Source organism: Hyla sarda, chromosome 4 (assembly GCF_029499605.1).
Source record: "Hyla sarda isolate aHylSar1 chromosome 4, aHylSar1.hap1, whole genome shotgun sequence".
NCBI lineage: Eukaryota > Metazoa > Chordata > Amphibia > Anura > Hylidae > Hyla > Hyla sarda.
The window spans coordinates 69532274-69604086 of NC_079192.1; the positions used below are offsets into that span (position 1 = coordinate 69532274).

The 71813-nt window shown below is 44.1% G+C and overlaps 3 protein-coding genes across 6 annotated transcripts in view; 2 read left to right on the plus strand and 1 right to left on the minus strand.

The window, feature by feature from the left end:
* Nucleotides 1-3171: 3171 nt before the first annotated feature.
* On the minus strand, nucleotides 3172-32678 carry CIAO1 (cytosolic iron-sulfur assembly component 1). 3 transcript variants are annotated; one of them, XM_056571362.1, is made up of 8 exons: nucleotides 32567-32678; nucleotides 21916-22066; nucleotides 17902-18050; nucleotides 17693-17804; nucleotides 14850-14938; nucleotides 8250-8451; nucleotides 7309-7384; nucleotides 3172-4628 (listed from the first exon to the last, which is right to left on the minus strand). In XM_056571362.1, exons 2-8 carry the CDS (start codon nucleotides 22052-22054, stop codon nucleotides 4394-4396), a joined length of 1002 nt encoding a protein of 333 aa, XP_056427337.1. In that variant the 5' UTR covers nucleotides 22055-22066; nucleotides 32567-32678; the 3' UTR covers nucleotides 3172-4393. The 3 variants fall into 3 exon arrangements, with proteins under 3 accessions (XP_056427337.1, XP_056427336.1, XP_056427338.1); XM_056571361.1 differs by lacking the exon at nucleotides 32567-32678 and adding an exon at nucleotides 25250-25395; XM_056571363.1 differs by lacking the exon at nucleotides 32567-32678 and adding an exon at nucleotides 23736-23757.
* On the plus strand, nucleotides 25530-48495 carry TMEM127 (transmembrane protein 127). 2 transcript variants are annotated; one of them, XM_056571365.1, is made up of 4 exons: nucleotides 25530-25629; nucleotides 43140-43402; nucleotides 44028-44192; nucleotides 47564-48495. In XM_056571365.1, exons 2-4 carry the CDS (start codon nucleotides 43159-43161, stop codon nucleotides 47866-47868), a joined length of 714 nt encoding a protein of 237 aa, XP_056427340.1. In that variant the 5' UTR covers nucleotides 25530-25629; nucleotides 43140-43158; the 3' UTR covers nucleotides 47869-48495. The 2 variants fall into 2 exon arrangements, with proteins under 2 accessions (XP_056427340.1, XP_056427339.1); XM_056571364.1 differs by lacking the exon at nucleotides 25530-25629 and adding an exon at nucleotides 32821-32940.
* A 19840-nt stretch (nucleotides 48496-68335) lies between these two features.
* The window catches only part of STARD7 (StAR related lipid transfer domain containing 7), an 18003-nt gene continuing 14525 nt past the window's right edge, over nucleotides 68336-71813 (plus strand). Inside the window, exons 1-2 of the mRNA XM_056571366.1 lie at nucleotides 68336-69069; nucleotides 70794-70957. Of these exons, the coding sequence (XP_056427341.1) occupies nucleotides 68831-69069; nucleotides 70794-70957 (403 nt within the window). The 5' untranslated portion in view covers nucleotides 68336-68830. The remainder of the gene's footprint in view (nucleotides 69070-70793; nucleotides 70958-71813) is intronic.

Sequence of the window (71813 nt, forward strand, 5' to 3'; positions counted from 1 at the left end):
TGCAGTGATAAGACAGATGATTTTATTTAATTGCACAGCCTATATAACCCCCTACTACTCCATAGCCTCAGTTTTTCTTTTTGTCCTTCTGTGACAAGTGGCTTTTAGGAAAGGGTTACTTCTATTCCTTTCATTTTTGTCTCTTTAACTCGTTGCCTGCATGGTCATGTTTTTAGCTTTCTTTCAGGTACCTGTTGAAGATAGGCAATGGGCTGTGGATGTAATCTCCACCTCGGGAATGTTTTAATGTCTATACCAAAGATCCTTAAGATTTTACAATAAGATCAAACTGGAACAGGCCTCAGTCATTGTCATTTGCCCCTGTTGGCTTAACAGGACCTGGATTGCACTGCTAATGTTGATGTCCAGAGGCTTCCACAGGTAACGCATCTGGTTACTCAGGATGGCTGATGTTGTCCTTACCAAGCCGGCCTAGGAGTTGATCGGCCTATTCTAGCAAGCTCTGGACTGTCCTAAGCTATTCCAAAGCTATTATAAGCACTCTGACAAAATCTAGAGGACAAGGGCAGTCTTCTTCAGTTAGTGTTGCAAGAACAAGGTTCCTTTTTTTTTTTTTCTTCTCTCCTACGATGCAGGAGATTGATATGGGCCTTAAAGGGGTACTGTAATTGTGATGTCAGGGCCACGTCCCTTGTGATGTCACACCACGCCCCCTTGATTCATGTCTATGGGAAGGGGTGTGTCGGACAACAGGCCCCCTCACATTGACATGAATGGAAAGGGCGTGGCACGTTGATCACTGCAGCAGGAACCCGGCGTTTGTTTATAACGCCCGGTGCTGCGGGGGACCCCAGCAGTGGGACCGCTGCGAATAGACATCTTATCCCCTATCCTTTGAATAGGGGATAAGATGTCTAGCAGCGGAATACCTCTTTAAATCTTACACTAATAAAGTGCAAATAATAAAAAAAAAAAAAGTAATAGGTATCTCTACAATGGCGCGGGTAGGGCTACACAAGAACTGGTATGACGCTGAGGTTGTGTACCCTATACAACCTAAAGTGTAAATGAAGAAGAAAATATATACTGTTCTCAAGTGTAGTCATTGTGGTCATGTGTGTGGGGATAGATACAAAAATTTGGAAAAATATTTAAAACTAGAAAGTGTACACTGTCCTCTAGTTTATTCTTACGTTGTTCTTGTATTCTCGTATAGTAAAAGTAATGCTGCATATATAATATATATTAAAATAAATTGTTTGCCAGTGTTGAATATATGAAATTAAACAAGAATAAAATGGAAAGCATGTATACAAGTTAGTGTAAAAGATAAACGTCTCCAGTCAAATTAAACTGGCTTAAAAATTAATCTTTTCATTATATTGATACAATTATATAAAAGGTATAAAAAGTGTATTGTGTATGTTCAGGGCTTTCAATGTCTCAGACCTAAGATGCTGAAAGTATCTCATGTGCGATCTTTAAGATGAATGTCCCTCCCCTCCTGCTTTATCTTTTCCAAGCTGTTCCTTTTTCTCTTCAAATTCCTCTGGGCCTACAAACCAGCCAGGGTGGCGAGGTCCCTTATTTTACAGACGTAAGCTGGAGGGGGTCTCTGCCTTTTGAATATCTACCATTATTGTGAGGCATACCGATGTATCCTATTCTTTGGAATCCCAGTTTTCTTTCCTGCCCTCACAGACCCGGAATTTTGCCAGCTGGCAGATTCTGGTAAGATGAGAGCAATGGTTCAGGGGTGTGGAAATTTTATAAAAAACTACTTGTCCACGGGACTAAAATAGAGCAAAATCTACTTGTCCCTCATGACGATCCACTTGCCCAGGCCAATTTTCGCTTGTACGCTCTCATTTTTTCCTCCTCGCTCTATAATATATTAATTTTTCAATAACATTCTCTGAACCAAAAAATAGGTGAAGTGAAATTGAAATAGTAAAAGATAATTTAGCAGATTTGGTGGTTTTTCTTTTCTACGCCATTTACCTTGTGGTTGAGATGACATGTTAGTTTCATACTTTAGGCGCCTGATTACAGTGATACCAGATTTGTATTGTTTACGTCATGTTTTACAAATTAAAAAAAAATTCTGAACCTTTTTGAATTTTTTTAATTGCCAATTTTTGACCCCTGTAGCTTTATTTTTTTCCACATACCAGGCTTGCGCCATAATCTGTTTTTTGTATCGGTACCATTTTGGTATTGATCTGACTTTTTAATCACTTTTGAACCTTTTTTTTCTGGGATATTATAAAAATTGCAATTCTGTGGTTTGGTATTTTTTTTTTACATTTACCATACGGGATACATAATGTTATATTTTAATAACTGATGTATCTCTTCCCTCCCATCAGTCTCCTCTCTCTTTGCCCTCTTCTAGGTTGCAGTCACCCGGAGTCTCTTTTACGTGTGTTCTGGGAATGCCCGCTGCGCTCCACCTTTTGGAGGGAAGTATGGAAGTTATTTTGTCATTTACAGACCTCAATACATCGTTTTCCCTACACTCTATCTACATGTTATTTGGTCAATGCTGCCAGAGCTTGCATCCCTACTCTATGGAAGCCTTTGTAACCCCCACTCTATGATTGTGGATCACAAAGATTCTGGAGAATACAGCGCATGGAAGAGACCACTGCTCACCTCTATCACCATACAGATCGGTATACCAAGACCTGGTTCTACTGGTTTGCCTTTCAGGAGACATCTGTTGTGCGACTGAGTCACTTTCCCTTGTTTTTTTTTGGGGGGGGGAACCCTCCCATTCCTTCCCTCTCCTGTTGTAGCCCTTGTTTGTGTGTATCCCATGTTGTCCTCTGTGTTCTTTCTTTCCCTTTCTTACCTCTCGTTTTCATCCTCCTTCCCCCGTCTATTTCTCTTTCCTCACTTCTCCTCATTGAAATTAACTTTTTCTTAGTTATACCCTAATAAGTTGTTCCTTTGTGTTAGATTGCGTTGATCCCTTGGTCTTTCTTACAAACATGCCTTGTTCATTATTACTGTTATTGATTATATGTTTGACTCCCTCTGCATAGGGAGCTTCAGTTGTTTGTCTATAGTGAAAATAGGTTAAAAAAAAAAAAAATTTTACATCTTACAGCCATTAATACTAATTTTAATGATTTAATGACTTTTAGGGAATCTCAAGATTCTTCAAGTCTCTTGTGAAAAAAAAAAGACTTTTTTTTGCACAACCCACTTCCATTTTTGGACTGGTCTATAGTCTGTGCACATTTTTCTTTGGTCCTATAGGTGAGTCGTTCATAAAAATGTTATCCCTCAAAAATCTTTTTTCTCATTGCAATAACAACTGCAAGAAGGATAAGCGAATTACAAGTACTGTCGTATAGAAATCCATGTCTAAGATTTCCCCCTGATTCAGTAATCTTTAAAACTTATACATTTCTTCATCTGCAAACTTGAACCAAGAAATAATTCTGCCAGGAATCCTCTCAAAACAATCTTCATCTCTTAGATGTCAAAAGAGCAGTTTTTACTAACCTTCAATGTACCAGCAGTTTTAGACAGTCTGAAGCTGTTTTTCTTCAATACTTTGGTCAAAATAAAGGAAAAAAACAAGTAATGAAACTGCTTATGCTGCTGAGAGTCTAGTGCTACTGCTGCATCTTGGGCAGAAATATGTAGGGTTGCCACCAGGGCATTCTCTTCTACATTAATGAAACATTACCCTTTGAATGTTGTCAGCAGAAGGGTCATCCATTTGAAGAAGGGTGATTCAAGGAGCGTCCAAAGCATAGTGACCCTCCCTATAGAATATTGGGTTGATGTCCTATTCATGCGCTGCATGAAGAATGATCAGAAAGTATATAATTTGCTTATGAAAATGTGTTTCCTAGAGTCAGAGCAGCACTGGATACTCGCCCATTATAAAGTATTGCTGAATAATATACACATTAGGTTGTTTGTCACTGCTTCTTATGCACGGACACTCACTCTCATTGGTCTATGGTTAATTATACTAATTGCTTTGCTTACTACTAGTTTATTTGCTGCCTTTGGACTCCAGGAAATAGTGGGAGGAAAATTTTATACATTTTAGTTACACTATTTGTATTACATAAAGCCTTGGTACTAAAAGGGTTAATCCCTATTTCACAGGTTTCCTAAATGCATATGAACTCTGTATTTTTTAGCAATCCTTTATTTCCGAATTGCACACTACTATTAAACATGAAAATGAGTAAGGACACAGTAATGAGCTGTAAGAAGTGGTGGTCACTGTTAGAATTCATTCCTGAAGAAATCCACAAATCCGATTACGCTGAGCTGACTTGATACGTAAGGAAGAGAAGGTGATCGATATAGTGATAAATGAAATGACCTGCATTTTCTGTTTCTCCTTCAGGTTAGAAGTAATTTCTAAGTCATAATTTGTATTTTAGGGCAACCCATTTCTAAACTACTCTGGCCTCTGATACTGCCAAAAAGCCATTTCTCCATCGTCACTGCAAGAAGCTAAGAGACTGGGCTCCTTTGGGTGCCATGCCACGCAGTTGACATCTTGGGAGTGGGCTCGGGGCATGTGGGCTGTCAGAGAAAATGTCGGCTGCAGAGGATCAGATTCAGTGTCTTCTTCAAAAATCCTAATAGCGTCATCTCCACAGGCTGTAGCAATGGCACCTGTCAGATGGTTCCTACCGGTAAAAGATGAGAGAATGTCAAAGCTACAATGCAGATAAAACTGCTTTTGCTAGTAAAAGTACCTTTTTTTCTTACAAACTCTGATATTGTGTATTGTCCTTTTTCTATCTGCCCTAATTACTGCTCCTCCCCCTCCGTTTTTTTTTTGCCTTATCCCCATGTCAGAAGGTTATGTGCATGTTTACAATTCTACTTCTGTGTAACTAAGCAGACCTACTCCACATTTTGTACTTTATATTAGTGCTACATTTTTGGTGATACATGCATTAGTTTTTGTGAAAAATGCCAAAATATTGTGGAAAATCACTGGCATTTTTATTATTATTTTATGGTGTTCACTTTGTAGTTAAAGTAATGTTATTTTTATTCTGTGGGTCGGTAAGATTATGGCCAATTTTTTTTTTTATTTAACTGTGTTTTTTATTAAAGAAGTTTTCAAATACAAGAAGGAAAAAGTAATACAAAGCCAGGCAGTAGAACAAGGCAAAACTATCATACAGTGTCACAGAAGAAAATATATGATAAACCCATAAGAATAGTCTAAAGCCAAGACAAACATATCGGTAAATCAATAAGTAGAGTATGCATCAGAAAAATGTATACTGTAGTATATCAAAAACCACACTGAGGGAATTATGGTCAATTTATAAAGCTTTTTGTGTGTGGGTCTATTTTTTGTGGGACTGGGCTGTACTTTTTATTGGTACCATTTTTGTGATACAATGGGGGGATTTATCAAAGTTGTCTATGTCCCGCATCAATATAGACCAAACTACAGAGGGTTAGGTCGGTCTATTGTGCGCCTAATTTATCAAGAGTTGCACGGCTATTGATAAATTCTGCGCACAGACTTTGGGATCTATGCTTTAGATTGTATTTAAACCTGCTCCAGCATGGTCTGAGATTTCGGCATACTTTCAGCCGATGCGACCTTTCGCAAAGGTCGAAAAGTTGCTATTGATCAATTCAGCACCAATGTATTTTTCCGTCTAAAATAGACTAGAACGCATCATGTTCTAAAAATCCTCTAAAGCAAAAGTCGCAAAAAAGTTGCACATATTTATACTGCGACTTTCTGTGCAACAATTTTAGATGGGAAAAACCAGTCTAAATCCTTTGATAAATCTCCCCCAATGTGATCATTTTTATTCCTTATTTATTTATTTTTGTTTACACAAATATTAGCAATTCATAGTTTTTTTTTTGTTTTTTAAGGCATTCACCCTGCGGAATAAATCGCATTATCATTTTATAGTACGAGTTGTTACAAACATAGTGATGCATACTATGTATCTTTTTTTATTTTTATGATAGTATAGGGCTTTAGTGGGAAAGTTGCATTTATTTATAATTTTCTTACACTATAATATATATATATATATATATATATATATATATATATATATATATATATGCGTATAACACGCATTTTTTAGGCTAAAATTTTTAGCCTAAAGTATATCTGCATGTTATACGCCGATAAGCCGCTACAGTTCAATGATTTAAAGCGGGTGCTTTAAATCAATGAACTGCAGCGGGTTTTGCAGGTCCAGAGACCTGCCGTCGCTGCCCGATTCTCTGCCCCTGACTATCCTGGGGTCCAGAGACTGCCGGTGCCGCTGCCCCATTGCCCCCCCCCCCCCGGTTTTTCTGACCCCGCAGAAGCCCCCAGGAAAGGCAGGGGGAGAGAGGCAGTCGTTGCCCGCTTCTCTCCCCCTGCCTTTCCTGGGGTCTAGAGCCCTGCTGCCGCTGCTTCTCTTCCCCCCTAGCTATCGGCGCCGCTGCCCCATTGCCTCCCCCATCCCCGGTTTATGTTTACCTGTTGCCGGGGTCTGGTCCGCGCTGCTTCTGGCTCCGGTGTGGCGTCTATGCGTCGTTGCTATGCGCTGCGCTACGCAATGACGAGTGACGTCGCGTCACTCGTCATTGCGCCTCGCAGCGCATAGCAACGACGCATAGACACCACACCGGAGCCAGAAGCAGCGCGGACCAGACCCCGGCAACAGGTAAACATAAACCGGGGATGGGGGAGGCAATGGGGCAGCGGCGCCGATAGCTAGGGGGAGAGAAGTGGCGGCAGCAGGGCTCTTGACCCCAGGAAAGGAAGGGGGAGAGAAGCGGGCAGCGACGGCCTCTCTCCCCCTGCCTTTCCTGGGGCTTCTGCGGGGTCAGAAACAGTGTATCGGGGTATACACATGCACACACACGCACCCTCATTTTACCAAGGATATTTGGATAAAAAACTTTTTTTACCCAAATATCCTTGGTAAAATGAGGGTGCGTGTTATAGGTCGGTGCGTGGTATACCCCGATAAATACGGTATATATAAAAAAAAATGTTTTATACTTTTTACCTGTCGTACTATACTGCAGAACATCTGTACTGGAGCATAGTATAACTGTCATGTAGTTGACCTATAGGGGTTAAAACTGCTGCGGCAGGATCACGGCTGTGATTGACAGCTGATCTTCTGCAGCGCATCCAAGAGAGCTGCTAATAGACAGTACGCATGGGTACATTATATTGCGGAAACTTACCCACTGCAAGGACATACCCCTACTTCCCAGGGAGGGAAGGGGTTAAATCCTCTCCATCAGCCTCCTGTTCTGTCAATCCACAGACAGTAAAATTATGCACAGAACAGCACTGGATAACAATTTCCTAATTCTTACCAGTTAACATCATAGATTGTCCTGGTATGGTATCCAGTCAGGGTACATACACACTTCCAGGTGGGATCTTTTTTACCTAAACAAACATTAGTGTTAAAATAACATTTTCTCCCCAGGAAGCAAAGATGCTGTAACAAGAGAACGTCCTGCTGTGCTTATGATCCAAGCATTCAGACAAAATGAAGAGAACATCTCTATTTTTATAAAGTTAAAGCATTACTGTAAATTGGAAAAACTTACAACATGTTGCCTAAACATCACACCGACTGTGATCGCAAATTACAGCTGGGTGATATGCAAGACTCTAATGCAGTGAATAAGTTGGATGGAGAGGCCAGCCAGGGAGTGAAGAGTGCTGCTGAGCACTTCACAGGGTTATAACTTGATGCAATCTAACCCTTTGACATGATTGGACAACATCTCAAAACTCTTTCCAAATGACCGTAACACTTTAAATTCAATTCTTCCTGGCACACCTGCTTCCTTTTTAAACTGATTGAAGATTGATATAGACCTGATAGTGTTTCAAAGGGGAATGATTGTTGTTGCATGCCTGTTAAGGGTTTCTGTGACCCAAGCTGCTGCATTGATGGGTGTATCGAGGCCTAATGTTGCCTTTTATCTGATCTCAGTATGCATCTGCAGACAGAAGTAGCTATGACTGAAAGTAAAAACTTGAAGAGAGGGAAAGAGAAGCACTATGTCAAATTCTAGGCAAAAATATATCTTAGTATATCTTTTCACTGATACTAGTGCTCTTAAACGTGCACTAAACTGTGCAGTAATCTAAGGGGCTGTACTTTTGTGTTTTTTGATGATTTGTTGGTCTTTGCAGACTTCTGCTGGTGTGGCATCCAACTGCTGCTGGTTCAGCTTCTCAAACCTTTTGTCATTGTGCTGCCCATAATTTCTATACAATCTGTGTCATTAAATTTCACTACCTTGCTCTTCTCCAGATCGAATATGTCTCCAGATCCGCAGAGTCTTGTCATCGCTGCAGGTGGCCAGCTGCTCCCCAGTTTGATCAAAAGCCAAACTCCATACAGTGGATGTGTGACCCTCCAGAGTGGCACAACACACCCAGTCATCCTCTTCTTCATGGTACAACTTCACTGTGTCATCGTAGCTGGCTGAGGCTAATAACTATACATAGGGGCAAAGTTACAAAAGATAAATATATGTTTATAAAGGGTGATAACATGTCAGTATGTGCAAAAACATAGCAAACTATTATGTACGCACCACTTTATTCAGATAACTGTACTCTGCTCCTCTATGATCACGTTTAGGGGACTGCAGAAATCTGCACAGCACCCTGTCACTTTAGCACCATTTAGACCCACTGCCTCTATAACAGACAACTGAATATTTTCTAGTATACCTGCTAGTATTTTCTAGTATACCTAAGAGACCTGCTTAGTCCGGATGCCCACCCCGCCTGCCCCTTTTCACCGCCCAACCTTATTATTCATTTATTTTATTTATTTTTTTGGACGTGGAACTTGGATTGAATCTTGTTTATATACTTTGATGTTACCTGACCGAGTTGTACCACCATAGCACTTTGACGCCATAAGAGTATACAATAACACTATATTTCATTGACCCTCACTGAGTGACTCATTGACATTCTTTAGGGCTGTCACTGCACAATTATGTTCCTTTTCTGTCGAGTTAAAGGGATACTCCACTGGAAAACATTTTTTTTATAAATCAACTGATGCCAGAAAGTTAAACAGATTTGTAAATTACTTCTATTTAACCCCTTAAGGACGCAGGACGTACTCAAACGGCCCCTTTTCCAAGTCCTTAAGGACTCAGGACGTTTGAGTACGTCCTGTCAAATCCCGGCCCCCCGCAGCTAGCTGGAGGGGAGTCGGTGCCCGATGCCTGCTGAAATCGTTCAGCAGGCATCGGGGCATATCGCCCAGGGGGGTCATTATGCCCCCCCATGTCGGCGATGGCCGCAGATCGCTGGACAATTCAGTCCAGCGATCTGCGGCAGATTCCGGGTCAATCGGGTCTCCAGTGACACGGAATTACAGGCTGTTCGGGGCCGTCTCCGGATTACCGGCCGACCAATCAGGGCGCCTGCTGCGGGTGTCACTTCCGCACCCGCTCCGCCCCTCTTCCGGAGGACGTGAGCGGGTGCGGGAAGACGACCCCGGGTGCTGGGGACCCCGATCCCCGGCGTCAATGTTGGGATCGGGGCCCCAGGAGCGACGGCCGCGGCGGCGACGGGACTGACCTGTGCAGCGAGGATCGTTGGAGGTGAGTGACAGCCTCCTGCTGTTGCTTAGCAACAGCTCCCAGCATGCAAAAAGGGCATGCTGGGAGCTGTAGTTATGCAACAGCAGGAGGCACATTTTTTCTATGGAAAAGTGTACCTTCAGCTGTTGTGTAACTACAACTCCCAGCTTGCACAAACAGCTAAAGTGCATGCTGGGAGTTGTAGTAGTGCATCTGCTGGTTGCATAACTACAACTCCCAGCATGCCCGTTGGCTGTCGGTGACTGCTGGGAGTTGTAGTTTTGCAACAGCTGAAGGCACACTGAGTTATGTAGCAAACCAGTGTGTCTCCAGCTGTTGCATAACTACAGTCCCCAGCATCCCCAGCCAAAGTAGTATGCCTCCAGCTGTTGTATAACTACAAGACCCAGCATGCCCTTCCGCTGTCCGTACATGCTGGGGGTTGTAGCTTTTGCAACAGCTGAAGGAACACTGGTTGCAAAACACTGAGTTTGTTACCAAACACTGTGTTTTACAACCAGTGTGCCTCCAGCTGTTGCAAAACTACAACTCCCAGCATGCACTGATAGACCGTACATGCTGGGAGTTGTAGTTTTGCAACAGCTGGATGTTTCTCCCCCCCCCCCCCCCCCCCCCAATGTGAACGTACAGGGTACACTCACATGGGCGGAGGTTTACAGCAAGTATCCGGCTGCAAGTTTGAGCTGCGGCAAATTTTCTGCCGCAGCTCAAACTGCCAGCGAGAAACTACTGTGAACCCCCGCCCGTGCGACTGTACCCTAAAAACACTACACTAACACACAATAAAAAGTAAAAAACACTACGTATACATATACCCCTATACAACCCCCCTCCCCAATAAAAATGAAAAATGTCTGGTACGCCACTGTTTCCAAAACGGAGCCTCCAGCTATTGCAAAACAACTACTCCCAGTATTGCCAGATAGCCACTGACTGTCTAGGCATGCTGGGAGTTTTACAACAGCTGGAGGCACCCTGTTTGGAAATCACTGGCGTAGAATACCCCTATGTCCACCCCTATGCAAGTCCCTAATTTAGGCCTCAAATGCGCATGGCGCTCTCACTTTGGAGTCCTGTCGTATTTCAAGGCAACAGTTTAGGGTCACATATGGGGTATCGCCGTACTCGGGAGAAATTGTGTTACAAATTTTGGGGGGTATTTTCTGCTTTTACCCTTTTTAAAAATGTTAAATTTTTGGGAAAAGAGGCATTTTAGGTAAAAAAAAAAATTTTTTTTTACATATGCAAAAGTTGTGAAACACCTGTGGGGTATTAAGGTTCACTTAACCCCTTGTTACGTTCCCCGAGGGGTCTAGTTTCGAAAATGGTATGCCATGTGTTTTTTTTTTTTTTTTGCTGTCCTGGCACCATAGGGGCTTCCTAAATGCCCCCAGAGCAAAATTTGCTTTCAAAAAGCCAAATGTGACTCCTTCTCTTCTGAGACCTGTAGTGCGCCAGCAGAGCACTTTTCACCCCCATATGGGGTGTTTTCTGAAATCGGGAGAAATTGGGCTTCAAATTTTGGGGGGTATTTTCTGCTTTAACCCTTTGTAAAAATGTAAATTTTTTGGGAAACCAAGCATTTTAGGTAATTTTTTTTTTTTTTTTACATATGCAAAAGTTGTGAAACCCCTGTGGGGTATTAAGGTTCACTTTACCCCTTGTTACGTTCCCCAAGGGGTCTAGTTTCCAAAATGGTATGCCATGTGGGGTTTTTTGCTGTCCTGGCACCATAGGGGCTTCCTAAATGCGGCATGCCCCCAGAGCAAAATTTGTTTTCAAAAAGCCAAATGTGACTCCTTCTCTTCTGAGACCTGTAGTGCGCCAGCAGAGCACTTTTCACCCCCATATGGGGTGTTTTCTGAATCGGGAGAAATTGGGCTTCAAATTTTGGGGGGTATTTTCTGCTTTAACCCTTTGTAAAAATGTAAATTTTTTGGGAAACCAAGCATTTTAGGTAATTTTTTTTTTTTTTTTACATATGCAAAAGTTGTGAAACCCCTGTGGGGTATTAAGGTTCACTTTACCCCTTGTTACGTTCCCCAAGGGGTCTAGTTTCCAAAATGGTATGCCATGTGGTTTTTTTTGCTGTCCTGGCACCATAGGGGCTTCCTAAATGCGGCATGCCCCCAGAGCAAAATTTGTTTTCAAAAAGCCAAATGTGACTCCTTCTCTTCTGAGACCTGTAGTGCGCCAGCAGAGCACTTTTCACCCCCATATGGGGCATTTTCTGAATCGGGAGAAATTGGGCTTCAAATTTTGGGGGGTATTTTCTGCTTTAACCGTTTGTAAAAATGTAAAACTTTTGGGAAACCAAGCATTTTAGGGAAATTTTTTATTTTATTTTTTTACATATGCAAAAGTCGTGAATCACCTGTGGGGCATTAAGGTTTACTTTACCCCTTGTTATGTTCCCCGAGGGGTCTAGTTTCCAAAATGGTATGCCATGTGTTTTTTTTTTGCTGTTCTGGCATCATAGGGGCTTCCTAAATGTGACATGCCCCCCAAAAACCATTTGTCGCTCCTTCCCTTCTGAGCCCTCTACTGCGCCCGCCGAACAATTAACATAGACATATGAGGTATGTGCTTACTCGAGAAAAATTGGGTTTCAAATACAAGTAAAAATTTTCTCCTTTTTACCCCTTGTAAAAATTCAAAAATTGGGTCTACAAAAACATGCGAGTGTAAAAAATGAAGATTGTGAATTTTCTCCTTCACTTTGCTGCTATTCCTGTGAAACACCTAAAGGGTTAAAACGCTGACTGAATGTCATTTTGAATACTTTGGGGGGTGCAGTTTTTATAATGGGGTCTTTTATGGGGTATTTCTAATATGAAGACCCTTCAAATCCACTTCAAACCTGAACTGGTCCCTGAAAAAAAGCGAGTTTCAAAATTTTGTGAAAAATTGGAAAATTGCTGCTGAACTTTGAAGCCCTCTGGTGTCTTCCAAAAGTAAAAACATGTCAATTTTAAGATGCAAACATAAAGTAGACATATTGCATATGTGAATAAAAAAAAATTATTTTGAATATCCATTTTCCTTACAAGCGGAGAGCTTCAAAGTTAGAAAAATGCTAAATTTTCAAATTTTTCATCAAATTTTGGGATTTTTCACCAAGAAAGGATGCAAGTTACCACAAAATTTTACCACTATGTTAAAGTAGAATATGTCACGAAAAAACAATCTCGGAATCAGATTGATAACTAAAAGCATTCCAGAGTTATTAATGTTTAAAGTGACAGTGGTCAGAATTGCAAAAAATGAGTCCTTAAGGTGAAAAAGGGCTCAGTCCTTAAGGGGTTAAAAAATCTTAATCCTTCCAGTACTTATCAGCTGCTATATGCTCCACTTGAAGTAATTTTTTTTTTTTATTTAGTTTTGTGTCAGGAACTGTCCAGAGCAGGAGAGGTTTGCTATGGGGATTTGCTCCTACTCTGGACAGTTCCTAAAATGGACAGAGGTGTCAGCATAGCTTCCTGTGGAGCATACAGCAGCTGATAAGTACTGGAAGGGTTAAGATTTTCAAATAGAAGTAATTTACAAATCTGTTTAACTTTCTGGCACCAGTTGTTTTCCAGCAGAGTACCCCTTAAAGGAAATCACATCCCATCAATATATTACAAAAATATAGTTCATTTTGCCCTTTCTCCCTTCCCTTCTTCTTTTCCTGAAACCTTTAAAAAATTTAGTAAAAAAATAATAAACAATATTGGTATTTGTTGTCTTTAAGTCCAAAAATAATACTAACAGCAGCTGAGATTTGCGCTGCACGCCTGGTCCTCGCTACCATGTTTCTCCCCATAGCAGTGGCATACTAGCTATGAGTATGTGGAATTTCAGAAGAAGATCCAGATCTGTCACCCACCAATGGCATCTTCAGTTACTTAGGAGTAACCCTAACAAATTCTAGCTCTTGCTTTGGAGACAGGCAGACTCCCCTAACAATTACAAAGCTTTACCAGTGTTTCCCTTTAACCCCTACAGGACCCATGACGTAACGTTACGTCCCGACACCCTGGGTCTTAAGGACCCAGGACGTACAGTTACGTCATGGGCTGTTCCGGTCCCCCCGTGCGCCGGGTGGGGATCGGACCGGGATGCCTGCTGGAATCATTCAGCAGGCATCCCGGCACATCGCCCAGGGGGGTCCCGAGACCCCCCCATGTCAGCAATCGCAGAAAATCGCATGTTAATTCAGACATGCGATTTTCTGCTATTCCGGGCTGATCGGGTCTCTGGTGTCCCGGTCACCTGGAAAATAGGGATGAACGGAGCTGTCAGTGACAACCCCGATCATCCTGAGGGCTAGGAGCGAGGTCGCAGTATAGCAATCTCCTCCTATCCCCTGCCATTGGTCAGAACTGATTCTGACCAATGGCAGTGCAGGACAGTGGGTTGCCATGGTAACCCCCTGTTCTGCCGACCCCTGGATGTCGGGCAGAACGAGGGGAGAAGATGGAGGCCGGTACATGAAAAGAAGATGTGTGGGGACCGAAGATCATCGGAGACATCAGCGGAGATCAGCGGCGCAGGTAGGGAAGCGACGGTGGGGGAGGGGAAGGAAAGTTGCAGTAAAGCGTTCTTTATTGTGGCAACCACTAGGAAGGCCGAACTGCAATTCCCAGTATGCCCAGACAGCCAAAGGCTGTCTGGGCATGCTGGGAGTTGTAGTTTTGCAACATCTGGAGGGTCACAGTTTGGGGACCACTGTTACAGTGGTGCCCAAACTGTAGCCCTCCAGATGTTGCCAAACTACAACTCTCAGCATGCCTAGACTGCCCAGGCATGCTGGGAGTTGTAGTTCTGTAACATCCGTCCCTTCAGATTTTGCAATTTTCCAGAAATTTTTGAAAATTGCTGCTCTACTTTGAAGCCCTCTAATTTTTTCAAAAAGTTAAAATATGTCCATTTTATGATGCCAACATAAAGTGGACATATTGTATTTGTGAAGAAAAATGAAATTTATTTGGAATATCCATTTTCCTTACAATTAGAGAGCTTCAAAGTTAGAAAAATGCTAAATTTTCATGACATTTTGGGAGTTTTCACCAAAAAAGGATGAAAGTAACGATGAAAATAAAGTATAATATGTCATGAAAAAACAAACTCAGAATATTCTGTAAAAGCGTTTTAGAGATATTAATTCTTAAAGTGAAAGTGGTCAGATGTGCAAAAAATGCTCTGGTCCTACAGTGAAAATTGGCCTGGTCCTTAAGGGGTTAATAAGCAGTGTAATCCTGGTTTACATTTGACTTCTGCCCACTTACCTCTTGGTTAGGGTGCCAGACTACATGCTTTACATCCTGTGTGTGTGAATTTAGGACACTGACACACTCATATTCCTCCTCTTCATCAACTGCAAAAAAAAAAGGACAGATACATTGGGGGAGATTTATCAAAACCTGCCCATAGCAACCAATCAGAATGCTTCTTAAGTTTTTCACAGGCCTTTTCAAAAATAGAAGAAGCGATCTGATTGGTTGCTATGAGCAACTTTTTCTCTGGACAGGTTTTGATAGCCCCAACATGTATACACTTCAGTATACAGCGGCCCCTTCAAGTTACAATATTAATTGGTTCTAGGACGACCATTGTATGTTGAGACCATAACTCTATAGAAACCTGGTAATTGGTTCTGAAGCCACCAAAATATCATCCAAAAATAGAAAAAAAGTGATAATTAAAGGAAAATAAGTAGATTACTAATCCAGATAAAGCAAATCCTTACATATAAAAGTAAGAAAGATCTGCTGGGAGCTGCAATCACTGTCTATGTAGGGGACAGGAGCTTCTTCAGGGTCCTGTACAGTATACACTATGGGGGAGATTTATCAATACCTGTTCAGAGGAAAAGTTGCTGAGTTGCCCATAGCAACCAATCAGATCGCTTCTTTCATTTTAGAAAAGGCCTGTGTGAAATGAAAGAAGCGATCTGATTGGTTGCTATGGGTAACTCAACAACTTTTCCTCTGGACATGTTTTGATAAATCGCCTCCAGTGTCCCAAAAAAGTAATGGAGCCGCCCTCACCTGGTGTCCAAAGGAGCAGCTATCCCTGGCCTAGGTAAAAGAGTAGTACAGAACATGTAGTACCATCCTGTAGGGGGCGCTACCAGACAGGAATTCAGTGCATACACTTCAGTAACACAAGGGTTTTACAAGTAAATGCCCATTCCAATTGGTCAGATCTTCCAGCCATTGACATGTTTCACAGATCTGGACTGCCCGTAGCAGTGTATGTTGAGTCTGGTTTCAAGTTACAATGGTCCAGAAAAGACCATTGTATGGCGAAACTATTGTATGTTGAGGCCATTGTAAGTTGGGGGATCACTGTAATACCAGTTGTCAGGTCAACTATAAAATCTGTCCTGGCCACAAGGCCTTGCTTCCTGCCTATCGTCCATTTGGTAAACTGGTGTTTCTAAGTGGTACTGAATGCATGTAGCTGAATGATGTCACCTGACAGCATCTAAGATCCTCTCTCCCCACAGATCTGATCACAGACCACCCCTGCAGGACGCAAACTGATGAAGGAATAAATTATATATATATATACAGCAGCTAGCAATACCCTACTTGCATATCCTTCCTTCCAGCAGATAAAAGAAAAGCTGGAGGTCAATCCAGTGGTCGAGTGAACTCTTCGCCTGTCAATCCCTTCTCAGTGGTCTTCAACCTGCGGACCTCCAGATGTTGCAAAACTACAACTCCCAGCATGCCTGGACAGCCATCGGCTGTCCGGGCATGCTGGAAGTTGTAGTTTTGAAACATCTGGAGGTCCGCAGGTTGAAGACCACTGCGGCCTTCGTCATCATCCACCCCCCCTTTAGTTTTCTACTCACCTCCCCTCGGTGGGAGGGAAGGGTGAGCTGATCCGGGCCATCTATGCTGCAGGGACCGTCTGGTGGGGAGGGTTAGTCGTTTCAGGCTGTCCATCTTCACTGGGGGGGGGGGCCCTCTTTTCCGCTCGGCCCGGTCCCTGCAACATAGATGGCCCGGACCAGCTCACCCTTCCTTCCCACCGAGGGGAGGTGAGTGGAAAACTAAAGGGGGGGAGGGGTCTGTATGATGACGAAGGCCACGCAGTGGTCTTCAACCTGCGGACCTCCAGATGATTCAAAACTACAACTCCCAGCATGCCCGGACAGCCATGCTGGGAGTTGTAGTTTTGCAACATCTGGAGGTCCGCAGGTTGAAGACCACTGGATTGACAGGCGGTGATGATGAAGGGGGTGGGGGGGGTGGGATGATGACAGGCGGTGATGATGAAGGGGGGGTGTAAGATGAGGACAGGGGGATGATGAAGAGGGGGGATGATGAAGAGGGGGGATGATGACAGGCGGTGATGATGAAGGGTGGGATGATGACAGGGTAATGATGAAGGGGGGATGATGACAGGCGGTGATGATGAAGGGGGGATGATGACAGGCGGTGATGATGAAGGGGGGATGATGACAGAGTGATGATGAAGGGGGTGTTAATGAAGGGGGTCTGGATGATGACAGGGGAGGATGATGACAAGGGGGGGATTATGTATTTCCCACCCTAGGCTTATAGTCGAGTCAATAACTTTTCCTGGGTTTTTGGGGTGAAATTAGGGGCCTTGGCTTATACTCGAGTATATACGGTATGCATGGATAGAGCAGGGTTATGATAAGTACACATCAGCGTTCAGCTTTGTTCGGGGACCTCCATCATTGACTACATTCTAGGCAACAGAATGGAGCTGAACGGGTCCTGCCTTCGAATGGGGTTTGTCAGGTTTCCATCCGGTCTCTGTTTTGCAGGAGTTGAACAGGAAAAAAAAATGGGGCCTGCAGCACTTTTTTCTCTGCTCAATTCTCATCATCTGAATGGATTTTGTGTATTGAACTCCAGAACGGAGCTCCAAACACAGATGTGAACGTGCCCTTAGTTTGTAATCTGCGTCTATAAAGGCACATAGGTCTGCACAGGAGATGTGGGCAAAACATTTTAGGATTATTTTTTGAATCAAGTCTTATTGCTTAGTTGCTTCCCAGATGCATTGGATCAATAATAAAATTGTTACGAAGATGTATACAGTCTGTCTGTCATTACCTACTGTACATAGCTGTATTAATAAAGCTCACCTTCCCAAACCCACACGCTCTTGTCACGGCTGCATGTTGCCAAAAGGCTTCCAGAAGGTGCCCAGGCCACAGACTTCACCTCGTTCTCATGTCCCTCAAGGGTGGTGACACACTGAAAAAGAAGACCAGACCAGCACCATAGCTTTCATCAGTTTAAAGGAAAACAGGCTTATTAAGGATTAGCAGGACTAAACAGAAAGTCCCTCTACCTCAAAGTCATTGTTCTTTTTCATCCAAATGCAAGTGGTGGCATCAAAACTAGCAGAGGCTAGGTAGTTACCACAGGGTGACCATGATACTTTCCGGACTGTGCGCTGGTGACCTTCTCCAAGGACTGTCTTACAGACCCAGTTATCCCCTGCAGAGACCAGAAACGGTTACAGTGGGGGACAATATAGTTGACCTGAGATATATCCACACCCATCACCAGTGTTATTTTTGGATTAGCCAGTTTTCCATTTAGTTGTTTTGTTATAATTAGTTACATGGTTCTTCAGCCGACAGTAGGGACTCATTAGGGATATAGGTTGAACTTGATGGACTGTAAGGGTGCGTTCACACTAAGGAATAGGAGAGGAATCCTCGCGTAAAAATTCTGCAGCGGAATGTAGTTCTCTTTTTGCACAAAATTTGTGCAAAAATCGCACTGAATTAACGCGTAATTCCGCGCCGAACATGGGAGGAAACTGTTGTTTTTTTTTGCTGGACTACAACCACCAATAGGAATTTCCCTTTTTATTTTTTTCGTGCGGAAACATTTTTACCATTGACTTCAATGGACTTCTGGACGCGTATTCCGCAAGAAGAATGAACATGTTCTTTCTTCTAGCAGAACGGAATTCTGCAAGCGGAATTTAAGCAGAGTGAATAGTAAAGAGTAAAATACATTGAAGTCAATGGCAAAGCAGATGTTAATTATTTCTAAGCGGAGAATTCAAGAGGAATTACTCAAGTAAATTCCTCTTGAATTACTCAATGTGAATGCACCCTAAGGACTCGTGATCGACCGATATCGTTTTTTTTTAGGGCCGATAACTTATAATGATATTCCGGTATAAGTTATCGGCTATTTATCCCCCCGCGACACTGCTGCAGATCAATGATTTAAAGCGGGCGCTTTAAATCAATGAACTGCAGTGGCTTTTGCGGTGCCATAGACCGCCGCCGACACACGCTTCTCTCCCCCTGCCTGTCCTGGGGTCCTGAGTCCTACCGCCGCACCGCTCCCTCCACCGCTCCGCGCCCCCTTCCGCCCCGGCCCCCCCCATCCCCGGTTTTAGAATTACCTGTTCCCGGGGTCCACTCTACATCTGGCTCTGGTGGCGTCCTCCTGAGCTGTCACTGTGCGCACTGACGGTGACGTCACGTCGCGTCACGTCATGTCACTCGTCATTGCGCACAGCGTAACGCAGGACGCAGCAGAAGCCAGAAGTAGCGTGGGCCCTGGGAACAGGTAATTATAAAACCGGGGATGGGGGAGGCAATGGGGCCGGGGCTGTGCGGTGGGGAGTGCGACGCGGTGCGGCGGGGATGGGGTCGTGGTGCGGTGGGGGCGGTGCATTATCAGGATATCGGCCAAAAGGTATTATGACATGTAATGCTATGTACTCACAAGTAGGCTTAAAGGGGTACATCGGTGGAAATTTTTTTTTTTTTTAAATCAACTGGGCCAGAAATGTAAACAGATTTTTAAATTACTTCTATTTTAAAATCCTAATCCTTCCAGTACTTATTAGCTGCTGAATACTACAGAGGAAATTATTTTCTTTTTGGAACACAGAGCTCTCTGCTGACATCATGACCACAGTGCTCTCTGCTGACATCTCTGTCCATTTTAAGAACTGTCCGGAGTAGGAGAAAATCCCCATAGCAAACATATGCTGCTCTGGACAGTTCCTAAAATGGACAGAGATGTCAGCAGAGAGCACTGTGGTCACGATGTCAGCAGAGAGCTCTGTGTTCCAAAAAGAAAAGAATTTCCTCTGTAGTGTTCAGCAGCTAATAAGTACTAGAAGGATTAAGATTTTTTTTTTTAATAGAAGTAACTTACAAATCTGTTTAACATTCTGGCACCAGTTGATTTAAAAAAAAAAAAAAAAAGTTTTCCACCGGAGTACCCCTTTAATGACTGTGAGGACCAAACTTAGATTCCTAGTGACTGCAGTTAGTCTATTCCCTGAATATATAAATGTTTTGCAAGTTCAAAAGTGTAGTCCACAATGCTTTTGGGTCCCACAAAAATAGAATACTACATTTACTCTAGCCAATAGGCCTGCTGTATGTCAGGATACCTCCCTGCTTGTAATGCATTAGAGCAGTGTTTCCCAACCAGGGTGCCTCCAGCTGTTGCAAAACTACAACTCCCAGCATGCCCGGACAGCCAAAGGCTGTCCGGGCATGCTGGGAGTTGTAGTTTTGCAACAGCTGGAGGCACCCTGGTTGGGAAACACTGCATTAGAGACACCGATGATTCAGAAACCCTGCTTTGAATGTGGCTAAACCAGCCATACACATTATATTAAAGAGGACATGAGGCTAACAAATGAAGATTTTATTGTCAGGAAAGAGCCCATGGTGTCCTGCTCACAGACCGAAATGTCCTTCTGTTCCTGAGATATAAAGGTTTATAATTTTCTGACAATTCAGTGAATCAGTCAGATGGGCGTGATCTTAAATTTATAAATGGGAGTCACTATTAGGTGATGGTCAGGATTATACAGTCCGGGGGTGTGAATGTTATACATTCAGGGTAGTGTATGGCTAATACACACCTCCTACTGTATAATCCCACCCATGGCCTGTCACTCCCATTGTTAAGATTAAAGGGGTGCCAGATTTGTAAATTAGTAAACAGATTTGTAAATTACTTCTATTAAAAAATCTTAACCCTTCCAGTACTTTTTAACAGCTGTATGCTACAGAAGAAATCTTTATTTTTTGAATTTCTTTTTTGTCTTGTCCACAGTGCTCTCTGCTGACACCTGAAGCCCGTATCAGGAACTGTCCAGAGCAGGAGAAAATCCCCATAGCAAACCTATCCTGTTCTGGACAATTCCTGACACGGACAGAGGTGTCAGCAGAGAGCACTGTGGACAAGACAAAAAAGAAATTCAAAAAGTAAAGAATTTCCTCTGTAGCATACAGCTGCTAACAAGTACTGAAAGAATTAAGATGTTTTAATAGAAGCAATTTACAAATCTGGTTAACTTTCTGGCACCAGTTCATTTAAAAAAACAAAACAAACAAAAAAAAGTGTTTTCCACCAGAGAACCCCTTTAAAGGAGTAGTCCAGTCCTGAAAAACGTATCCCCTATCCTAAGGATAGGGGATAAGTTTCAGATCGCGAGGGGTCCGACTGCTGGGCCCCCCGCGATCTCCTGTACGGAGCCCCGGAAGAATGCGGGAAGGTGGCGTGTTGACCACCACACGAAGAGGAGGCTGACACGCCCCCTCAATACAACTTTATGGCAGAGTCGGAGCGCTGCCTTCGGCAATCTCCTGCTCTGCCATAGGGTTGTATTGAGGGGCAGGTTCAGGAGATCACAGGGGGCCCCAGCGGTCGGACCCCCCGCGATCTGAAACTTATCCTCTATCCTTAGGATAGGGGATAAGTTTTTCAGTTGGACTACTCCTTTAAGATCGTGCCCATCTGGCTGATTCCCTGAATGGTCAGACAAATTGTAAACCCTTATATCTCAGGAACAGGAGGACATATCAACATATCTAATGTATATGGAAGCTTCCCCCTCCTCAGGGGTAAGACAAAGATTGGACATGCTGGCATCCCTTTTGTTCTTGGGGAAATAACCCCATAGAGAAGTACCTGGAAGTGGCTTACTGACCTTTCCCCATACAAAATAAATGCATGCACACACGTGTATATGGGAAAGCTGTCGGCAGGATCAATGCATTCAGATTACTAACAGTATTCAGATAAGGGCCACATTACAACCTCATTGTTTGGAAGATGTCTATGAGATTAGAAAACTACTATTTGATCCCAAAAACAGCACCACTCTATATCAATAGGTTGCTTTTGGGATTGCAACCAAAGCCCAAATAATACCAGAAAAAAAAAAGACTCTGTTTTTTAATCTTGACTACCTGTATATAAGGCCTTCCAAATATAAAACAGCAATCAGCGCAAGGGTGATTTACGGCATATATTTAGGTGGAAGAGACAAAGCATGAAGCCTCGAGCGAAACAACACAAGAGTACGTACCCTCCTTGCCCCAAATCCGGATGGTCTTATCTCCTCCACAAGATGCTAATAGAGTTCCAGTAGGGTTCCATGCCAGGAACCAGCAGCGGGAGTCCGGATGAGCGCTTACTCTGCTCAGCAGCGTCAGCGAGTCCTTCATACTTGATCAATTCTGTGGAGAATATAAGATAGGAGTATCAGCCCCTCCAGAATATATGTATTAGCACCTGTACTAGGGCTGGACGGTAGAGATGAGCGAACTTACAGTAAATTCGATTAGTCACGAACTTCTCGGCTCGGCAGTTGATGACTTATCCTGCATAAATTAGTTCAGCTTTCAGGTGCTCCCGTGGGCTGGAAAAGATGGATACAGTCCTAGTAGACTCTTTCCTAGGACTGTATACACCTTTTCCAGCCCACCGGAGCACCTGAAGGCTGAACTAATTTACGCAGGATAAGCCATCAACTGCCGAGCTGAGAAGTTCATGACGAATCGAATTTACTGTAAGTTCGCTCATCTCTACTGGGCGGTATAACCAAATATGTGTATCACAGTATTTTTTTTAACTTACGGCGGTTCCACGGTATATAACAGTATTCTCACCCCCCCCCCCCAATCATGTGACCCACCAGCGCTTTCTGCCCCCCCCCCCAATTAATGATCAGCCCAGCGGGGTACTACTCACAGATGTCAAGCACTGCCCTCCTCCTCTTTGTTGGGGGACGCCAACGGCTGTCCGGGCATGCTGGGAGTTGTAGTTTTGCAGCATCTGGAGGTCCGCAGGTTGGAGACCACTGGCATACAGTGAGTTCCAGCGCCCGGCGGCCCCCAACAAAGAGGAGGGCAGTGCTTGACATCTGTGAGTAGTACCCCGCTGGGCTGATAATTAATTGGGGGGGGGGGGGGGCAGAAAGTGCTGGCGGGTCACATAGGATTAGTTACCCGATGTGGGGGAAGCGCTGTGCTGGGCTGATAACACATTCCCGAGGGGGAGGGGCCCAAACAGTATTGCGGTATAGGGGGAAAATTAATATCGTGCAGCCCAAAAAATTTGGTATTCGGTATGAACCGGAATACCGCCCAGCCCTAACCTGTACCACGAAAAAACACTCATGGTGACCTCATAAAACCTCTTCGAACAGAAGGACAATTGACAGGTCCTGCTTCAATATTTTATGGTCACTGGCGTACGAGTTAACTACAGGCAGATGAGGATTAATGGTGTGGGCAGCGCCAACGATCAGCGGTAATAGCTCGATTGCAAGATTGATTTCTTTCATTAGTGACCCATTTAGCTTTTGTGTTTGTGTATTGTGATGATAACAGGGAGCCTGTACTTGATGGTTATTTCGTTTTAAAGGGGTACTCCCCCCCTAAACATGCTTTGGATAGGGGATAAGATGTCTGATGGCTGGGGTTCCGCCGCTGGGACCCCCCGTGATCTGTTCTGCAGCACCCGCTTGTCATTAGCTGCACAAAGCGATCTTGGGGAATTGTCTGAACTATTAGAATATAAAACATTGTTGATTCTGTCCAATGAATACCGTAAACGGAAAAAAATAGCAAACAGCAATATAGCGGTATTTTGGTCACATCACATCCAGGTAAAAATGTAATAAAAAAAATAAAAAAAAGTGATCAAAAAGTCCAGTTTAGGCCAAATTGGTACCAATAAAAACTACAGATCACGGCGCAAACATTATTATTATTATTATTTTTTTTATCTGATTAACTGAAAAAATTATTATCTAATTAATTAAGGAAATAATGATTAGTTGCCTAGTTGGATATTATTTTTCTATGTGACTGCAGATACAGATAAGTGAACAGCAATGCATACTGTATCACCGCTATAGGACATGAAGTAACTAATCTGCACTTAAATCACTGGTTCTGGTGCTGAATGGCCTCTGCAAAGATTGTTGCAGAAATGCTGCAGATTTTCCACTGCTAATGTACGGCCTTTTCGGGTACCTGTCAATAAAAAAAAAAAGTGTCAAAACTTGTCCCTGAGACATGTCAAAAGTTTGTATAGGTCGGAGTCAGCGCTGAGACCCCGTCTTAAAGGAGTAGTCCAGTGGTGATTCAGTGGTGAGCAACTTATCCCCTATCCTAAGGATAGGGGATAAGTTGCAGATCGCGGGGGGTCCGACCCCTGGGGCCCCCCGCGATCTCCTGTACGGAGCCCCGACAGCCCGCTGGAAGGGGGCGTGTCGACCTCCGCACGAGGCGGCGGCCGACACGCCCCCTCAATACAACTCTATGGCAGAGCCGAAGCGCTGCCTTCGGCAATCTCCGGCTCTGCCATAGAGATGTATTGAGGGGGCGTGTCGGCCGCCGCCTCGTGCGGGGGTCGACACCCGCTATCTCGGCGGAGAGCCGGGGCCCCGTACAGAGAGATCGCAGGGGGCCCCAGCGGTCGGACCCCCGCGATCTCAAACTTATCCCCTATCCTTAGGATAGGGGATAAGTTTTTCACCACTGGACTACCCCTTTAATCAAAACTTTTGACATGTCTCTTGAAATGGAAAAACCAGGAGCAGGACCAGCACGGAATAAAATATATGGTAAGGTTCAAACCTGCTCCTGGTATTGACTCATGACTATGTAAGAGCGTTTAGGTGCCATGGATGCTACAGGCTATAGAGCACTGTTTCCCAACCAGAGTGCCTCCAGCTGTTGCAAAACTACAACTCCCAGCATGCCCGGACAGGCAAAGGCTGTCTAGTCATGCTGGGAGTTGCAGTTTTGAAACAGCTGGGGACACACTGTTTGGAATACACTGCTATACTACTTAACCCATGATGCCCTGCAGCAACTAAATTCCACTAGTTCTGCACATAAAGGGCAACGATGCCCATCAAAGCCTATAGGGTGAGGGTACCATGGCACTCACAGTACCAAAACAAGTAGAAGTAGGATAAGCCATCTTTGTTATAGTCCTGCAAGAACTGCAAAACTACATCTCCTAGCATGTGGCTGTCCGGGCATGCTGGGAGTTGTAGTTCCACAGCAGCTGTAGAGGGAGAAATTTTAGACCACTGTTCTACATCAGTGTTTCCCAACCAGGGGGTCGTAAAAATAAAATTTTCTGAGTCCAGGGTTAAAATACATCACCTTCACACTATGAAATACTTCAGTCGGCGCTAGGACCGCTCGGGCTTGCACCATCTCTATAGACGAGCAGTGTTTCCCAACCAGGGTGCCTCCAGATGTTGCAAAACTACAACTCCCAGCATGCCCGGACAGCCCCTGGCTGTCCGGGCATGCTGGGAGTTGTAGTTTTGCAAACACTGCTCTCTATATAATGACTTTACACACATCACCCTGTCACCCCTCTCATGTCACACTCACCCTCCTTGTTTTCCCCACGTTACTTCTCTCACTTCCTCCTCCTCCTCCTCCCCGCGCCGCCGCACTGTATTCTGGTACACCCTCTGCTGCCCCCCCTCGGCCACTCGCACAATTACATTTTCCAAAACCACACGCATTCTAATCACTAGAGGCCAAACAGAACGTTCCATCCTAGGGACCCTGGCGACGCCATTTTGGAGTAGATATTTTCCTGCCAATACATACACAATAGACTCCGAAAACATGGCTCCCATCTCAGGTTTCATAGTATGCTTATGTCTCTCGTTTCTTACCAGGTACGGGGTCGGTGACGCAGGGAGGAGGCGGAAGTCAGCTGTGCTTATAGCCGAGCTACGGGCAGAAGAGGACCGGTAGCTGCGGTCAGTAATATTGGGGTGAAGTGGGGGGTAGTGTATAAGGGATGGGGGTGAGTACTTTAGGGGGGATGGATTTAGTATTTGAAGACCCTGTGATCAGCCTGGCGTGTGGTTATCACCATGTATTATCTTATCATGCCCTGATTATAGGATTATATATATATATATATATATATATATATATATATATATATATATAATACTATAGTATACATGTGATTAGCATATATACCCTTGTTGCCCCCAGATACTTATACAGTAAGTATACAGCATTCAGCCATTTCTATTGTATAGACAATTGATCATGTGATTGGAAGCGACGATAAACGGCGACAAAACCATCGGTTTGTCGTTAAAATTTCAAATCCCATAGTAATGTATAGAAAAATGCAGTGTTCCCCCCAACCTGAAGCTCTCTAGCAGTTGCAAAACTACAACCCCCATCGTACCTTTGGCTGTGGCATGATGGGGGTTGTAGTTTTGCGGCCGCTGGAATCGACAATCAATCAATTCAGTCTTAATGTAGTCAGTGTTTCCCAACCAGGGTACCTCCAGCTGTTGCAGAACTCCAATTCCCAGCATGCCCGGACAGCCTTTGGCTGTCCGAGCATGCTGGGAGTTGTAGTTTTGCAACAGTTGGAGGCGTCCTGTTTGGGAAACACTGAATTTAGTTGTTCAGCTTCCCCAGAAGTGTCATGTGACCTGTCTACAGGGAAGCTGAACACTTGAAAAATGGAACTAATTTTACAAGACTAAAGGAGGAATTTCTCAAGGGTGGTGTGGGGGAACAAATGGGTTTTTGTTGTTTTAATTTTTTTTTTTACACTTTTAACGTGTGTGGGGGTGATGTGTACATGCACCAAATTTATTTGCTTGGCACGTTATAAATATGGGGCTAGTACACTTTTTTTTTTTTTTTTTCTATTTTTTTTGTGTTAAATTACATTTCAGTTCACCACTTGGTACGGTTTCTCCTTTGTGACCGTTTAACCCTTTGTGCCAAGATGTGTGACCTTTTACAGATGCTGTCCACAGCCAGTTTTTTAAGCCAGGTCCAGGCTGGTGTAGATTTTGTGTCAAGGCGTCCAGGATAGGTTCATGAGCGCTGCATAAAATTAACCAGACTATGGCATAGCTACACAATTTAGCATCTTAACCCCTTAAGGACCAGGTCCATTTTGACCTTAAAGGAGAACTCTAGAATAAAAAAATTGTCCCCTGTACTGCCGTCAGTAAAAAAATATACATACCTTCCTTCCCTCCTCCGGTAACTGGCTCCACTCTCTGCCGCGATCCTCTTCCTGGTTGCCGGTGGTCGGCGAGTCATACTGCACTCAGCCAATCATCGCAATGTAACTTTTTGGCCCCGGCAGCTGGTGCCGGTGTAGTGAAGAATTGTGTGTCTTGAAGCGTTCTCACACTGCTATTCAGCCTATCACCGGCCGAGTCGGGACTTCGCTGCATCCAGTGATTGGCTGAGTGCAGTATGACTCGCCGACCACCGGCAACCAGGAAGAGGATCGCGGCGGAGACCGGAGCCGGTTACCGGAGGCCTCTGGGGAGGGAAGGAAGGTATGTATCTATTTTTTTTTTCTACTGCCGGCAGTATGGGGGACAATTTTTGTATTCTGGAGTTCTCCTTTAAGGACCAGGCCAATTTTATTTTAGCATTTTTTTTCCTCCTCACCTTCTAAAAATCAAAACTTTTATATTTCCGTCCACAGACGAGTATGAGGGTTTGTTTTCTGTGCGACCAGTTGTCCTTTGTAATGACTTCACTCATTTTACCATAAAATGTATGGCAAAATCCTATATGTGTGGGGGAAATTGAAAACCGCAATTTTGCTAATTTTGGAAGGTTTTGTTTTCACGCTGTACAATTTACGGTAAAAATTAAGTTTTCTTTATTTTGTGGGTACAAACTTTTCCATTATTGTACCACTTCAAAAAATTCTCAAACTTTTTAATCATATTAGTGCATTTAACATCCCTCTATTTTGACAACCTATTACTTTTTCCTTTTTCGTATAAGCGGCGGTATGAGGGCTAATTTCTTGCGCCGTGATCTGTACTTTTTATGGATACCACACTTGCGTATATGAAACTTTGAATACATTTTTTTTTTCTTTTGGAATATTTTATGTTTATTTATGACTTAAAAAAAAAAAAAATGTTACGTTTACGCCATTCACCGTATGGGAGCAATAACTATATATTTTAATCGGACATTTACGCACGTGGCGATACCGAATATGTTTGTTTTTGTACACTTTCTTGGGGTAAAATGGTAAAAAGGATGATTTACATTTTTATTGGGGAATGGGATTTTTTTTGTTTTGTTTTATAGTCCTTATAGGGGACTATTTATAGTAATCAGTTGACTGCTAATACTGATCAGTGCTATGTTTAGGGCATAGCACTGATCAGTGTTATCGGCGATCTTCTGTTCTGCTCAATTTCAGACGAGAGCAGAAGACCCCAGGAGACAGACGGAGGCAGGTGAGGGGACCTCCGGCCCCATTTTAGATGATCGGATTCCCGCTACGTCTCTGCGGGCAATCCAATTATCCATTTTACCGACCGCACTGCCGCAGATGCCGTGATCTGTATTGATCACGGTAGGGATCGACCGATATCGTTTTTTTAAGGCCGATACCGATAATCTGTGGAGGTTAGGGCCGATAGCCGATATTCCGGTATAAGTTATCCGCTATTTATCCCCCCGCGACACCGCTGCAGATCATTGATTTAAAGTGGGCACTTTAAATCAATGCACTGCAGTGGCCTTTGCGGTGCCATAGGCTGCCGCCCCCACCACCCGCTTCTCTACCCCTACCTGTCAGGGTGGTCCGGGCCATCCATCCTTCCTGTAGTGTCCGGCGGCATTCCGGGTGGAGGGTGAACCGGTCCGGGCTGTCCTTCTTCTCCGGGGGTGCTCTTCTCCACTCCGGGCAGGCTCCGGCCTAGTAACGCAGCATAGACGCCGCTGCGCAGTGACGCCCGTGCGCAGCGACGCACCCGACGTCACGGTGTAGCGGCATCTATGCAGCGTACTAGGCCGGAGCCTGCCCGGAGTGGAGAAGAGCACCCCCGGAGAAGGACAGCCTGGACCGGTTCACCCACCACCCGGAATGCCGCCGGACACTACAGGAAGGAAGGATGGATGGCCTGGACCACCCCCATTACGGGTAAGTTTAATTTTTTTTTATTGACTCGGAGGGTGGGGGAGGGGCCCGACCGGTATAGCGGTATGGGCAAAAATCCATACAATGGGAGAAAAAAAAACTGTATCCGGTTCATACCGGTATACCGCCCAGCACTACGGTGGGGGATGCGGTGCGGTGGGTCGGGGGGGGCTGGGGGCGGTCGCGGTGGGGGCGGTGCGGGAGGTGGGGCATTATCGGCAAGGTAATTGCCGATACCGATAATATCGGCCATACCGATAATCGGTCGATCCCTAGATCGCGGCAACTGAGGGGTCAATGGCGCACATCAGCATGATCGCTGATGTCTGCCATTACCTGCGGGTCCCTGGCTGCAGATAGCAGCCGGAACCTGTCGTGCATGACACAAGCACCACTCCGGTGCTTTTAGTCAAGTACAGGACATCAATGTTCATGCGTTAAGTACCAGGACGTACATTTACGTCCTGTGTCGTTAAGGGGTTAAACAAAAGTCTTAATGAAAAGTCTGTAAACAGCAACTGTGACAAATCGGCACCACAAAAACAGGGTAAAACAAACGATAAATTCCCCTCCTAAACCTATGTTTACACGGTGTAAATTTCTTGGATTGGACGACTGGACGTTCCGTCCGCGGCAGGAGCCAACTCGTCAGTCACAGCTTGGACCGCACGGAAATGCCTCATCTCCATAGATGACAATGCATTTCTGAGTGGATTCCACAAAAAGAATTGACCTGTCGATTCTTTCAGCAGAGGCTAGAATCGGAATGTCTGCGGCAGATGTGCACGGTGCAGCAGAATCCCATAGAAAATAATGGGACTCTGCTGCAATGTAATTTCTGAGCTTAAATTTTCCTCTGATCTTTGCCGTGTGAACGAGGCTTTAGGCTGTGATTCCACACAACATTTGTTTTGCCTTACCGGGGAAAAAGAGCCACAAAAACTGCCCACTCCCTTTTCACTACCACCATGCAGCTTTGTGGCCTTTGTTTGGCAAAATAGTGTGTATTAGTATAGGCTTTTATTTTTTGCCATTTTATCCCCCCCCCCCGCATTTTTTTTCTTCTTTGGGTCATGTTATTCTCTTATCGTGTGACCAGTTATTCACTTATATTTTTTTGACCATTACCTCTATCCCCCACATGATGTATATTTTCTGAAAAGTGTATGAAACAATGTTGCATTGATTTCATACATCTTTATTGATTTCATTACTTTGTATATTGGGGCTATTGTAGGTGTATAGCATGCCTTTTGTTTTCTTCTGATTTGTTTTTGTATAGTTAGAAGTGTAACCAGGGAGCAGTGCTGAGCTTGTCTGTGTCCCGGCTGCACTCTGAGATTCTATAAAAAAAAAAAGCTTGCCGCCAGGACTGGTAGGGAGACCCCTAGTGGTCATTTTTTTTTTAAGTGGAAAATTAAATAGAAAGAAGCATATTTTTTTAATAACATGCTATTGGAAAGTTATTCTTCATACATTAATCTATAATATATCAATTTTTTTTTTAAATGAAAGGCACCCTTTAACCCCTTAACGACGCAGGACGTAAATGTACCAGGATGTACATTTACGTCCTATACATGACCGCGAGCATCTGATCGATGCTCGGGTCATGCGCGGCAGGTCACGGCTGCTGATAGCAGCCAGGGATCCACCGGTAATGGCGGACATCTACGATCGCGCAGATGTCTGCCACTAACCCCTTAGATGCCGGGATCAATACAGAATGGCGATCCGATCATCCAGAACAGCAGACGGAGGTCCCCTTACCTGACTCCGCTGGCTTCCACAGGCCTTCTGCTCTGGTCTGAGATCGAGCAGACCAGAGCAGAAGATCGCCGATAAAACTGAGCAGTGGTATGCCCCATGCATAGCACTGAACAGTATAAATAGTCCCCTATGGGGACTATTAAAGTGTAAAAATAAAAGTGAAAAATCCTCTACCCCAAAAAGTGTAAAAAAAATAAAAAATAAAAAAAATAAAAAAAAATAAAAACTTCTTAATAAACATATTTGGTATCGCTGCATACGCAAATATGCTAACTATTAAAATATAATGTAAATTATCCCGGTGAACATAAAAAAAAATAAATTCCAAAATTACTGCTTTTTTTTTTTTTTTTTTTTATAACATTTTATCCCAAATAAAATTGATAAAAAAAAAGTGTTAAAAGTTTTAAATATGCAAATGTGGTATAAAAAAAAAAGTACAGATCATTACACAAAAAAATGAGCCCTCATACTGCCGCTTATACAGAAAAATGAAAAAGTTATAGGACGGCAAAATTAAACGCACTAATTTGGTTAAAAAGTTTCCTTTTTTTTTCTCTTTTCTGTATAATAATAATAATAATAAAGTATGTAATCATGACTATCATTTTAACCGTATTGACCCACAAAATAAACAAAACAGGTCTATTTTACCGTAAAGTGTACAGCGTGAAAACGAAACCTTCCAAAATTAGCAAAAGTGTGGTTTTCTTATCAATTTCCCCACACATATTATTTTTTGGGTTGCGCCATACATTGTATGGTAAAATGAGTGATGTCTTTACAAAGTACAACTGGTTGCGCAAAAAACAAGCCCTCATACTTGTCTGTGGATGAAAATATAAAAGAGTTATGATTTTTTGAAGGCGAGGAGGAAAAAACGAAAAAGTAAAAATAAAATTGTCCTTAAAGGAGTATTCCAGGAAAAAACGTTTTTATATATATCAACTGGCTCCAGAAAGTTAAACAGATTTGTAAAGTACTTCTATTAAAAAAATCTTAATCCTTTCAGTACTTATGAGCTTCTGAAGTTAAGGTTGTTCTTTTCTGTCTAAGTGCTCTCTGATGACACGTGTCTCGGGGAAACGCCCAGTTTAGAAGCAAATCCCCATAGCAAACCTCTTCTAAACTGGGCGTTTCCAGAGACACGTGTCATCAGAGAGCACTTAGACAGAAAAGAACAACCTTAACTTCAGAAGCTCATAAGTACTGGAAGGATTAAGATTTTTTAATAGAAGTACTTTACAAATCTGTTTAACTTTCTGGAGCCAGTTAATGTATAAAAAAAAGTTTTTTCCTGGAATACCCCTTTAAGGGGTTAAAATACATCACTTGCCACTAGGAAATACTTCAGTCCGAGCTAGGACCGCTCAGCCTTTGGCTGTCCAGGCATGCTGGGAGTTGTAGTTTTGCAACACTTGGAGGCACCCTGGTTGGGAAACAGTAGTCTATAGAGATGGTGCAAGCCTGAGGTCCACCCCTTGTTTTTTCCCTTATTTTGGGTATATTGTAGGTAGGCTGACCAAAAAGGATTGCCAACATACACGATGGCGTACTGACAGTCTGCCCATTGAGTTTAATGAGCCAACCTTAGTCAGCTAGTGACGATGTTCAGTCTATTTTCTGAACATATACATTCATTATGCAAGATTCAAGTGTGGTGTAATGTACAGTCCGTCCTAAAAGATTAACATACCGTATATACTCGAGTATAAGCCGAGTTTTTCAGCACGATTTTTCGTGCTGAAAACGCCCTCCTCGGCTTATACTCGAGTGAACTCACCGCCTGTCAATCCCTTCTTCAGTGGTCTTCAAACTGCGGTCCTCCAGATGTTGCAAAACTACAACTCCCAGCATGCCCGGACAGTCATCGGCTGTCCGGACATGCTGGGAGTTGTAGTTTTGAAACATCTGGAGGTCCGCAGGTTGAAGACCACTGCGGCCTTCGTCATCATCCAGACCCCCCAATTAAGTTTTCTACTCACCTTACCTCGGTTAGAAGGAAGGGTGAGCTGGTCCGGGCCATCTATGCTGCAGGGACCGTCCGGTGGGGAGGGTTAGTCGTTCCGGGCAGTCCATCTTCCCCGGGAGGCCCTCTTCTCTGCTCCAGGCCGGCCCCTGACTAGTGACGTTGCCTTGACGACGACGACTCACAGGGAGGTTCATGCACAGGTACGTCTGCTGCGCACGGACATACCTGTGCATCGTCGTCAAGGCAACATCACTAGTCCGGGGCCGGCTCGGAGAAGAGGGCCCCCGGTGAAGATGGACAGCCCGGAACGACTAACCCTCCCCACCGGACGGTCCCTGTAGCATAGATGGCCCGGACCAGCTCACCCTTCCTTCCCACCGAGGGGAGGTGAGTAGAAAACTTAAAGGAGGGTCTGGATAATGACGAAGGCGGCAGTGGTCTTCAACCTGCGGACCTCCAGATGTTTCAAAACTACAACTTCCAGCATGTCCGGACAGCCGATGGCTGTCCGGCATGCTGGGAGTTGTAGTTTTGAAACATCTGGAGGTCCGCAGGTTGAAGACCACTGATGAAGGGATTGACAGGCGGTGATGATGACGGGGGGGATGATGACATGGGGGGGATGATGTATTTCCCACCCTAGGCATAAAGTCGAGTCAATAACGTTTTCCTAGTTTTTTGGGGTTGAAATTAGGGGCCTCGGCTTATATTCGCGTCGGCTTATACTCGAGTATATACAGTATGCTTTTGGAAAATGGACTCTGTCATAGGGGTAGATTTATCAAAACCTGTTCAAAGAAAAAGTTGAAAAAAATGAAAGGAGCGATCTGATTGGTTGCTATGGGCAACTGGGCAACTTTTCCTCTGCACTGGTTTTGATAAATCTCTCTCTATGTAGCCACTTGTTGGCCGTAATAGGTTATTCCATGATTTTTTTTTATCTCCAGCCCATGATGCCAAGTTATAATACTGTTACCTCTGTGCGCCGCTTTATTTTTATAAATGGGACCCACACCAGGAAGTCATTTTATTTGTCTCTGACCTTTCACTGCATTCCTTAAAGGGGTACTTCAGAGGAAAACTTTTTTTTTTTTTTAAATCAACTGGCTCCAGAAAGTTAAACAGATTTGTAAATTACTTCTATTAAAAAAATCCTAATCCTTCCTGTACTTATCAGCTGCTATATGCTACAGAGGAAGTTGTGTAGTTTTTTTTCTGCCTGACCACAGTGCTCTCTACTGACATCTATGTCCATGTCAGGAACTGTCCAGAGCAGGATAGGTTTGCTATGGGGATTTTCTCCTGCTCTGTACAGTTCCTGACACGGACAGAGGTGTCAGCAGTGAGCACTGTAGTTAGACAGAAAAAAAAAACTACACAATTTCCTCTGTGGCATACAGCAGCGAAGTGCTGAAAGTATTAAGATTTTTGTAATAGAAGTAATTTACAAATATGTATAACTTTTTGGAGCCAGTTGATTTAAAAAAAAAAAAAAGTTTTCCTCTGAAGTACCCCTTTAAGGAATGCACCAGAGTACCCCTTTAAAGCCAGGGACAATGGGGGAGATTTATCAGAGATATATGCAGAGGAAAAGTTGTCCAGTTGCCCATAGCAACCAATCAGATCGCTTCTTTCATTTTTCACAGGCCTTCATGAAAATGAAAAAAGTGAGCTGATTGGTTGCTATGGGCAACTGGGCAAGTTTTCCTTTGCACAGGTTTTGATAAATCTCCCCCCATATGTCAATATGAATACCTCTTTAAAGGAGTACTCTGGCAAAAATGAACTTATTCACAGGGGTTAATTTCTATGGGAGCACTGATGATGCCCGAGAACTGTACTCGGGTCTTTACAGCAATCCCATAGAAATGAATGGAGCGCCCTCCTCACTGAGCACCGGGTCCTGTCCCGATAATCGCAGGGATAGGAGATATCTTAATTTTTGCCAGAGCTCTCCTTTAAACTCAAGGGTGTCAGTATTCAGTGGTATAAACCAGCATCCTTTTTTTGCCTACTTATGCACGCATGTGGAAAATGTGATCCTAACCTAACTTTACCCTATATATAAGACTGATATACAAGATGTCAGGCTCATTGCTCAGTCAGAATGTAGTGGTGGAGGTTACTGCTTATTCTGCACCTCACTCATTCCTGACATTGTTTTAGTTACATGTCTCTTCCTCATTGCTAAAAGCTCTCTCTAAATAGGAATAATAAATTGAAGGAAATAATCCTTCACGCTTCAATATGCCAATCATCTCTGGCCCATTATATTTAAATGGGTACTTTGGAAAAGTGCACTGGACTGATAAGGCTTGCACTGTGCTGGGCTGATTTGTACATACAGTACTAGATGTCATGTTGAGGGAGAAGGGGATACTGATACACTGGTTTTGCAAGGCGTTATCAGCAGAAAGGAAAGAAACAGCAGTAGGATCACAGCAAGGAAATGGTTACACTAAGCACTGATCTGCTACTGTTGCTGAAAAACCATTAAGACATTACATTGCAGCACTGTGGACATACAGCAGTAGGTACACTGGTTATATACAAAAGCGGCAATTCCCCAGAGCTTGATGAGATGAAAGCCTTGATTTTCCTTTGAGGAACAGTGTTGATCATCTTAATCAGGCAGACTGGCACAGCTCAGGCTTTCTCGGGCTCTCTCCCTATCCCCTGCATATAGCACATGCTAATCCCCACTCTCACTTTCTGTAATTTTTCCTGGCCTGACTGTTACAAGAGACAGATTTCTCCTAACAACAGGCAGTGGACAGCAGTTTGTAGAGTGACCAAGACTTAAGAGCAGTTTTTCGGTTCATCAGAAGCAATTTTTGGTAAATTAAGTGACTTACAAATGTGACAGGAATCCCATAGGCTATCACATGGAGGGAAAAAGTTTGAAATGACAGTGACCATTAAATGAAATCTGCAGCGAAAAAAAACATCCTCTATCCACACAGTAGGGGTTAAGTTTCTGATTGTGGGGATTGATCTCCTGCATTGCCACGGCTCTCCCGTGCAGGAGGATGTCAGCCGCAGCATGACGAGAGGCGGGGATGCAGCATTCGTGTCTCCCACAGAGCTGTATGGAGGGTGGCATGTCCGTCGAGCTTAGTGAGCTCGATGCTACGCGCATTAGTCGGCGCATAACGTGGCAGAGCCAGGGCTCTGTTGGGGAGATTGCGGGGGGGGGGGGGGTCCCAGCAGTTATTACTAGAATCATGGAACTTTAGTTAACAGAAATGCAAAGGCACTGATAGTAACCTAGGCCATGTGACAATACACTCACAGAAAAGGAGGCAAACTAGGTATATGATACAAAAAATTCAATCTTTATTAAACAGTCGATAAAAAATTACAAGCTAAAATCACGAGAGGCATACTGTGGTGATCAGATGAACACATACTGAAAGGCGGGGTGAGACTGTCCCAAATAATGGTCGAGGGATCGGTTCAAAATTGCATATCACAATAATAGTATCAGTTCAAACTCCAAATGGATAAGTGAAAATAAACAGAATATGGGGAATGGAGGTTACAGTTGAACTGAAGTTAAATCAAAGGGTTAAATGATAAGCAAGGGGAGACTGAAAGCAAAAGGCAGCATACATGTAAACAAAAGTACCAGTCATGCCCCCTATAGAGGAACATCTCACCTACCCCGAACGCGGTCACTTCGGTGACGCCCCCAGACGAAGCAACCAGCGAAAACGTGTTGGGGGTAGGTGAGATGTTCCTCTGTAGGGTGCATGACTGGTACTTTTGTTTACATGTATGCTGCCTTTTGCTTTCAGTCTCCCCTTGCTTATCATTTAACCCTTGATTTAACTTCAGTTCAACTGTAACCTCCATTCCCCATATTCTGTTTATTTTCACTTATCCATTTGGAGTTTGTTACTCTAAAGAACTGATACTATTATTGTGATATGCAATTTTGAACCGATCCCTCGACCATTATTTGGGACAGTCTCACCCCGCCTTTCAGTATGTGTTCATCTGATCACCACAGTATGCCTCTCGTGATTTTAGCTTGTAATTTTTATCGACTGTTTAATAAAGATTGAATTTTTTGTATCATATACCTAGTTTGCCTCCTTTTCTGTCAGTGAAGCATGGAACTTTGTCCTTTAAAGGAGATCTGCAGCAATAAAAAATGTATCCCCTATCCACAGGATAGGGGATACATTTTTTTTTGCTGCAGATCTCCTTTAAAGGACAAAGTTCCATGATTCCAGTAATAAAATGTCTATAGTCATAAAAAAAAAATCATTTAAAAACATTTGGCAGCATTAACAAATACTTACCTACCCGACTCCTGGGATTTGTCCATCCCTGCGTGAAATGAACATATTTATTATTTTATTTTTTACTCTAATATTTATAAATTTTTCACCAAATAAAGTTTTCTTTTTTTTTTTTTGCCAAGAAAAAGTTCCCCTACCTCAACCCTTCCCCTGTAGTTGTGTACGTTATATAATAAAAATGTGTTATTTTATTCAAAGGCGTGTTTCATGGTTTCATCCCATACTCCTAATATAAATTAGAAAGCTTACATAATGTTGGTCATCTGCGCTATTAGTAATGCTTATACAATGTTGTCCCTAGTCACAGCAACTGTGCCAGCCTAGGTACATTTAGCCATTTGGCACATATTTTCACCTTTTTATGTCTGGAGTACTAATATATATATATATATATATATATATATATATATATATATATATATATATATGTGTGTGTGTACAGTGATCCCTCGACTTATGATGGCCCCGACATATGATCATTTCAACATATGATGGCCTCTCAGAGCCCATCGTATGTTGAAGGCAGCCTCGACATATGATGCTGCTGTGTGTTGGGGCCATCGTACAAACAGCTATCTGATAGATAGTTGTTTAATGTCCCCGTGTGCCCCGTTCTGCCTCCTGTTACTCACATGCTGTCCTGCTAACTCACGCAGGCTTCCACTGTGAGCTCCGTGTAAGCCCCGCCCCCCAGTGCAGCCATAGCCAATAGCCTGGTGCATCTTGCTGCAGGCATCCAATGAGCTGCTGGCTGCCCTCCCCTTCCTTTCCTATAGAGCTGTAGTCGGCAGGATCATAATGGAGGACATTCTGTCCCCCCTGAAGGTATTTAAAGAACTGTACAGTACTGTATGCGATGTCACACATCACATACAATACATATACACACTATACACCCCATACATCAATGTTTCCCTGTCAGTGTGCCTCCAGCTGTTGCAAAACTATAACTCCCAGCATGCCCAGACAGTCAATGGCTGTACATGCATGCTGGGAGTTGTAGTTGTGCAACAGCTGGAGGCACCCTGGTTTGTTAAACACTCCCCATACACTCCACATACAATGGTCATCCCAGAACCAATTAGCAGTTTCCCATAGAGATATGTATTCAACATACAATGGTTCCGAGGCCCCAGAACCAATTACTATTTTTACATAGACATATGTACTCGACATATGATGGTTTCAACATATGATGGTTCTCCTGGAACCAATTAATATCATATGTTGAGGGACCACTGTATATATAATACAGTCATGGCCATAAATGTTGGCACACCTGAAATTTTTCTAGAAAATGAAGTATTTCTCACAGAAAAGGATTGCAGTAACACATGTTTTGCTATACACATGTTTATTCTATGGATCGACCGATTATTGGTTTGGCCGATATTATAGGCCGATAATCACGATTTTGGGCATTATCAGTATCGGCAATTACCTTGCCGATAATCCAATAATGCCCCACCCCCTGCACCGCGACAGCCCCCCTCCACTGACCCGCCACACTGCATTGCACCCCCCACCGCCCCGGCCCCATTGCCTCCCCCATCCCCGGTTTTATAATTACCTGTTCCCGGGGCCCGGAGCCCACGCTACTTCTGGCTCCTGCTGCGTCCTGCGTTATGCTGTGTGCAATGACGAGTGACGTGACGCACCGTCACCATCAGTGCACACAGTGACAGTTCAGGAGGACGCCACCGGAGCCAGATGTAGAGTGGACCCCGGGAACAGGTAATTATAAAACCGGGGATGTGGGGGGGGGGCGGTCACGGTGGTGGTGATAGGACTCAGGAGGACCCCTGGACAGGCAGGGGGAGAGAAGCAGGTGGCGGCGGCGGTGGTCTATGGCACCGCAAAAGCCGCTGAAGTTCATTGCTTTAAAGCGGCCGCTTTAAATCAATGATCTGCAGCGGTGTCACGGGGGGGATAAATAGCCGATGACTTATACTGGAATATCGGTATAAGTTATCGGCTATCGGCCCTAACCTCCACAGATTATCGGTATCAGCCCTAAAAAAAAAACGATATCGGTCGATCCCTAGTTTATTCCCTTTGTGTGTATTGGAAGTAAACCAAAAAGGGAGGGGGGAAAAAAGCAAATTGGACATAATGTCACACCAAACTCCAAAAATGGTCTGGACAAAATTATTGGCATCTTTTTAACTTCATATTTGGTTGCACACCCTTTGGAAAAAATAACTAAAATCAGTCGCTTCCTATAACCATCAATAAGCTTCTTACACCTCTCAGCCGGAATGTTGGACCACTCTTCCTTTGTGAACTGCTCCAGGTCTCTCTTATTGGAAGGGGCCTTTTCCCAACAGCAATTTTAAGATCTCTCCACAGATGTTCAATGGGATTTAGATCTGGACTCATTGCTGCCACTTCAGAACTCTCCAGCGCTTTGTTGCCATCCATTTCTGGATGCGTTTTGATGTATGTTTGGGGTCATTGTCCTGCTGGAAGACCCAAGATCTCGGACGCAAACCCAGCTTTCTGACACTGGGCTGTACAGTGCGACCCAAAATCCGTTGGTAATCCTCAGATTTCATGATGCCTTTTACACATTCAAGGCACCAAGTGCCAGAGGCAGCAAAACAACCCCAAAACATCATTGAACCTCCACCATATTTCACTGTAGGTACTGTGTTCTTTTCTTTGTAGGCCTCATTCCGTTTTTGGTAAACAGTAGAATGATGTGCTTTACCAAAAAGCTCTATCTTGGTCTCATCTGTCCACAAGACATTTTCCCTGAAGGATTTTAGCTTACTCAAGTTCATTTTGGTAAAATGTAGTCTTGTTTTTTTTATGTCTCTGTGTCAGCAGTGGGGTCCTCCTGGGTCTCCTGCCATAGCGTTTCATTTCATTTAAATGTCGACGGATAGTTTGCGCTGACACTGATGCTCCCTGAGCCTGCAGGACAGCTTGAATATCTTTGGAACTTGTTTGGGGCTGCTTATCCACCATCCGGACTATACTGCGTTGACACCTTTCATCAATTTTTCCTCTTCCGTCCACACCCAGGGATATTAGCTACAGTGCCATGGGTTGCAAACTTCTTGATAATGTTGCGCACTGTGGACAAAGGCAAATCTAGATCTCTGGAGATGGACTTGTAACCTTGAGATTGTTGATATTTTTCCACAATTTTGGTTCTCAAGTCCTCAGACAGTTCTCTTCTCCTCTTTCTGTTGTCCATGCTTAGTGTGACACACACAGACACACACTGCAAAGACTAAGTGAACTTCTCTCCTTTTTATCTGCTTTCAGGTGTGATTTTTATATTGCCCACACCTGTTACTTGCCCCAGATGAGTTTAAAGGAGCATCACATGCTTGAAACCATCTTATTTTTCCACAATGTTGAAAGGGTGCCAATAATTTTGTCCAGACCATTTTTGGAGTTTGGTGGGACATTATGTCCAATTTGCTTTTTTTCCTCCCTCTTTTGGTTTAGTTCCAATAGGCACAAAGGGAATAAACATGTGTATAGCAAAACATGTGTTACTGAAATCATTTTCTGTGAGAAATATTTATATATAATCTTTTGCCTGTATAATGAGCCAGTTGACCTGTTGAATAAAGACCTTGGCGGGTTGTAACTGTGTTTGGCGGGTTGTAACTAAGCCAATACCTGACTATCACCTCTTTATTCTTATATCAATTTGCAGATTTTTCTTTATTAACATAAGTGGGCCATGAGTAGTATCCAGGTTTGGATGGATAAGGTTCATCCAGCAGCATACGCACTGACTTACCCCAGTTGATGCTCAGGTCAGAATGGTGCCCAAACCTGTCAATAATAGATGTGGGAGATTTACTCCTCTTCCATGAAAAAGTGGGCATGATTGGTTGCTATGGGCAACTGGTCAACCTTTCTTCTGCATAAGTTTTGATAAGTCTAAGGTCCCTTTCACACTACTCTAAAAACCTCCGTCGTTACTCCCGTCAAATAGTCCTGAAAATGGCCGGCAAAAAATCCCATTCATGTCAGTGGGATTTTTGGACCATTCTTTTGCATCAGGTATATGTCAGTTTTTACTAATCTCCGTTATTTTTGCCGGCACAATAGACGGTGCATGCACTAATTTTTGTTCCGACAAAAATAAAGGTGAAATAACGTCCGTTAAAATTTAACATTGAAGTCTATGGGAAACGGATGTTCACAAAAACATAAAAAATCAGTTATTGTCCGTTTTTTTTTATGATCCGTTTTTTGCACTGAGCATGCTCAGTACAGCATTACAACCGGGAAGTCACATGGAAATAAGATAACGGACTATAACAGGTGATAACAGATTTTACACATGTCCGTTATTTTGACAGAATGTCTGTTAAAATTGGTCATCAGTTATCATCCGTTGTATTCAGTTATTTTATCAATTTTTTTCATGACCCGTTATTGCTGAATAATGGGTGTCAGAATGCAGGAACATAACTGTAGTGTGAAAGGGGCCTAAGACTGGTGCCCAGGGGAACAGGTAAATCCACCAGCGGCCCCTCAGCTAAAATGGGCCCGCCTCATGTATAGTTTTAACATATATATATATATATATATATATATATATACATATATATATATATATACTCACACACACACTCGCTGTGTTTCTGTGGCTGACTGGTGGTGCACGTGGCAAGATTTGAAGTAATCTGGCCACTTACATACTATGTCAGTGTAGTGGTGGATCCATCTTCTCTCTCCCTGGGCTCCTCCTGAACTCACAGAGACACTAGATGCTGCAGGCAAAATTGCATATACCCTCTCCTGCCAGCTCCTGAGGAATTTCTGACCATTACCACCCATTCCTGCAACATGTCTGTCCAATCCTGCCTACTCCTGCAAACATTCTGGTGGCCATGTGGTTTCTCTGCTAAGCAGACATGCCATTTAGATGCCTGGGAAAGCTAGGTGAGACATTCTCACCTACCTTTTAATGCTCCTGAATGGCATATCTATCATGCAGTGCAATACATGCCATTATATGTGCACAGGGCACTGTTGGGCAATATGCACTTGAGTCAGACAGTATATAGTGGCATCCTCAAGTATTATACAGGAGTAAATACAGTATGCATGGCATGCCATTATCTTTGCTCAGGGCACTGGTGGATGCTATATGGAGTACAGTCAAGCAATGTATGGTGCATCCCTAAGACGGCTAGTACTCCTAACCTTTAGGGTGGACCTGAGAAGTGTGCACAGGCTGAGCTCTGTCACCCACCAATCACCATACCACTGCATTTGGCACACTGTCAGGATGACGTTCACTTACAGCTGGGGAGGAGTAAGCGGGAGCATAACCAGGCATCGGACACTAGAGGCTTCACATGTCATGACTCTAGTGTTTAATTCTGCCCCATTGAGCCTTCGCCACGCATCAGACATCGGGTTAGATAAATTATAGTTACCGTGACTTCAGGTTCTTTGCTGGGACAAGAGCAGAGAGCTGGGTTATTCTGAGCGCTCTGTGGTGCGGTATTTGGGGGACTCGCAGGTATGGTGTGTGACTGCCTGCTCCTGCCTACAACATACTTAATGCTGTCCGTGCCCACAAGTTTTTAAACGGGTCCCATGGGATCCCAATCCCAGTGCATTTCTCTAGTGTTTCCCTTCCCTGCAATCTGCAATTCACTGCCTATTGCCAGGGGAAATCTGTCTCTAGTAACAGCTAGATCAAGACAAATTACAGGAAATTGGGTTGGGGTGTCCTATGTGCAGCAGAGAGTCCGCGTTGTGTACCTTCAAACTGAGCCAGTCTTCCTGCTGAAGATGATCCAAAAAGGTAAATCAAGACTTGTATGATTTCTGCACACATAGCACCTTGCGAACCTAGTACACCAGTAACCTCTCCATTGTGTGAATCATCCCCCTGCATAGTGCAGCCTCTTCAACACAAAGCACTTTCTCTAGCACTATATCATCGCATAGCAGAGAGGGGTATGTGCTGTGCTATGATTGGCCAGAGAAGTAGGGAAAGGAAGTCTATGTATGTGTACTACTGAAATGGCTCTGCACCATGAAGGGGGCTCTTATGATATGTCCAAAGTTAAAGCAAATGTCGGGAATAAGCAGCCATTAATTCTTTAGCAAGATGTCTAGAATGCCGTAGCATTATCTCATTTTCTGTAATACTGCCTAACAGATAAAACATAGCATTAAAGAAAGCTACACCCCTGTACCCTACACACATTTCTAATCACCCTCCCCCATTTTGTTTAATCAGCTTACAGGTAGTGAATATCATTCTGTATTTTGTCTTTTTCCTGGCTCTAGACAGAAACCAGCACCTGAGATGTTTGCTCCCGGCGGGTCCGGTGGTTCTTCAATGCCGAGGAGAAGAGGTCACGGGGCTCATGCCCTTCCCAAGCAGCCAGAAAGAAGTCTGGCATCCGCCCTGCCTGGTGCATTATCCATTACAGCCCTCTGTACCGCTCTGGCAGAACCAGCTTGGCTACATATCCATGGGGGAACGTGCAAACGTCGGGAGTTGGGGGTAGCAGATGTACTTGGAACTGAAGACCCTGAGCTTCTTACAAGTAAGTTGCATGAGGATTTTACATCACTTTGCGTCAGGGAGGCTTTCAAATATGAAACATTTTTAGGCCCTGAGCAGATATGTGTTAAGAACAAATTGGGTGTCCACTCACCTAAATAGGTTGCGCTCCTCAACTCTATAAAGCGCTTGTGGGCAATACGCATTCCAAAACCATTGAGCTTCGTGCATTGTGGAAGCAGACCCCAGAATAGATCCTTTTGATTCCTTATCACAGTTTCTAGCTAGTTATTATTGGCAATAGCGAAATGTGGTGCGTACATTCAGTCCTAAGAAAATTCAAAAAGCCCTTCTCCATATTAGATCCGTTAACTTTAAAGGGTTACTCCATTGTTCTGAACGCTGGGTGCGGGATGCAGGGGTCATGACGTCACACTACACCCCCTCAATGCAAGTCTATGGGAGGGGGCTTGGCGGTTGCCAAGCCCCCTCCCATAGAATTTCATTGAGGGGGCGTGGTGTGACCTCACGAGGGGGGTCGCCGTGACGTCACGACCCCCGCAGGCCGCACCTAACAAAATGTTCCTCCGTCATTTTATCATTGTCTTTTATGTGGGAATAGGTTGTTCTCTCTTATCCTAAAATATACCTATTGTATGTGCTTGCAGAATTCTGTATGAACCATCAGACAATACTTCTCCTCCGTGTCATCGCCGGCTTCTGCTTCCTGGGTATTGCCTGCAGTATGACCGCTTTCTTGCTTGATGTCTTTGGTCCGAAGCATCCTGCCCTCAAAATTACGAGGCGCTATGCTTTTGCCCACATACTCACAGGTATTTATTTTCACAGATATCTAGTTTTATAAACACACGTTTGTCATATTGAGAAATAATGTGTGGCACAGTTAAGATTAAAGGGATATTCCGGTCAAAAACTTCTATTAAAAAAATCTTAATCTCACCAGTACTTATCAGTGGCTGAAGTTTAGTTGTTCTTTTCTGTCTGACCACAGTTCTCTCTGCTGACACCTCTGTCTGTCTCAGGAACTGTCCAGACTAGGATAGGTTTTCTATGGGGATTTGTTTCTACTCTGGACAGTTCCCGAGACAGACAGAGGTGTCAGGAGAGAGCACTGCAGCCAGACAGAAAAGAACAACTCAACTTCAGCAGCTGATAAGTACTGGTAGGATTAAGATTTTTTTGATAGAAGTAATTTACAAATCTGTTTACATTTCTGGAGCCAGTTGATTTGAAAAAATTAGTTTTTGACCAGAATATCCCTTTGAGATTTTATCTATGCTTTTCTGTATTTTGGACTACTTGTATAGTCCCCTATACATGTTAAGAAAAAGTTGGTCAAACCCACTGATTTCTACAATATTGTGTATAGAGGCCCCCCAACTGATGATGTCAGAGCAGAGATGGATCAGGCCTGTTGGACTTCAATTGCCTGATCCTTTTGTTCTTAGAGACATAAGTTGCTACAGGAAGAGGAATCTGGTAACTGCCTAAATAGATATCCTGCCACTGAAGCATCATGGGAGTTACCCTTTAAGATTTCAGATTACTCATCCTGTATGGGGGCCCCTGTAGTAAGGGTGGTCCATTGGAATGAAATGGGCACCTGCAGTTGCTTTGAGCCTTTTAATAATTCTCCAGATTCTGTATATTCAAATTCAGCATATTTTACTATATACAAAATATACAGAATGTGAAAAACACATTAGAGGGGTTTTCAGGGACCTTTATTTTGATGGCATAGCATCAGTATTCCTATTTAAAGGAAAATGGTCATCCTGTTCACCCACACTAAACCCAATACACTGGATTATAGTGTGGGTGAACAAGAGTCCGATGAAGGGTCACTGACTAAAATACATACCGTAGGTCCAGAGATATGTCCCACCCAAGATCCGCTGCTATATTCTCTGAATTGCGCGCTGGAGGCGGGCCCAGTTGGCTCAATTTGCATATTCATTGTCTATGTCTCCACACCATAGTGACATGGAGTCGCTGGTCACCTTAGCGCATGTGCCGACTGAGCGCTTTCGTAACCAGCAACAATAAATATTCAAATTGAGCTGATGGGGCCCGCCTCCAGTGCACAAGAAGCCGATCTTCGGTGGGACTCCTGTTCACCCACACTATAACCCAGTGTATTAGGTTTAGTGTGGGGGAACAGGATGACCATTTTACTTTAAATAGGGCGGAACTGCATTACCAGAAGGTATGGAGTAGTTGAATAATTAAAGGGGTAATCTTTTATTAATTTTTTTTCAAATCAACTACTGGTGCTGGAAAGTTAAAGGCGATGTCCCGCGCAGACTATTCTTATTCCATCCGGCCCGGGCTGCAAAAAAAAGAGAAAACAAACTTTCACTTACGTTCCTACGTTCCCCCCGGAGCTCCGCTACAGCTGACCTGTTGGCCGGGCTTTCTGCTTCCTACTTCCTTTAGCCCGGGACGTCACACGGCGCTTCAGCCTATCACCAGCCGCAGCGATATCCGACCTCGGCCCGTGATAGGCTGAAGCGCCGTGTGACGTCCCGGGCTAAGGGAAGTAGTAAGTAGACAGCCCGGCCTACCGATCAGCTGTAGCGGAGCTCTGGGGGAACGTAAGAAGGTAAGTGAAAGTTTGTTTTCTCTTTTTTTGCAGCTCGGGCAGGATGGAATAGGAAAAGTCCGCATCGGACATCTCCATTAAACAGATTTGTAAATTACTTCCATTTAAAAAATCTTAACCCTTCCAGTACTTATCAGCTGCTGTATACTACAGATATACTACAGAGGAAGTTGTGTAGTTCTTTCTAGTCTGACCACAGTGCTCTCTGCTGACACCTCTGTCCATGTCAAGAACTATCCAGAGCAGGATAGCTTTTCTATAGAGATTTGCTCCTACTCTGGACAGTTCCTGACACGGACAGAGGTGTCAGCAGAGAGCACTGTGGTCAGACAGAAAAGAACTGCACAATTTCCTCTGTAGTAGACAGCAGCTGATAAGTACTAGAAGAATTAAGATTTTTTAACAGAAGTAATTTACAAATCTGTTTAACTTTCTGGCACCAGACACTTGTTTCTACTGGAGTACCCCTTTAAGAAGTTGTATCGCCATTAACCCTTTAGTCAAAGGATTAGCGACTGTGCCAAGAGTTGGACCTCCTCATATCGGACTTTGATATCATAGGCTAGCAGTATTCAAATCCTAGAAAAATCCATTACATTTTGGAAAGGGTCTTAAAGAGACCCTGTCTGGCAGGGCATCTATCTAATGAATTCATTAAATATCCTATTGAAAGCAGTATAGAAATGGACACTATATGTAAAATTACACATTCCTCTAGGATGATTGGCTGGCAAATATCACCCCCCCCCCCCCCCCCAATGGACACCCAGCCCCCCCTCCGGCATATTATTTAAAGCATTCCTGATGTCAGTCAAGTGATCCCTTTTGATCAGTCTAAGGCTGGGTTCACACTATGTTTTCTCCCATAAGGGAGCGCATACGGCAGGGAAAAGCTAAAACCTCGCGCTCCCGTATGCCTTCGTATGCGCTCCCGTATGTCATTCATTTCAATGAGCCGGCCGGAGTGAAACGTTCGGTCCGGTCGGCTCATTTTTGCGCTGTGTGCGCTTTTACAACCGGTCCTAAAACTGTGGTTGACCACAGTTTTAGGTCCGGGGAAAAAGCGCATACGGCGCAAAAATGAGCCGACTGGAGCGAACGTTGCACTCCGGCCAGCTCATTGAAATTAATTACATACGGGAGCACATAGAAAGGCATACGGGAGCGCGAGGTTTTAGCTTTTCCCTGCCGTATGCGCTCCCTTATGGGAGAAAACATAGTGTGAACCCAGCCTAATATGCTGTCTTTATTACAGAAATGGCTTCCTTATGGGAGTACAGTCGCTGGTCTCCTGGCTGATCGTGACAGGCTCGTTATGACAGTGTTTCCTAACCAGCGTGCCTCCAGCTGTTGCAAAATAACAACTCCCAGGGAGTTGTAGTTTTGCAATAGCTGGAGGCACACTGGTAGGAAAACACTTGGTTATGATCACTATACTTTGCACTAAACTGTGCGTCTCCCGGGAAGTAAACTATTGCACCAAATGCATCAAAATGTCTTTCTTCTGTCCTGTGTGTTCTTTCTCGTGCACATCCCTTAATAATCCATCCTCTGCCCCTTTCTGATTTCCTTGTTTTACAGTTTTGCAATGCGCAACAGTTATTGGTTTCTGCTACTGGGCCTCGGAGCTCATATTGGCACTCCAGCAGCAACACAAACAATACCACGGCTCCCAGGTCTACGTCACCTTTGCCGTTAGTTTTTACTTGGTGGCCGGGGCAGGGGGAGCCTCCATTCTTGCCACCGCTGCCAACCTCCTGCGCCATTATCCATCAGAAGAAGAGGAGCAGGCTTTGGAGTTGCTGTCGGAGATGGAAGCTGACTCTTACCCAGCCGAGTATGACGTCATGAATCCTTTCCAACCACCGCCTGCTTACACGCCATAACCAGGGCCCCCAGGGCCTCAACCCTAAGACTGTCTCCCTATAACAGATGGAGAACCTGCTGCTTGCATCAAGAGGACATTTTTGGCCAAACTAGCATATGCGTATGGAAAACGGGCTGTTCTGTACCCTCTTGCAGCTTGGTCATCCACACAGATTTCACATCTGCTTCCTTTGCTGTTCTACTTTTGTGATTGTTCACAACCTTCAGAATGCTTTTTTCTGTCTATAACCGCGTCACCCCTATGTCTGCCTCGATACAGGTTTTAATTCGACACCCTCACAGGTTGACTTTGTAAGAAATGGCTGCTGCACGGTGTCACTGGCACAAATGTGGGCATGCTATGGTGCTTACAATTGTAAGCTATATATTTCTTATCAGTTTTTGTTTTTTTAAAGATAATAAAGGCTAACTCCACTCCAAACCTGGACATTTAATCTATAGTTTATCACAGTATTCCAGAAAAAAAGACAGCCTGGGAAGCTGAGATATGTGGAGTTGTTTGAAGAGTTAAAGGGTTACTCTGCCCCTAAACATCTTATCCCCTATACAAAGGATAGGGGATAAGATGTCTGATCGTAGGGGTCCCGCCGGATGTGGCGCTGGAGGCTTGTGGCGTCACAGCGAACTTCGCGCCGTGCTGGATGACTGGCGATGCGGGGCAGAGGGGGACGTCGCGGCCACGCCCCCTCGTGACGACATGGCCACACCCCGCTCGTGACGTCGTGGCCACACGCCCCCTCAATGTAAGTCTATGGGAGGGGGCGTCACGCCCCCTCCCATAGACTTGCATTGAGGGGGCGTGACGCCCCCTCCCATAGACTTGCATTGAGGGGGCGTGTGGCCGCGACGTCACGAGCAGGTTGTGGCCATGACGTCACGAGGGGGCGTGGCCGTGACGTCCCCCTCTGCCCCGCATCGCCAGTCATCCAGCAGGGCGCGAAGTTCGCTCCGTGCACCAGATGTCTGGGGTGCTGCTAGAGTTCCCCCGCAATCAGACATCCCCTATCCTTTGGATTGGGGATAAGATGTCTAGGGGCGGAGTACCCCTTTAACTAAGCATTGCCCTGCGAAAAGGCATCATTGGATGATCGGTGTGGTCTGACAGCTACCTATCAGCAAAGAAATGGAGCACAGCACCGTACGTGGGTGTGGCCATTACTGGTACTGCAGCTATACTGAAAGTACCTCACCATACAATGCCTATCTCAGCTCCCTGTATACTTGTGCGCCGTGTACAAGAGGGATATTGGTGCTTATCACAGTCACACCTCAACTTTCAGGCTTTGGATGGACTTTGCCTTTATCATAAGTACCAAAGTGAAGCTTGCCATGGGATTTGATAGCGGTTCGGGAAATGGCGGCCAAGATTGGTTTCCAATATTCCGTTATTATTCTTTTTTGTATGAAGAGGATGGACAGAAGAAATCGCAACGTTTGTCCTTTGTGACACTTGAGTGTTTTTAACAAGAACTTTTAGGGGCAAATTTACAAAACTTGCTAAAAGGGAAAAAAAAAAAGACAACTTTGTTGCTCATAGAAACCACTGTTGCTATAGGCAACAGAAGAAATTCTTAACTTTGAGACTGTTTTCTAAATGTGCCCCAATGTGTTTTATTATTTTGGTTTCCTCTGCCATGACATAACGTGTGCCGGTCCCTACAGTACACACACAGACAGCCGTTCCGCGGTCTCTGTGATCCGCTACGGCTGCCTCCCGTGTGATGGCGCACACGCAGTTTAATGCATGGGTGATATTTATATACCTTTGGTGTATATAGTCTTTTTAATTGAGTCTAAATATATATATTTTCTTCTGGTTTCCAGGGGCACAATAGGCATTTACCAGGCAGGCACTTGGCAAAAAATTAAATAAAAAAAATTGTAATAATAATTAATAATGACTAGAGCGTTCTATAATATTATTTAATCCTGTACCCCAGACGTTATAGAGAATTTACATATTTAAACCGTACAAAATGGAATGGTTTTTTTCCATTGCTTCCCTACAGCCAACATGTTGGCAGATTAATTTTTAGGGCATTTAAAAAAAAATAAAAAAAAGATTCCATTGCTCTTGCTAGTTTATATTATTGTTTATACAACTAGTTTTAGACATTTTTAGCATAGAATATTTTACCTAAAATCAAGAAAATCATTAAATAGAAGTCCTGAAGTTGTAAACTTCATGAGCCCAGTCAGTCACCAATACAGCTTACACGTGGATTGTTACCCAGCATTTCTTGGGGGATCCTGAATGACGCCCTCGCCCAGTCATGGAGTGATTATATTTTGTGTATAACCAGATAGATTTTTCATTGTGTAGAGCGTTTTCCTGGTGTGATTGTTGTATTACTAAGTGTTAATTTTTTTATTTTTATTAAAAAAGATCCACAATTTTATTTCCATATGAGCTAGCTCCCTCTAGTGGCGGCTTTAAGCACACAACATTTTATCATCTAAATGGAAGCTGCCATTATGTAAATGCTATCCAATCGACCCGTATCATGTTATAGAGATTCTGAGCAGATTGTTATATATTTTTTGGGGAATAATTTTAAAGTAACTCATTGGTTGCTGATTCTTTTTTTTTAGGAGTCCAGTGGTCAGTTCAGTGATTGACAGCTTCCCAGTCACTCAGTAGGACCACCCACTGGACTCCTAAGCCTAGAGAGAGAAAGTTGTTAAAAAAAAAATTCCCATAAAACAGAGTACATGTGACAAGCTTCTTTTAACTTTATGGCCGTGTAGAAATTATTCTATAATTAATAATTGTATTAAAAAAAAATCAATTGACCGAAAACCTAGATTTGACGAAATTTGGATTTTTTAAATTGGTATTCTAATTTCATTATAAAAGAAACTGCTGCCTCCTAGGGCAAAGATTAGAAACCAGGGTGCCTCCAGCTGTTGCAAAACTAGATAGAGCGTTGGTGCTGGAGCGGGCGAGGTGACCCTGAGGAGCCTACAGTTTGTTCTTTAATGAAATGAAATTCTACTTAAGATTAACAGAAAGGGATAAAATAGAATTGCTTAACAAAGCATTGAAAAAGGAATCAAGGACTTCTATTTACTGGAGACATTTTTTAGGATTTTTCTGGAAAAAAAAATTATCTTTTTTAGTTTGGCATTATGGTTACAAGAAAAGATGGAGCAATAATGTTTTTTTTTTTTATATATATATATAATTCCCAGTATGTATGTATACTAATTTTTTTTTGGCAAGAATAAAGAACCCTGGCACCTGGAGGATTTAAAGATAATCTGTCACCAGGTATTAGACCCCAAATAAGTTAGATCTGTGGTTCCCAATCAGGGTGCCTCCAGCTGTTGTTGCAAATCTAAAACTTCCGGCATGACATGCTGGGAGTTGTAGTTTTGCGACAGCTGGAAGCACATTGGTTGGGAATTACTGCGTTAGATGTATGTGACCAAACTGGGTCATTAGGGGGGCTATAAAGAGCATAACCCAATAGGCAAAGGGGGGGGGGACCAATGGCCATCAGTGACAGGTTACCTTTCTTACTGCTTGACTATAACCTTGGTTTATGTTTTTCTTATTACAAGTCATATATAGGTTCTTCTATTGACTGTTGGTGTATGTAATTGTGATATCAGTCTACACTGGTATGTATAGATAAGGCTTTGACGTTACTGGGTTAATTTCATAGCTGTCTGTGAACACTGAGGCAGGGTTATGCCTTGTATAGCTTTGCACATTAACATGGATAATCTTCAGCTCTATTACTGACCTATGGCCTTCGGTATTCACGAGTATCCTCCTTATTATTTATTCTGACACAGCATCACCTTTCTACTATGGAGCATTTTCCCATGTGTATATATACACATAACACTTGTGTGTTCACTAGTAAATGTAAGTTCCTGCGTTCTTTCTTTTCATTATATCTGTTCATGCATAGCAAACCATTGTAGAAGCCACCCAGCTTTCCCAGAGTCCTGGTCGAGAAGTTGGGCAGCAGTAAGTGAATGCATGATTAAGCAGGGAATCAGGAAAGCTGGGTGACAAGCCTTGTAGTAATTTAAATACTAACCATGTTGGGCTCAGTTTACTCTTTTGTTTTTTTTTTTTTAGGAAAGCTGAAGGTGTATGCTTGGAGTATTCCCCTACATATGCCTTTTAATATGTAATTTATTAACATTCATTTGAAAAAAAAAAAAAAAAACTTATACCATGCAGTATATATTTATTATAGTGTCTTCTTTCTAGAAAAGAATGATAGACCATACAATAAAATAAAAGTTATGCCCACCTACAGCAATTCAGCATATTGGCAATGTTAGGTGCATTGGAGCCTTTAAACACATTAGATTTTACTCCATGCCTGTACTCCCCAATATGTTTAAACAACAAAGTGTGAACTGAGCCTTATTTAGTTATGCCGTTAGGGTTGAAAAGTTAAGGGAAGTTTTAGGTTTGGAAGCTTTAGGTGCACCTATATAGTTTAATACCAAGCTTAAAGAGGTTGTCTGACGACTAAATCTATTTTCGGGTGTCTAAAATATATGAACATGTATTAGTAAATAAAGTTATTTTGCTACCTTGCTGTGAACTTTCATGCTTTCCTTCTGTTTCTAATCCCAACGGTCTGTTTAGTTGTCTGCATTAGCCCAACTTCTTGTCTGGTGAGGACACTCTAGCCAGGAATTCAGCCATTTCTATCTCCCTACCATTACACCATCCTGACCTTATCCCCTCTCACATAGTGAGAGTGAGATAGAGTTGGCTGAATTCCTGGGAAGAGTGTAGACAGGAACAGGTCATTAGGATGTTGGACTAATGCAAACAACAGAGCAGACAGGAAAGCATTAAGGACCGAGGTCCTTATATTTACTAGTGTTGCCTACTTTTGGGGAAGGGGGCGCTCTTTCATTTAGACATTTGAAATGGTTACCCAGTATACATCAGTCGAGTAGAGCATTTCATTGCACTGCACCTTATGCATACTTGAATAGGGGTACACCGTGAAATACAGGGTGCATTAAGAAGAAAATCTCCCACTTTGAATTACCTTGTGTTTTTGGTATGAACACTTTGTAGGCATATTTGTATATGTTACAGAATGTCTTTAATGTAAAATTGGCTTCTGTTTTAGATTTAGCTTCTATTTGTGATGTTTATAAATGCAGAACCAATACCACACAATCGGCAATGAATATTCTGTGGATGTTTTCATTTTAGTCTCGGGAGGAAATTTCCCATACAGATCTGTTGAATGATACAATTGCTATTGATTTTTTTATATCCATTTCGTTCAGACTGCTGTGTGTTTTTTATTTTATAGGAAAATAAAAAAAAATATCTTAATTATACTTTGTCATTCGGGTGTGTTTGTCTTATTACTTGTCATTGCCATTTTTTTTTGTGGTGTAGAGACTAGCTGCTATAATATCTCTCATAAGGGTATGTTCACATTACATTATTGTAATTTTGTGCATAATCTGGAACTGTACCATTCAAATTGGTGCCTCTGAAATAAAAAAACAGAAATCCCATTAAGTAATGGGCCGTTTAGATGGCTTGTTAATGGCTTAGACAGCTAGAGAAAAGTGACCTTTTGCCAGGCGCTCGGAAGTCCAAAAGATGTCACAACCAAGTCATGGAAGTGAATGAAGGTTCAAACGTTATTGGTAAATAACAACGCGTTTCGGGATTAGCATACCCCTTCTTCAGATTAACTAATCTGTCAATCTGAAGAAGGGGTATGCTAACCCCGAAACGCGTTGTTGTTATTTACCAATAAAGTTTGGACCTTCATTCACTTCCATGACTTGGTTGTGACATCTTTTGGACTTCCGAGTGCCTGGCAAAAGGTCACTTTTCTCTTGCTGTCCAGTTCACTCACAGGATTTCCTTTGTATCCATCCAGAGACCTGCGGGCCTGCACAGATTCCTACATCACTACCTCAGTTTGAGGTTACATGCGTATTTAATATACGCTCCAGGTGAGCGGCCACCTGTCCCCCCACCTGTCCCCACTTTTTGTGGGGTGCTACTTGCTTCCTAGAGTAATGCACTAGGTGCCTCCTTGGGCCTTTTCTCTTTTTTTCTTTATCTACATGTTAATGGCTTAGGCTCATACAAATATGATGTACATATAACCTAATGCTCAAAATAGTGGCAATATAACACATAGATGTCAAGACTAGCGCAGAAAGAAGGAAGATTGAGAATTCCTTTGCACAATATAACATATTTCTGGTTGGAAAGAGACCTTTCATCAGACGCAATCCATTGTATAGTGTTATGGATGTAGATCCCTGACTTATGCACGTCAGCAAGGGTTATTTAAAGTGTATCATGATAGACTGATCTGAAGGAGTGTCTTTTTTGAAGTAGTAAGAAATAAGTTTTTCCTGGATCATTGGGTTATTCATCCTCCTTGTGTCTTGAAGTGACTGTGATACTATTAAAGGGAATCTGTGAGCTGCAATTCACATTCCAAACTGCTGATGCTGTTAGATAGCTGTTAGGGTGTAGAGACACATGGTACCTTTTAAATATCCGTCTGTGCTTCCATTACGTAGAAAAATGCTTTTATTCTCTGGTGCTAAGAGTCAAAGAGGTGTTCCCTCTCTCGTCCCTGTTCCTGCTTGATTGACAGTCAGACGGAATCCAAGCCCTGTTTCCATATCTCATACCTGACCACAATTCATATGCTGAGTGCAGAAACAAGATTTGAAGGCTGATTGTCCATCAACAAGGGGTGAGAGAGCAGGCGTTCCAGCCCTCAGCACTTCAGGGGCTTTAAAACGCCTCTTTGACTCTTGCCACCAGATGGAAAAAAAAACATTTTCATTTTTCTGAATTATGGAAGCACAGACAGGTATCTGAATTGTACTATGGGGAGGGAATTTATCATTTGGTCCTGGTCTGTAGTTGCTTTTCTCTGCGTTTTTTCTGTGTTGAATTTCGTGGAGTTGAGGGAAATTTATTGAAAGTTTGCACAATGTGTGGGAAATTTCACGAAAGTACATTAACGAAGGCAGTGACATAAAAAATGTCTAGAGTTCTGCTTGGGTTGGTGTGAGTTTGCGAATTTTTTGGACTATTTGCGGTGTGTTTTTGTGCATTTTTGTAAAATTGGCAGTTGATAAATTCATGACCACTGCACATCTGGAGCAAAATATTGCTGCTGTGTGCCGGAGCCATAGCAAAATCGGCTATCTGGCAGCGCTCACTGCTTCAGCTGCTGCCGGATAGCCGTTTAATGTGCCCTGCTCAATGATACTCACATATCCCCACCGCTTCGGCCCGTCAGTTCACCGCTCCGGCCCATCAGTTCGCCGCTCCTCTGCTGCTGCATCATTAGATTGCCCCTGCGCCGTCGCTCTCCATCGCCGTCATCACGTTGCGACGGCGACATAGTTATGCGGCAGCAGAGGAGCAACAAACTGACGGGACGGAGTGGCAGGGACTTGTGAGTATCATTTGGCATCCATGTACAAGTGCTCAACATACGATGGTCCGCCTGGAACCAATTACCATCGTATGTTGAGGGATGACTAATAAATTCCCCCTATGTGTTTCTTTATCCTTACAGTGTCAACAGTATAGAATGTGAAATGCAGATGACAGAATCCCTTTATATAGAGTAGTGTTTCCAAACCAGCCTTTGGCTGTCCAGGCATGCTGGAAGTTGTAGTTTTGCAACAGCTGGAGGCGCCCTGGTTGGGTAACACTGATATAGAGACTATCCTCCAAGCATCCTCAGGGGGCTCTCTCCTTGTTCTCTTTCTTCTGTTAGGCCGATACCTTAATGTGAAATACGGAAAAGTGTCCTGATAGGATGATCCCTATAACTCCATATTAAAGCTATGAGAAGGCTCGAACTACATAGAGACATGGGACGCTTTGTCATAACCAATTCAGTCTCCCAACAGATAGAAACACGAAGGAATCAATGTCGCATCTTATCAATTGGCGCTGAAGATATACGATTACTTAATAAATGAAAATATATACACAACCATTGTAATGTAAGTAGCTGGGCTCTGCCATTAAGAAAATAAGGAACTTCTATCAGTAACTTTTACAGAGAATGATAACACAATGACATTTCAGAATTTCCTGCTGCTTATCAGGATTGACATTGCTAGATTGCAATCTTATTTAAAGGTGTATTCCAGTATCAGAAAATTACATTCAAACAAGACTATCACCCCAAGATATATAACTGATATAGTGTTATCACAAATGTCACTGGTTTTAGCGTGCGTTTACGTCATTCACGTATTATGTAGTCAAGTTGTGTAGTTCTGTCATTCTCTGTGTGGTGTTGTCTCCTACCACTCTCCCAAGACAACGCATCTTCCTCTGCTGTCTCAGAAGGTGTGGCTGGATCTTGGGGGAGATTTATCAAAACCTGTCCAGAGGAAAAGTTGCCCAGTTGCCCATAGCAACCAATCAGATAGCTTTTTTCATTTTTAACAAGGCCTCTGCAAAGTAAAAGAAGCGATCTGATTGGTTGCTATGGGCAACTGGGTAACTTTTCCTTTACACAGGTTTTGATAAATCGCCCCCCTTGTCTCTGAGCTCTAGTCCCACCCCATAAGTGATGTCATCGCCTCTGACCAGCCCTTACAGCTACATCAGCATCTCCTTGTCATGTACATATATATCTTTATTGGGACATTTAGGGAAGAATGAGGTGTGTTTACAGCAGTGTTTCCCAACCAGGGTGCCTCCAGCTGTTACAAAACTACAACTCTGGGAGTTGTAGATTTGCAAATGCTGGAGCCACCCTGGTAAGTAAATACTGGATTACAACATTCTGAGCATTGCCACAGGCAGAGGAGCAGACAGGGAATGAATAGCAGGTGTTGCAACCTCACTGTGTCTGCTGTGAAATGAGATATTCTGCTACAGCTCAGAACTGACAGGAGTGCTGTGGAAGATGAGTAGGCAGGGTGGGAGAACTGTGATAAAGAGCTGAGGGAAAGCAATGGGTTCTGGGAAATGTAGTACTAAGCAACTGCCCAACCTAAAAGTACAAGAGCCAAATAGATTTTTGGTGGTTTCAGAACTGGGGCAGGCAGGTATGCAATGCTATATGCTTTTGCAGCATTTTTATGTTTTATTTTTTTCATGAGATCATAGTACCCCTTTAATAATGATTTTTATCCTCCCCTTTCCCAAACTGATATTTTCTCCTTTGTGGAAGTCTGGAGCTTGTATGCTGATTGGATGTGGACCGGCCGACAACCTCTGAAGATGACCAATTCCTCACATTCCCTATCCATATGCCCTGTTTGGACACTTGTACTCCATAGAATGGTGAGCTGATACATTGGGGGTTGCTAATGGCGACTGACCCTTGGTCGGACCCTTGTTCTCTGTGCAGTACTACAGAAGGACCCATTGGGGCAATGTATCATTGTATTTCTAGCTTTTCTTTTTTGCTTACTCTGGGCGCACAAAATGTCGCCCGTGCACCTAAGCATTTTTTTTTAGCAACTTTTGTGGGTACGCATAAAGGAGCAAACAGCCTTACTGAAGCTTTTCGTTTTCACTTTGCGATGTGAATTTATGAATTGCGAATGTCGCAGGAAGGCTTTAAAAAAAAAAAAAAAAAAAAAAAAGTTGCAAACCCCTCCAAAATGTCGCAAGTCAAAGGCAGTTCAGACCTGGTTTACAAAACTGCTTTTGGAGGGCGCTTTTAAAAAGTCTCACAAAAAGTTTTGTGCAGAAGAGAGGAAGAAACATACAAAATGGGGTTCTGAAGTATTTTATTGTTTTTCGCTTATGTGCGCCAAAGTTATGATAAATATGTCATGCATAAGCAAAACCAAAGCAAAAAAAATATATAGCTTCAAAACTCACTTTCCGAAGACATTTTGTTCCAGACACTTGGAGCGGGGGTTGTGATGTCACACCACGCCCCCCTCAATGTAGGTCTATGGGAGGGGGCGTGGCGGGTGCTGCACAGAGATCGCGGGGGTCCCAGCGGCAGAACCCCTGCAATCAGACATCTTATCCCCTATCCTTTGGATAGTGGATAAGATGTCTAGGGGCGGAGTACCCCTTTAAGATTTATGAGTTCATAATAAATGAAAAGTAAAATAAGGTTTGGCATTTCACGCCTGTGCTTTGTGGGTGCATTAGGAAATGATTCATGCTGCATCTTTCTACATCGTGATTGTTTATCTCATCATAAGATGGCAAATAGCATCATTCTCTACACGATCCCCACGACGCTTCAGGACAGAAGCCTACTAAAAAGTTCTCTTAGTAACAAACTTTTTAATGTTTTATACCGATACTTCTTTTATAGGGCATACTGCCCCTCTTACCCTCGCCACACACAAAAAAAGCTTCCATGCAGGTTAGGTGCCTGGGATCTGGAATCTTAACCCCTTTGGAACTGAGTCTGTTATAACCCTAAGGACAGAAGCATTTTTTGCAAATCTGACCTCTATCACTTTATGTACCGTATTTTTCGCCGTATAAGACGCACTTTTTCTTCCCCAAAACTGGCCAATACACGCCTATCACAGCGGTCCCTGCGGCCATCAACGGCCGGGACCCGCGGCTAATACAGGACATCACCGATCGCGGTGATGCCCTGTATTAACCCTTCAGACGCGGCGATCAAAGCTGACCACCGTGTCTGAAGGGAAAGTGACACTAACCTGGCTGTTCAGTTGGGCTGTTCGTGCTGTCCCGAACAGATTACAGGACCTTACCTGCCTCCTCGGTGTCTGCTTCGTGCCGGGATCCCCTGCTTGGCCGGCGCTCTCCTTCGACATCCAATAGGAGTGGCGTGCGTAGCGTCGTGATGACGGCCACGGAGAGCGTGGATCCCGGGGAAGAAGACGTCCGGAGAGTCGGGGACACCACGGGGACGCGGCGACAGCGATGGAGCGACATCCAGGGCAGCGGTGACGGGTCCGTAGCGGCGGGGACACGTGAGTATTACCTCCTATCCAGTGGTCTTCAACCTGCGGACCTCCAGATGTTGCAAAACTACAACTCCTAGCATGCCCGGACAGCCAACGGCTGTCCGGACATGCTGGGAGTTGTAGTTTTGCAACATCTGGAGGTCCGCAGGTTGAAGACCACTGTTGGGTTCAAAATCTTAATTTTTTTAGATTTTGCACCTATAAATTGGGTGCGTCTTATATGCCGGTGCGTCCTATAGGACGAAAAATACGGTATTAATAACTCTGGAATGCTTTTACTTATAAATTTGATTCCAAGATTATTTTTCGTGACATATTCTACTTTATGTTAGTGATAAATTTAAGGTCGATACTTGCATCATTTCTTGGTGAAAAATTCCCAAATTTAAGGAAAAATTTGAAAATGTTGCATTTTTCTAACTTTGAAGCTCTCTGCTTGTAAGGAAAAGGGACATCACATATACAATATGTCTACTTTGTTTGCATCATAAAGTTGATCTGTTTTTACTCTTTGAAGACATTAGAGGTCTTCAGAATATAGCAGCAATTTTCCAATTTTTGCAGAAAATTTTTATAATCAGAATTTTTCAGGGACCAGTTAAGTTTAGAAGTGAATTTGAGGGTCTTTATGTTGGAAATCCCCTATAATGGACCCCATTATGAAACCTGCACCCCTCAAAGTATTCAAAATGACATTCAAAAAGTTTGTTAACCCTTTAGGTGTTTCACAGGAATAGCAGCAAAGTGGAGGAGAAAAATCAAAATCTAAATTTTTTACTCTAAAATGTTATTGTAGCTCCATTTTTTTTTTCATTTTTACAAGGGATAAAAGGTAAAAAGGTCCCCCAAAACTTTTAATTCATTTTCTCTCGAGTAAGGAAATACCTTATATGTAGATGTAAAGTGCTCTGTGGGTGCACTAGAGGGCTCAGAAGGGAAGGAGCGACAATGGCATTTTGGAGAGAGAATTTAGCTGAAATGGTTTTTGGGGGGCATGTCACATTTAGGAAGCCCCCATGATGCCAGAACAGTAAAAAAAAAAAAAACACATAGCATACAATTTTGGAAACTACACACCCCTCAAGGAACGTAAAAAGGGGTACAGTGATCCTTAACACCACACAGGTGATTGACAAACTTTTGTTAAAGTGGGACGTGAAAATGAAAAATTTGATTTTTAACACAAAAATTCTGGTGTTACCCCAAACTTTTCATTTTCACAAGAGGTAATAGGAGAAAAAGCCCCCAAAAAATTGTAACCCCATTTCTTCTGAGTATGGAAATACCCCATATGTGGATGTAAACTACAATGCTCAGAAGAGAAGGAGCGCCATTGGGCTTTTGGAGAGAGAATTAGGTTAGAATGGAAGTCGGGGGCCATGTGCATTTACAAAGCCCCCCGTGGTGCCAGAACAGTGGACCCCCCACATGTGACCCCAGTTTGGAAACTACACCCCTCACAGAATTTAATAAGGGGTGCAGTGAGCGTTTACACCCCACTGGCATTTGACAGATCTTTGGAACAGTAGGCTGTGCAAATGAAAAATTTTATTTTTCATTTTTACAGACGACTGTTCAAAAAATCTGTCAGACACCTGTGGGGTGTAAATGCTCACTGCACCCCTTGTTACATTCCATGAGGGGTGTAGTTTCCAAAATGGGGTCACATGTGGGGGGTCCGCTGTTCTGGCACCATGGGGGCTTTGTAAACTCACGTAGCCTTCAATTCCAGTCTAATTCTCTCTTCAAAATCCCAATGGCGCTCCTCTTCTGAGCATTGTAGTACACCCGCAGAGCACTTTACATCCACATATGGGGAATGTTCTTACTCAGAAGAAATGGGGTTACAAATTTTGGGAGGCTTTTTTCCTATTACTTCTTGTGAAAATGAAAAATTTGGGGTAACGCCAGCATTTCAGGGGGAAAAAAACACATTTTAAATTTTCATGTCCAAATTTAACAAAAATTTGTCAAAGACCTGTGGAGTGTTATGGGTCACTATACCCCTTGTTATGTTCCATGAGGGGTGTAGTTTCCAAAATGGGGTCACACGTGGGTGTTTTTTTTTTTGCATTTATGTCAGAATCGCTGTAAAATTAGCCACCCCTGTGCAAATCACCAATTTAGGCCTCAAATGTACGTGGCGCTCTCTCACTCCTGAGCCATGTAGTTCGTCCGCAGAGAATTTTACGTCCACATATGGGGTATTTCCGTACTCGGAAGAAATTGCGTTAGAGAATTTGGGGGTCTTTTTCTCCTTTACCTCTTGTGAAAATGAAAAGTATGGGGCAACAACAGCATGTTAGTGTAAATTTTTTGTTATTATTTTACACTTACATGCTGGTGTAGCCCCTAACTTTACCTTTTCATAAGGGGTAAAAGGAGAAAAAGCCCCCCCAAAATTTGTAACAAAATTACTCCTGAGTACGGAAATATGTGGCCTTAAACTGTTGCCTTGAAATACGACAGGGCTCTGAAGTGAGAAAGCGCCATGCGCATTAGAGGCCTAAATGAGGAATTTGCAATAGGGGTGGACCCGGATAAAAGGATGGGGCCTGTCTACACCAAAACCCTACAGCAGTGTTTCACAAACATGGTGCCTCCAGCTGTTGCAAGACTCCCAGCCTGCCAGGACAGTCAATGGCTGCCCTGCAAAACTGGGAGTTGTTGTTTTGCAACAGCTGGAGGCCCCATTTAGGAAACCCTGACGTGTAAGGGGGTGTATATGTAGTGTTTTAATTTTTATTAAGTATTAGTATAGTGTAGTGTTTTTAGGGTACATTTGCACTGGCTGGGGTTCACAGTGAGTTTTCCGCTCACTATAAACCCCCGCCCTTGTGAATGTACCCTGTACATTCACATGGGAGGGGGGGGGGGGTGCCCCAAGTCTCCAGCTGTTGCAAAACTACAACTCCCAGAATGCATTGATAGACCGTACATCCTGGGAACTGTAGTTTTGCAACAACTGTAGGCACTCTGGTGGGGGAACCACTTAGTTAGGAAACAGACTCTAGCTCAGTGATTCCAACCTGTGTGCCGCAAGCTGTTGCAAAACTACAACTCCCAGCATGTACCGTCAGTGCATTCTGGGAGTTGTAGTTTTGCAACAGCTGGATGCACACGGGTTGGAATCACTGAGTTAGGAAACAGACTCTAGCTTAGTGTTTCCCACCAGTGTGCCTACAGCTGTTGCAAAACTACAACTCCTAGCATGCCCAGACAGTCAGGGATGCTCGGTGTGTAGTTCTGCAATATCTGTCCCTCCATATGTTGCAGAACTACAATTCCCAGCATGCCTGGACAGTCTGGGCATGCTAGGAGTTGTAGTTATGCAACAACTGGGGAAGAACAGTTTGGAGACTGCTATGTAGTGGTCTCCAAACTGTAGCCCTCCAGATGTTGCAAAACTACAACTCCAAGCATGCCCAGACTGTCCAGGCATGCTGGGAGTTGTAGTTCTGCAACATATGAAGGGCCTGATATTGCAGAACTACACGCCCAGCATCCCTGGCTGTCTGGGCATGCTGGGAATTGTAGTTTTGCAACATCTGGAGGGCCACAGTTGCAAAACTACAACTACCAGCATACTCAGACAGTCAGTGCATGCTGAAAGTTGTAGTTTTACAACATCTGGAAGACCACAGTTTAGAGATCACTACACAGCGGTCTCCAAACTGTGGCCCTCCAGGTGCTGCATAACCACTACTCCCAGCATGCCCAGACAGCCAGAGGCTGTCTGGGCATGCTGGGAGTTGTAGTTTTACAACTTTTAGAAGGCCACCCACAGTGAAGATCACGTACCGGCGATCTTCACTGCAGCCTCCTCCACCGCTGCACTCTTCCTGCTGCCGCCGCTGCTCCGATGACGCCGCCGCTGGTCAGGTAAGCCGGCCATGCTTCCCCCCCGCTCTGCCCGGACTACGATTGGTGGGCAGATCGGGGATAATGAACTTTAACCCCCCCCCGCCCCAACTGCCATTGACCAATGGCAGGGGATAGGAGGGGGTCTCTGTCAGCTCCAATCATTCTTAGTTTCCAGGCGATCGGGTCACTAGTGACCCGATTGGCCCGGATTCGCCGCAAATTGTCCAGATACGCCCTCCGTCCTTAAGTACCAGGATGCGAGGGCGTACCTGTACGCCCTCTGTCCCCAACAGGTTAAAGGGGTACTGCCCTGGAAATTTTTTATTTATTTTTTTTTTTTTTTATCAATTCAACCAATTGGTGCCAGAAAGTTAAACAGATTTGTAAATTACTTCTATTTAAAAATCTTAATCCTTCCAGTACTTATCAGATGCTGTATACTCAGATATACTATAGAGACATTTTTGAAGTTCTTTCCAGTCTGACCACAGTGATCTATAATGACACAAAATGTCAGGAACTGTCCAGTGCAGGAGAGGTTTGGTATGGGGATTTGCTTCTAATCTGGACAGTTCCTTACATGGACAGAGGTGTCAGTAGAGAGCACTGTGGTCAGATGGAAAGAACTGCACAATTTTCGCTGTAGTATATCTGTAGCATACAGCAGATGATAAGTACTAGAAGGATTAAGATTTTAAAAATAGAAGTAATTTAGAAATCTGTTTAACTTTCTGACACGAGTTGATTTGAAAACATTTGTTTTCCACTTGTTTCCACTAGAGTTCCCCTTTAAGCCCTGTTCACACACGTTAGATTTGATGTTGCTTTCAGTACAGATTACACATTACATCCCATCTTTTGATAATCCACCTTCCATGCATGTGAGTGGGGATTCTGCAACCCTGTTCACACGTGTATTCTCCATTTGTATGTGAACAGGGTTGCAACCTGAACCTCTGCAGCAGAAATCCGAGGATCTGCTGCTGAATACTTGGAGGATTGAAAAGCGATATGTGAACATACGCTTATGGTAGATATTTACTTTTAGTTCACTAGTGTTACATACAATGTGATCTAAGAAGCCATATATAAAGTCGAGAAAATGGAGCAGCTTCTACTTACCCAGATCAAGCAGGAAGTTCTAGCATGATCCCAAGCATTAGTGTGCAGATGAATAAGAACCGCCCAATAGGACGCATGGCAATTATCTCTAAGGGCATGTTCACACTGTATTTTTCCCTAGCCACAAAACATGCAGTAAAAATGCCAAGGGTAGACACTTATTTTTGCAAGGTATTTTGACACTTTTTGGCTGCAGATTAGCCCCAATTCAATGTCCGACATCTCTGATGCTTAGGATCGTTTGCGCATGCATATTTGTTGCAGAAAATCAGCAAATTAGGCAATCTATTGATTTTAATGGGCCTGCAGCAAATCTGCAATAGTAGTGGAGGATTTGTAGATTTGCAGCGATCGCAATAAAGTCATTTGGTTGCAACAAAATCTGCTACAGATTTTCCACGCTGAAATAAGCGACTTCCAAAATAACACATTTAAATTAAATCTGTCAGCTCTATGTCGTGCTCAGAGCTACAGACATGGACAGATAGTTGATTAAATAAATGATATCTGTCTCCCAGCTGATATCTAAACAATTATGTTTTTCATGTAAGCTCAAGAGTCTTAGCTACAGCATGCATGCCTCCTCCCTCCCCCACCCCTCAATGCCCTGCATGATTTATGTACAAGGTCTGGCTTGCAGCTCTGCGCTTCATACATCAATCATGCAAGGCAAGGGTATCAGGCCCCTTTCACACTGCCGTTGTGCCCCGTCGGAAAAGGTCCGTTAGGCACATTTATTTCTGTGTGTGCCTTTAACGTCCGTTATCCGGACAGGGCAACAATGGGTCCCAACAGATCTCTTTTACTATTATGAAATTTTTTTTTTTACAGGAGTAACGGGAGAAAAAGACATTGCATGATGTATTTTTTCTCCCGCTATTCTTCCCGTGTTCCCTGACGTCCGTCGCACTGCTATGTCACAACGGCAATGTGAAAGAAGCCTTATTTGTTTTATCTCCCTATCAGCTATTTGTCCATATCTGAAGCTCTGATCAAACAATGGGGGCACATTGCATAGTTTTTTGGTGCTCATTTTGGCACATGTGCAGAAATACCATGTGGAAACATTGCCTAAGTCTATATTCTTGTTATTTAGTTAAAAATGTTCAATCATGTAACAAAACAGATATTTTAAGGTTTATCAAAGCTAATAAGGTAAAATCCTTCCCAACATTTTTACCTTTCTGGAATAATGTCTATCCACTGCATAGAATTTTATCATTTGCAATTCCCAACACCTTTATAATATGTTATATTCTGGGAATTTTCCAGACACACATTGGAGTTGTGTTGTGCTTGGGTGTTGCTGGGAGAAGGTATGTGAATCAGGAGTGGCTGAATTTCTTTCCTAATCTTTATTGGTATGTCACAGGTATGTACTGTATCTACATACACAATAAATAATGTGGCAGATTAAAATAGCTCTCTCTCTCTCTCTGCCTTATGATGCTGATTCATTAAACAAGATCAAGAAGGGGCGGGATGTCTGTCTTTAAGGCTATAGATCCAGGTTTAGAGAAATATAGCTACTTTCTTCTAGAAACAGCACCGCTCTTTTATTCAGTTTGTGTGCAGTACTGCAGCTCAGTTCCATTGAAGTTGAGTTGTAATGCCACACACACAACCTGAGGGCAGGTGTGGAGCTGTTTTAAAAAATAAATACAGCAATGTTTTTAGAGTTGGCAATATCCCTCTTAGGGTCTATTCACACAGTGGAATTCCACCTCAAATTAAAACCAATAGACTTCTGTGGGATTCAGCACTCCCATTCACACTTCCACTTAAGGTACTGATATACATATACATAAACATTTTTATATACATTTTGTACAGTTGTAGCCCATTAGTACTTCTGCAGCCAACATCATTATGTTACACTTTTTATTATTTGACTCATATTGACAAACTTCAGTAACATTATGATATTTGTCCCTGTGATTTAATTTAGTTCCCTTATAAAAGTTCTAGGTACTGTAAGTCTTAGATGTTCATGGCCTAAGCCAGGTACATACTTAAGAATATGGTTACGGTTAGAGTTCTTGGCATGGTCGCCAGGCACATCTTCTTGAACGTTGCAAAACTGGAAAACAAAGAGAAAAACAGCTCTCCAATTCACTTTTTTCACTTCAATTTACTTTTAGTGAGACAAAATTAGAAAAGTTAGGTGTTTTTTGCCATAAGGACACTTAGACTGGATATTTTCTATCCTAGCCTGGCCAGTCTCCGGTCTTCCTGGGCTGGGACATGAAGCGGGCCCTCTTGATTGAACTCCCTCCATGGGATTAACAGTGGTATTCCACGACACCTTGGTGAGACTGGAATGCGAGATGGTAGGAGTTACAGTGACTACCATCTGAACAGCACCGGCTTGCGCCACTGGGGGACAGACTGTTGGTGCCTGATGGGCCGACCAACCCTCCTCCTCAGCAGGAGTAGGCCGAGGCACTTTAGTTGGTTCCTGTTGAGTCGGCCAAACTTCCTCAATGCCAGGAGTAGGCCGGGGCACATCAGCAGCAGACGACTTCTTCAGACCAGATACATACTTTGGGGCTGATAGGAAATGCTGGAAATGCTCCTCTTGGACTTCACCATTCACTTTAGGGGACAGCAGGCCGAAGGGATCTGAAATCCAGTCCTCTGAGGGAAAGTACACGAAGGGGAGCTGTGTGGGGTTCTTTGGTCGGGTCACACCTGCCACCCATTCCCCTCGATCACTCTAGACTGGCGTATAATCAACAATCTCCCAGCTCTCTAGGGAGTGTAGGTGTAGTCCCATTTTATCGCTCTTCTGTTAACAAGTACGGTGCCACAGTGGTGGCAGTCCATCAAAGTGCCATAACCCCGGATTTGTCAAACTAGATTACTGTGGCTCTTCCCCGGACTAGGGGTGGCTCTCCTGACCTCGGGTGATCTAACATCCTGATGTACAGATGCTCCAGATGTTTGGTGTCTTTCTGTTGCGCTTGGTGCACATCAAATGGTAAATTTTTGCGACGGAGCTCCTGCCTCCTCTTCTCCTGCCTCCTCTGCTCCCACATCTCTTCCACAATTGCAGCCATACGCGCTTCTTGCTCAGACTTCTCCGACAAAGCTGCAGGAATTGGAGGGGTGCTCTTTCCCAGGCAGGGACAGCATATAGTGGATAATATGGGGCTCATCGCCAAGCACCCACCATGGCAGCGGGGGTGACCGGGGACGTGACACGGGCTCCGGGACCTGGGGGGCTGACTCTGGGCTAGAGGGCATAGACGGGGTGGAGAAATCAGTTTCCGCCGGTGGTACTCGCATATGACTCCTCTGTCTCGATTTCGGCCTAGGTTCCCCAGTTCCGGTGGTGGGGCGACAACCTCATCGGTGATACCCCTCTAGATAATGGCGGAGTTCTTCCGGGTGTTCCGCTGACTGGGGTAGCTGACCAGCTGTCGTTGCTCTCAGCGAGTGGAGTCTGCAAATACCAATCCTCCAGCAACAGCTTCTGCAGATGGTCCGCCAACGTCTGGAACATTTGAGCGGCGGCCGCCCCGACTTCACTGGCGCTGCACGTCATTTTAGGACTCATAGAGACTCAGGATTCAGCCATACTCCTCCTCTCGCTCACTTCCAGTGGTCTGAAGAGGTCTGGCTGTGCACTGCTTTTTATAGAAGACTTCGGCAAGATGGCCGCTGGCCAGAAACACATCACCAGTGCACCCTCTTCAGCCGCCCCCTGGGCAACAAGGGGCCGCCATTTAGGTCCCACCTCGGATTCGGCACGGAGTCCTGACTTCCACGCCTCGGGGCGGGGCGCTGACTTTTGTGGGCTCTCTTTGTGCGCTTTTCTCCGACTGCATTAACTCTTGCAGGTACCGATCAATTTGGATAACGCAGCATGGCTTCTGTTTGCACTTTACACATGACGGACACAGACTTTGGACTTTCACAACGGCAGACAATAAACTTTTCTTCTCCCCCTTCAGCAATCTCCGGCTCTGCCTTAGAGTTGTATTGAGGGGGCGTGTCAGCCACTGCTTTGTGCGGTGGGCGACACACTACCTTCCTGCGGGCTGCTGGGGCCCCGTACGGGAGATTGCACGGGGTCCCAGCGGTCGGACCCCCCGCGATCTGAAACTTATCCCCTATCCTTAGGATAGGGGATACGTTTTTCAGGACTGGACTACTCCTTTAATTGAAATACTAACTTGACTGACTGACGTGCTGGACTTGACTTGAATCCTTAAGACTTTGGCGCTTAACGCCAGGCTTTGACTTTCATCCAGTCGCAGGGGTTAACTGGTAGAAGAACCATGGTTGCTGGACTAGGCCTCCTTCAGAATCACCTCACAGACTCTTCAGACTTCTCTCAACTGTACCTCAGCTACAACTGAACTCTGGTTACACTATATATATATATATATATATATATATATATATATATATATATATATATATGGAGCAGGTTCCAAGCATTCCCATTGGGCAGATAAGTCACATGGTTCACCTTTGCATACTCCCCTAACAACAAGGTTCATGACAACAGGTTTAAAGTGACAAGTACATAGAAAATACCAATAACCATTGCATAACAGTTTATAATATAGAGTCCCTAGGAGTGTGGGCCCAAGACAGGGATGGGCAGGTATACAGAACAACACGTGACTATGCCTCTGCTGGGGTTGGTGTGACCCCCATACATTGTTTATCTGTATTGTAGGGGGCCATGCTTGGGGTTCACAGCTATTCTTGGGCACTGCCACTCTCTGTCTTCTGTGGTACAGGATGTTCATGTACTTTTCCAGACATAATATTATCTTTATTATAATGGAGCCGGCACACCCGGCCAGGCGCAGCGGGTACAGTCCTAGGTCACGTGGCCGGTCACGTTATCCGCTCATCTCTGTTGCCCTTGAGCTGGGCTGTACTCCGTGCCGTGTGAAGTCACTTTGTGATTGACAGCTCTTCTGTCCAATCAGCGAACAGGCCCGAGAGCCGACGACCAATGGCGGGGCGGGCAGGTGTGGCCGGGGCCTCAGTGAGCGTGTCGTGCAGCAGGCTGGCGCTGGGCGCTCTCTCCTCGGGATGTGGCAGCAGGTGGTCCGCGGTGTCTCGGCTGGGATCGTGGGATGGCTCCGCTCCCGCCTGCCCCCGGTGTGCAGCTACGGGAGGGCACAGCACCGCTATGGAGAACGCAACGCCAGGGCTCTTATCCGGGGCCTGCGCTACAGGAACAGGCCGGGGAGGACGGGCAGGCTGCTGGCTGCGCTCACCGGGGCCTTCCTATGGGAAGAGGAGCGGGTGCGGGAGGAAGAGATCCTCAGGTTATTACTATGACACACTTCATTACATCTCCGGGGGACTACAAGTCCCAGCATCCTCTGATAGACGCGTTTCATGCTGGTAATTTTAGTGCAGTCATTGTAGTCAGAGGTCTGCCATAGAGAAGCCTTCCTGCACATGGTGGTGGTACTAAGGCTATGTTCACATTAGCATCAAGGCTGTGGGGATTTTTGACATGTTGCACTTCTGCTACATCTGAACATGGACATAAGGCAGTGTTTCCCAACCAGGGGGCCTCAGCTGTTTCAAAACTACAACTCCCAGCATGCCTGGACAACTGAAGGCTACTACCCAGCTGAACCAGCATGCCTCCAGCTGTTGCAAAACTACAACTCCCAGCATGCCCGGACAGCCTTCGGCTGTCCGGCCATGCTGGGACTTGTAGTTTTGCAACAGCTGGAGGCACCCTGGTTGGGAAACACTGGCATAAGGAGCCATGACCCATATGACACGTCAGATGAGCTTCCTGACGTTCCCATTGACTTACAGGAATGTCAAATCTGTCAAGGGTTATATCAGTGTTTCCCAACCAGGGTGCCTCCAGCTGTTGCAAAACTACAACTCCCAGCATGGCCAGACAGCGAAAGGCTACTTCCCAGCTCTCCGAGATTCCTGAATGGCCTATCAGACTGGACCCTGATTTTGTAGTGCAGTGTTTCCCAACCAGGGTGCCTCCAGCTGTTTGCAAACTTTTGCAAACAGCTGGAGGCACCCTGGTTGGGAAACACTGGCATAAGGAGCCATGACCCATATGACTGGTCAGATCAGCTTTTCCTGACAGATCTCATTGACCAGTGTTTCCCAACCAGGGTGCCTCCAGCTGTTGCAAAGCGGGTGCCTCCAGCATGCCTGGACAGCCGAAGGCTACTACCCAGCTCTTCCCACGGAATTATGCGCGGTGAACATTACCATTAGTGTGAATGGGTCTTTCGCGAGATCCGTTTACAATTTCAGCTGTTCCGCGCAAAGAAAGAACATGTTAATTTTTTTGTGCGGAATTCCGCAAGCACTGCATTGCCGTCAATGTTAACGGCGCGGTCCTACCGCCAAAGGAGCCTGGCAGCAGGTTACCCCTCACCCTTAAAAACACATGCATGCTTGGCAGATTGTGCACATGTGCTGAACAATCATGTCAAGTGTATGGCCAGTTTAAAGAGTTACTCCGCTCCCCAGCATCCGGAACATTGAGTTCCGAACGCTGTGTGCGGGCTCCCTGAATGCAAGTCTATGGGAAGGGGGCGTGACGGCAGTCATGCCCCCTCCTATAGACTTGCATTGAGGGGGCGGGACGTGATGTCACGAGGGGGGCGGACGTGAACACAGAAGCCCGCACACAGCATTCGGAACTCAATGTTCCGGATGTTGGGTAGGGGAGTAACCCATGTAACTGCCCCCATTGACATTTTTAGCTTGTGGAAGACCCCTTTAAAGGGGTACTCCACTGGCCAGCGTTTGTAAATAAATGTTCTGAATGCTGTTTTCGTGCTGCGGAGGTCCGCCCCCTCCCATAGACTTGCACCAAGGGGTGTGTCCATGATGTCACGAGGTGCGTGTCCGACCCCCGCAGCGTTCGGAACATTTACTTACAAACGCTGGCCAGTGGAGTACTCCTTTAAAGATATTTCTCTTGTAAAAAAAACTAGATACCAGAGAATAAGTCTGATCTCTTGTCCTCCACCATTCACATTGATCCTGTTCTCTGCAGGTCGGCGGAGGAGATGAAGCGCATGCAGCAGACACGTCGCATGTCTCAGGGGCAGACCCAATTGTTCGATGACGGTGAAGAAGGCTGGGAGCTGGTGATGGATAAAAAGGACTTTCGGCTGTGGAGGCGACCAATCGAGGGGACGCACCTATACCAATACAGAGGTGAGAGAGGCACTTTTCGGCATATCTCTGCATGTAATTCTGGAAGGCAAGAAGATAATATGCCAGAGCAAAAAAAAATAACTTTTGAAATGTAAAAGCGCAGTGTTTCCCAAGCAGGGTGCCTCCAGCTGTTGCAAAACTACAACTCCCAGCATGCCCGGACAGCCTTCGGGAGCCTGTTGGGAGTTGTAGTTTTGCAACAGCTGGAGGCACCCTGCTTGGGAAACACTGTCATGAAAACAAATCAGAAGGTTTAATTGGTCAGGTTTGGGTGCATGAACCCCCCCCCCCAACGATTGCTAGAATGAATGGAAAGAAGCGCCCAGCAAACTTCTCCCCATCAATCTCTCTCTCTTTTTGCTGCAGAAGTTTCTTGCTATAGAAAGTTTATGAATCTCGTCTCCTGCAGAAGAAACGGGGAGAGAAGCACTGAACCAGGCACTTCTTCCCACTCCTTCTAGCGATCAGTAAGGGTCTGCGCTCCCAGACACCGACCGATTGAAAGTTTTGACATGTCTTTCTTCCATAGCAAAAGGTATTTTAAGTGACCGTAATATATTATCCTTGTCAGTAATGTAACACGGACTTGCGTGATGGCGATAATGAAAACTGGCATCTTGGCATCAACTTGTGATACCCTTGTTAGATGCCCTTGGTGAGCATATCTCTGTTTCAGTAACAGCTGTTTCTAACTTGTGCTTCAGTCCGTTTCCTCCCGATGTAGCACAAAGACACAGTTTACAAGATATGTGTGCATTCCTGAAAGGTCCTTGAGGTCAGTACTTTGGGTGCTTTGGCACCTATTGGCTTAGGTGGCTGTATGCAAAAGAATCCCAGTGTCCAGGCTGATGCCCTT

What these genes read in the sequence shown, in the direction of transcription:
- CIAO1 (XM_056571362.1), bottom strand. Translation starts at nt 22,054, where the DNA reads ATGAAGGACTCGCTGACGCTGCTGAGCAGAGTAAGCGCTCATCCGGAC. An exon ending in GAGCGTGTGGGTTTGGGAAG is followed by an intron (nt 14,939 to 17,692) that starts GTGAGCTTTATT and finishes TTTTTTTTGCAG; the next exon opens with TTGATGAAGAGGAGGAATAT. An exon ending in ACAATCTATGATGTTAACTG is followed by an intron (nt 4,629 to 7,308) that starts GTAAGAATTAGG and finishes TTTTACCGGTAG; the next exon opens with GAACCATCTGACAGGTGCCA.
- TMEM127 (XM_056571364.1), top strand. Translation starts at nt 32,900, where the DNA reads ATGGCCCGGACCAGCTCACCCTTCCTTCCCACCGAGGGGAG. An exon ending in TTCCTTCCCACCGAGGGGAG is followed by an intron (nt 32,941 to 43,139) that starts GTGAGTAGAAAA and finishes TCCTGGCTCTAG; the next exon opens with ACAGAAACCAGCACCTGAGA. An exon ending in TTTTGCCCACATACTCACAG is followed by an intron (nt 44,193 to 47,563) that starts GTATTTATTTTC and finishes CTTGTTTTACAG; the next exon opens with TTTTGCAATGCGCAACAGTT.